We start from the raw sequence: 68,891 nt of genomic DNA on the forward strand, positions 1-68,891 counted from the left end.
ACCCCCAACCATAAAATTATTTTCGTTGCTACTTCATAACTGTAATTTTGCTACTGTTATGAATCGTAATGTAAATATCTGTGTTTTCCGATGGTCGCGACCCACACGTTGAGAACCGCTAGCTGGGTCGCCTAAGACCATCGGAAAACACAGATATTTACATCACGATTCATAACAGTAGCAAAATTACAGTTATGAAGTAGCAACGAAAATAATTTTATGGTTGGGGGTCCCCACAACATGAGGAACTGTGTTAAAGGGTCGCGGCATCAGGAAGGTTGAGAACCACTGCCTTAGTCACACGGAGAACATTTCATGACCTAAAAAACCCTGCCCTTCAGCTCTGACCCCACCCTGCCGCCCAGGTACTTCCTGTTCCTATCGATTTACATCGCCTGGAGTTCCATGTGAGCAGAACCGTACAGAATGTGGGCTCTGAAACATGCTTCCAAGTTCCACCCAAGTTAAACGTGTATCAGTGCAGGTAACATGTCAATAACCACACTGAGTGCTCATGGTCTGAACACACCAATGAAGACAGAGATGGCCAGAACAGATTTAAAGAGAGAACCTAACTCTTTGCTCTCTGGTCTAGCCACACAACGAAGAAGTATTTGGCCAGAGAAAGGAATCAAGTACCGCCCTGGCTGGTGGCTCAGTGGTTAGAGCGTCAGCCCGCGGACCAAAGGGTCGTGTGTTTGATTCCGGGTCGAGGGCACACACCTAGGTTGCAGGTTCGATCCCTGGCCCCGGTCAGGGTGAGTTCAGGAGGCAACCAATCGATGTGTCTCTCAAATGGATGTTTCTCTCTCCCTTCCACTCTCTCTGAAATCAATGGGGAAATATCCTCGGGTGAGAATGAACAACAAAAGGAATCGGTAGATTTATGTTTTGCTGGATTTGGAAGTTCAGTCATTATTTCTTCTGCACACTCTTTCCCATCCTCTCTGGTTCCGATGACACCGGTTAGGCCTGGGGGCGTCCCCGAGTGCCCGACGGTGCCTTTGTTCTCTGTCCTTCAAATCACATCCCGCTCTCTGGCATCACTGGCATCTCTGCTCTGCTGCTGACTTGCTAACAGATCTTTGACCAAGATCAGGGAACTAGGGTATGTTAATTTTTTTAATTACAAAAACAGTCCCGCTCAGGGTCTCAGCGCGGCCCATTTCTGGTGCAAAGAGCTATTCTCAGCGGGTCAGGAAAAGGAGGCGGAAATTCTGCCTTTGGTGATGGCGACGGCCATCCCTTCCACCTCACTTCCTTTATTATTTTCCCCTAATGTGTTACTTTAACCCTCCCAGTAACTTAGTAAGGATTGTATTTGATCGAGTCCCTCTAACAAGAAACATTCTACTGGATTCATTTCTACTTGTCACCTTTGGGAATGAAGCAAACATCGAGGAAACAACTTCATGGAAGGGACTTTTGTAAAATACTGGCACGAGGCAGACACCCGAGAGCATGAACAGCATGGAGGGAGGGAGGGAGGGAGGGAGGGAGGGAGGGAGAGAGGGAGGGAGGGAGGGAGGGAGGGAGGGAGGGAGAGAGGGAGGGAGGGAGGGAGGCAGGGAGGGAGGGAGGGAGGCAGGGAGGGAGGGAGAGAGGGAGGGAGGGAGGCAGGGAGGGAGGGAGGGAGGGAGGGAGGGAGGCAGGGAGGCAGGGAGGGAGGGAGGGAGGGAGGGAGGGAGGGAGAGAGGGAGGCAGGGAGGGAGGCAGGGAGGGAGGGAGGGAAGGGGGAGTGGTCCTTTCCCATCAAGCACAGCATCACGGCACTACTGCCTCGCACATGCTCCAGGGCAGCCATCACACAGGAAGCTTGTATGTACCTTTTTCTTTTTTTACAGAGACCAACTCCTCCTCCGGTGGGTGGCTGAGCACAGAAATATAGGCCACCTTAGAAGGCACGCCACGGTAGGAAGCTCTGCAGAAGTCACCTTGTTATTTCGCTCGGGCTGGCTTTTCCACTGCGGTTTGGCCTCTGTGGTTTAGACTCGTGTGCTGAGCGCGTTGTTATGTAACAGACGCCCTGGCACTGGTCCTTGCTCATCGCCCTTGTGAGGTGAGGCCTGGGTGACAGGATGACTCAGGACAGAGTCCCTCCATCGAAATTCTCTTTACGTGAGACTAGAAAACTTTAACACTGAAAACATTCACAATACAAATTAAATCCGACTTCAAAATAAAACGAAACTATTTTAATGAAGATCCGATTTTCCCCTCTTTAACGATTCAGGGTCTTCCACTGATCCGGGGTCATCGTCCTCCTCAGTGTCGATCACTGGCACCATCTCGATCCCCACGCACAGCAGCAGGAGCGCCCATCCAAGCCCCGCACCCCCTTTCCAGCTGTTGCCCACGTGAGCCCTGACGGCGCCCTGCAAAGACCACAGAGAAAGGGGGAGCCGCGAGGCAGGAGCCTGGGCGGAGCTGTGGGAGCAGGCTGCCTGCCCCCCAAGGAGATGAGATGCCTGGATTTCTGTCTGAGCAAGAATTCAAGTCCTGGTGGGTAAGTCACCGAGATTGTGAAGCCGACTGCTAACAGCAAGGAAAAAAAAGGTAGACTTAAAAACAGAAACAGATTTCAACAATGATTTCAACACCCCATTTTCAATAACAGAGCAACTAGGAATAAAACCAACATGGAAAGAGCAACACTGTTCATCAGCTGCCCCCGAGACACGCACAGAGCACGCCACGGGTCAGCCGCAAACGGCACATTCTTCATGCTCTTAATTCTCTTTTTAATTTCAGAGAGGGAGAGGGAGAGGGAAAGAGAGAGAAAAACATCGATAAGAATTATAGATTAGTTGCCTCCTGCACGCCCCACACGGGATCGAGCCCACAACCCGGGCCTGTGCCCTGACCAGGAATCAAACCGTGACCTCCTGGTTCACAGGTCGATGCTCAGCCCCTGAGCCTCGCCAGCCGGGCCAAACGACACGTTCTTAAGTTCATACACACACACTCCACGTGCAAATCCCAGCCACGGTGCGAGATACCGCTCACCTAGCAGAATGGCTGCCATTCGGGAGAGAATGTGGAGGCATAGGAAGCTTCCTTCGTGCTGGGGTGGAGGCGGGGGAGGGGCGGCAGCTGTGGGTGCAGAGCAGCCAGTTTAGGTGAACATCACGTGACTCAGAAACTCCACCTCCATGGCGTCCCCAAAAGGACAGGAAACGAATGTCCACGGAAAACTGGGGTGCGGGTGTCCTTAGCCGTGTTATTCAGAACAACAAAAGGTGGAGACAGCCCTCGTGTTTACTCCCCTAGGAATGACTATATCAAGGATGTACTAGGTACATCTGGATAACAATGCGGATTTTGTAATCAAAGAAAATACGGTAATTTCAAGAGAAACATCAAAAGTGCTTTATTCAAAGTAATGTCCACCGCTGGCTACACATTTCTCCCATCTTTCAGGTAATTTGTGGATACCGTCCCAATAGAACTTCTCTTGTTTGGCGGTAGACCATTCAGAGACCCAATGTTCCACTTCTTCGTACGTTTTGAAGTGCTGCTCAGAAAGTGCGTGTGCCATCGATCGGAACAAGTGGTCATCTGAAGGAGCAAGGGCTGGTGAATACGGCGGGTGGGTTCATACTTCCCAGGAAAGATCTTTTAACGTGTCTTTAACTGGTTTTGAAGTGTGTGATGGTGCATCATCATGAAGCAAAATTACTTTGCCATGTCTTCTGGCACGTTCTGGTCATTTCACAATCAAAGCGTGGTTCAAATTGATTATTTGTTGTCGGTAGAATCAGTATTAATGGTTTCACCTGGTTTTAGAAGCTCATAATACACCACACCTTCCTGATCCCACCAAACCCAGAGCATTGTCTTCTTTCTGAAGCGATTTGGCCTTGCAGTCGATGTTGATGGTTGACCTGGATCAAACCATGATTTTGTGCATTTGGGATTCTCAAAATAAATCCACTTTTCATCGCCAGTCACAATTCGATGCAAAAAAGAAGCAACATTTTACTGATGACTTTTCGGTTTTCCATTTGCCTTTCGTTCAGTTAATGTGGCACCCATTTTCCTTCAAAATCTTTCCCATTGCTTGTAAACAATTGGAAATTGTTTGCTGAGCAACATTTAACCTTTCTGCAAGTTGTTTTGAGTTTGACAGGCATCCTCATCCAATAATGCTTGTCACTGTTGGTCTTCAAACTTTTTCAGTTGACCTGGACGTTGTCTTTCACATTGAAATCATCACTTTTAAAGCGTTTAAACCAGCGTTCACAAGTATCTTGAGATGGAGCATGTTCACCATAAGCTTCCCGAAGTATTCAGCAGCACTTTTCTTCAAAATAATGAATTAAAACTTCCCACAAATGCTCTTTTTTTGGCACAAAATTCGACATTTTTAAGTGTAAAAATATTTATGATGTTAACACCTTCAGAAAATTTGACATATGAAGTTTTGAAGCTTGTTGCCAATACATCAAAATAGCATACATATCAAATTGCATATATATCAACATATGTGTAACTCCATCTATTGAAAAAAGTCCGCATTATTAATCAGTACACCTGGTATATCCACACTGTGGAATACTATGTAGCAACAAAAAGAAATGGATCAGCAAGAGATGCTACAATATGGATTAACCTAGAAAACAATGTTAAGTGAAAGAAGCCAGTCATGAACGGCAACATTGTTACATCCTATATAATCCTATATAATGAAAGCCTAATATGTTAAGTGTCTGGTCGTCTGTTCCACTAATCAAAGCATAATATGCTAATGATATGCTAAGGCTGCTCAACTGCTTGCTATGATGTGCACTGACCACCAGGGGGAAGACGCTCCGACCGGTAGGTTAGTTTGCTACTGGGGTCCAGCCGATTGGGACTGAGCGAGAAGGCCGGACATGCCCTGGAGCCCTCCCACGGTTCCTCCCCGGCCCCGGGGTTCCTCCAGTTGTGCACTGGTAGAGTCCCTCAGCCTGGCCTGCACCCTCTTGCAATCTGGGACCCCTCAGGGAATGTTGGAGAGCCGGTTTCAGCCCGATCCCACAGGCCAGACCAAGGGACCCCACTGGTGCACGAATTCGTGCACCAGGCCTCTAGTGTTGTATAATTCCGTATAAGCAAAGTCCAGTACAGGCTAGTCTGCAGCAACAGGAAGCATTGTGCTGGGGAAGAGGGGGTGGAGTGGAAAACGGGGAGCGACTGCGATGTGCATGAGCTTCTTTTCTGGGATGAAAATCAGTGGCGGTGACAATGTCACAACTCTGGGAATAACCCCAAAACTGCTGACCTGCACACTTCACCACTCGCCCTGGACACCCAGCCCGCAGTGCCCTAAACAGGTTACTTATCCTGCCCCCCCGGGAAGAGAGTTGCAATGCATTTTGGGAGCTGAACAAATTCGGTGTAAGCCTCCCGGTGCACCCTGCTCTCTCACACTGCGTGGTTTCACGTCGCCCCGTGGGTACCGGGGAGCAGGGGTGGGGTCCTGGCTCAGCACGGGCAGAGGGACCCGAGAGGAAGCAGATCTGAAGTGGTGATGCTGGAGGGGGCTTGGCCGCAGGAAGACTTAGGGGAAGTGACTTATGGATGGGGCCTCGGAGGAGGAACAGAAATTCATGGGAAACCGATCCAGTCTCTCTTCTCCTTCCTCCCCATCCAAGCACAGCCAGGTCCCGACTTCCCTGCTGGTGAAAACTGCTGCCATTTCCTGGTGTTGCGGTTCCCCCCGAACAAGGCCGGCCACCCCGCAGGCCTGAGGTCAGGGCGCGTGGACCCTCCTTCCCGCTGCACCGCGTCCGGCCAGCAGGGAGGTCCTGCCTGGGCAGGTCCCGCAGGTTCCCTCTGTGGCTCCGCCCCGAACTCCCTGCCAGGCGGCTACCTGGGCCACTCCCTGGGTGTGGCCGCGGCTCACTGCTCGGGATCCCGTTGACCCTGGGCACCAGGTCGTTTCAAGCGTCACCTTGCTGGTGGCTGACCCTCTTCCATCCGGTTCAGAGGCCCGGCAGCCTCTGCTCACCTCCCTGGTGCCAGGCCGCGCTCCTGGTTCTGGGAGCTGCGAGGGTGACTCGAAGACAGCCTCCCTCGTTTCCACCAGTTTCCCCAGAACGGAAGCTGCCGCGTGGACCGGGGGGCTGTGCAGATGGGACCCCAGTGCCCAGCAGGGGGTCTGTGTGGCTCAGCGGCCCTTCTTTGCTCGCCCTTCCCTGTCCAATGGGGTCGCAGTCAGCCGCCTCGAGTCCCACTCTGCTTGTCCTGTGCCAGCAGCCACCAAGCGATGGCGAGGACAACTGTCCACTGCCTTTGAGAGCCATGTTCCACCCTGGCCTGGTGGGAGAGGGTCAGCTGGGCCCGTTACTGAACCGCCAGCCCGGTCCTCGGGTCAGGGTGAGGACAGCTGCCCCAGGCCCCAGCCGGCGCTCAGAGCGGCCGGGCAGACTGCGGGGATGCTGTTCAGCCACCACGGGGTTCAGAACTGCCCCGCGCCGGGAGCTTCTGGATGAGAAACAGCCCCCTCAGACAGGAGCGAGGGGGGGACACGGGACCCGGGACAGCGGCAGGCTGGGAGGGAAACCCCTCCAGGCCGGAGCTTCTGACAACAAGATGGAAAGGAGCCAGGCGGCCACGGTTCTGGGGAGCACAGTTCTGGGGGCCGGGTGCGCCCAACAGGCGGGGCGGGTGCTGGGCCGTGGGGGGCGCCAGGAGGGCCAGACCACACGGAGACGGGCCGGCCACCGCTAACGCCTGGTCACTGCCACACAACACGAAGTGTGAAAGGTGCGGGCTTTTTATTCACTCGTACGACCACCAGTGACAGAGAGCCAGCACTTGGAAGACTCCCCTGTGAAATACAGGTTTACCAGGAAAACGTTTTCCACGGGCATTTCAACATGCATTGGACCAAACACCCTAAGCACACTCAAACCCCGGCCAATCGAAGCACACACACGGAAGCGACACCTTTCACAGGGGAATATTTACAACTGAGGCTGATGAGAAAGAAGTTCCGGCGTTACCTCCCCATCCCCCCAGACATGCCTGGAGGCCAGACTCTGTCACAGGAAGGACGCGTCCAGGTAAACCGCCCCATGGTCTCTCCGGCAGCCCGTCCCCTCCACCGAGGCCCAGCTCCCACAGAGCACCGCGCCAGCAGGTCACCGGGCTGCCGCTTCCTGAGGGCGGGCAGAGGCGAAGCTTCGCAGGGAGGGCAGACGGGGAAACCGGTGGGGGCACCAGGACGTCAGCGACAGCCGTGTCGTCACGCAGCGCCGACCGTGCAGTGTGGACAGCCCCACACACGGAGGCGGGACAGCGCGTCCAGGCTGCCGGCCCGGGTGCTGTCCTCTCTCCTGCTGGCGGTTATGGCTCAGTTTCACTTGATTTTAGATGCAAATTCCAATGTTCCAGAGCCTGACCCTCACTCTACCACTTCCCTTTCCAGGTCAGGGCCGGCAGGGGTTCTGTGAGCGTGAGGCTGAGAGAATGAAAACGAGCACACACTGACCATCCAGGCTGCGCCCCTGAGATCAACCAGTTAACCCCTCCCTTACTAGTAAAGGTGACTTTCAACAAAAGCCATAATTTAACTGAAATAAAAAAGTACAAAACTGACCCGCAATCACAGCTTCACTTGTAATTACACGCACAGGCACGCGTCACTCGCCCTGTGCAATAGTACCATGGGCACCAGTGACCCTGTAAACACGCGCCCGCCCCGGGGGGGGGGGGGGGGAGGCTCGCTCCAAGGTGACAGCGGAACTGCAGCAGGAAGCTGCCCCGGACACGTCTGCGGCCGTCACTCCTGCTCCACCCACCGGACCCAACGGTCACGCACAGGCCGGATGGAAGCACCGCTCCCCACCTGGACCCGACGGTCACGCACAGGCCGGATGGAAGCACCGCTCCCCACCTGGACCCCACGGTCACGCACAGGTCCGATGGAAGCACCGCTGCTTGTCTCAGAGGCGCCTCGGAACTGAATGTCTCAAGACGGGGTCACAGATGATAACTGAGCTCGCAGAGGGTCTGCGAGGATCGCTTCTCGCGTGGACACGGCAATGACGCGTGGACACCATGACAACCGCACCAATGAACCCCCCCCCGCCCCCGCCCCCGCCCCGGCTCTTTAGGAGGAGCAGAGCTAGCAGCACCCCAGAGCACGGTGACATCACCTCCCGGACGGACGGAAGCGTCTCACCCTGGGCTCCAGCGGCTGTTCCTTCTGCCACAACCGCAGCCCCGCCCGCCCCGACTACGCGGGACCTAGAAGACCAAGGCCACGCGTGCCCGCGAGCCACGGGCCCGCAGCTTCACTGCCACCTTTGGCGTTGCTCTCAATACTGCTATTTTCCCGGTGCCTCCTTGTCAGGCATCTGAGCGGAATTACTTTCTGGGGGACGGGCAGGGAACCGGGTGACGACGGCAATCTCCCACGCTGGGCTCCAGGGAAGGTTCTGTTTAGTTAATGAAAAGTCCATCTTTAAAAATATCTGCAGTCGTTCTGAACACAAGGCACCAGCAGAGCAGACTTCTGGCCACGACTGCCTGGGAAAACGGAAGTGGTGGAGTCTCCGTCTGTCCTCGGCGGTGGCGACGCTCCTTCCTCAAGTGAAGGCGACGTCCTCCAGGTAGTCGGCGACGTCGCTGAGCTGCGACACGGTCAGGTCCTGCGTCAGGTCCTCGAGCTGTGGTTCGGACAGAGGACAGAGGAGCGTCAGCACGCAGCAGTCTCAGATCTCCTTAAACACGGCGCTGCGCCGTGAGTGTCATCTTGGGCCCCACCGCTGCCCGCAGCGCCCCCCCCTTCCTCCTGCTCGGAAACGCGTGCGCACAGGCGCTGAGCCGACAGGTGAAGCGCACCGAGAGCTCGTGGAGGGAGCGGGCAGGAAGGACGAGCTCGTGAGCCCAGGTTTGCTGCGCAGACGCGTTGTCTTCACTGCAAACGCTGCCTCCCTCCCTCCAAGGCCTCCCGCTGCAATCCTCCTCCAAGGTCATGGCCCTGAGGGCGAAGGTCACGGCGCTCAGGGAGCGTGCTCGTGGGGAAGGCAGGCTCACGAGTGACGCCCACGGCTCTCCTGGCACCAACATGCGATCCTGAGCCGCCAGCTCACACATCTAAGTGCATCCTGCTCTCTGCCTAACCGAAAGGCCCAGTGTGGAACCCCAACACAGACCCCAGTTCTACCCTGGCTCCATTTCTGCTGCGCCGTCTGCCCTGGGTGTGTGGTCCCCGCCCTGCTGTGCAGAGCCCCGACACCGCAGGCAGCCCCAGCCGCGCCGCCTGCCCCCACAGGCACGCTCGCACCCACCTGCGTGGTGCCCTCTCTGAGAACGGCTCCTCCTGCTCCGACTGTCCACACCCCGAGGGTCGGTCCGACCCAGCCCTGACCCCTGGCCCGGTAACACGGACGCCCAAAGCACCTCATCAGTGACAGAGGGGGACAGTGGACACAACGCACACCCTCACTAAGATCTGTTCAGATTTGAGCCAGGCCCATCTGCCGTCATTTCCCGCCACGTTCCGCTCTCCCTCGTCAGTGTCGCTCCTAGAGCCGCCTGAACCGAGCAGCCCGGGCCCGCGCCCCCCACTCTGCCCGACCTTGTCGCTGGTGTTGGTGTCGTCCAGGTCCGCAGACAGGTCCTCCTCGATCTCCTCGCCGATGCTCAGCTCGCTTCTCTCCGAGCGATGGCTGGTGCTAATTCCGGGGAGAGAAGAACAGTGACGGCAACTCCCGTCTCAGCCTCTACCCGTCAATAGTGTCACATCACATCAACTTCATGCCTGATCTACCTGACCCTGGAAACCCCTGCGAGGCAGCAGGGCCAGTCAACGGGACAGACGAGAAAAGCAAGGGCCACACTGCCTCTCAAAAAGGCAACCCACCCACTAGCCAGCACCCAGTTACAGACACACGCCCGGGAAGAGGGCCCTGCCGGGCACCTACGCCGCTCAGCCTCCGACTTCAACTTCCTCATCATCTCCACCACCACCACCACCACTTCCAGACGCCTGACGGCCCAACTCCCGTTACCCCACCTACACGCCACCTGAGTCAAAGATCATGTGAGGGCCACGTGTTTCAGGTAGATGTGGCCGTTCCCACGAGGCCAGGAGGGTGGAGGGTGGAGGGGAGTGGAGATGAGGAGAGAGGGAGGGGGAGGAGGGGAGTGGAGATGAGGAGAAGGAGGGGAGGGGGAGAGGAGGGGAGGGAAGGGGGAAGAGGGGAGCGAAGGGGGAAGAGGGGAGGGGAGGAGAGGAGGGGAGTGGAGATGAGGAGGGAGGAGGAGAAGGGGAGTGGAGATGAGGAGAAGGAGGGGAGGGGGAGAGGAGGGGAGGGAAGGGGGAAGAGGGGAGGGGAGGGGTGGAGGGGAGGGGTGGAGGGGAGTGGAGATGAGGAGGGGGAGGGGAGGGGAGCAGGGGAGGGGAGGAGGGGAGGAGGGGAGCAGGGGAGGGGAGGGGAGGAGGGGAGGGGAGGGGTGGAGGGGAGGGGAGTGGAGATGAGGAGAGAGGGAGGGGGAGGAGGAGGAGTGGAGATGAGGAAGAGGGGAGGGGAGGGAAGGGGGAGGAGGGGAGCAGGGGAGGGGAGCAGGGGAAGAGGGGAGGGGAAGAGGGGAGGGGAGGAGGGGAGGGGAGGGCCCTCATCCTAGGGAGGCCTGTGCCCAGACTCAGTTCTTCAGCTACTTCCATTCATTCTCCTGAGTTTCCTGAACACCCACATCCTGATGCAGAATGTACCCACGCTTCCAGGCCACATGCAGCTCTGGATCACACCCCCCCCCACCCCCGGTCACTCTGAACAGGGCCACGCCCACTGAAGCAAGCCCCGGGTGATCCTGTCACTCTCCTGCGTCCAGAAACGGCTGACAGTGCATCTTGTAGTCCTCCTGCTTCCCTTACCTATGAAAGTCATCCGCATAGTCGTCGTCCTCTCCAGCCCCTGGGAAGTTTAGGGAGAGACACATGTTATCCTATATAATGAAAGCCTCATTAGCTAAGGGTCCGACCGTGCGTTAGACCAGTCGCTATGATGTGCTCTAACCACCAGGGAGCAGACGCTCCAACCGGGGTTAGCTTGCTGCTGGGGTCCTGCTGATCAGGACTGGGCAAGATGGGCCAGATACACCCTGGAGCCCTCCCGTGGTCCCTCCCCAGCCCCGATCGTGCACTGGTGGGGTCCCTTGGCCTGGCCTGTGCCCTCTCGCAATCCAGGACCCCTTGGGGGATGTCAGAGAGCCACAGGCCAGGCCGAGGGACCCCACTGGTACATGAACCCATGCACTGGGCCGCTAATATTTATATAAACACACTTCACAACTTATCTACAGTTAAACACACACATTTCCTTCCAAAAACACACATTACTGACTAATGCTGCATCATTACGAAAGAAGACCCAAAGATCAGAAATAACATTGTTACCATGTATAAGATCTAGTACAAGCAAATAACAAAGTAACCAAGAAACAGTACAGTTATTCCCATCATGACATGTAGTTAACATGGTCTTTTATTCCCAGCACTCAAAGCTTCCTCCTGTTGCATGTTTACTCATTATAATGTCATCTCTTATCAAAACCAAATATTCGGTCACATTTCCAACTCAACAGATCAACTTAAAAGCGAGCAGAGCGAGAGCATCCTCGGTGGGTGTGGGCGCTGCCCCGTGACCTGGGAGCTGGCCAGTGTCCTGCTGTCCCTCAGCTCTGAGCTGTGGCACCTGCCTGTCCAGTCCAGGTCAGCGCAGGGTCCTGCCTGTGAAGGGCCGCAGACCCAGTGCCCAGTGAGCATCAGGGAAGGACGTCACAAGGGCAGGGCCGCTCACAGACGCAGCCGCCCCACAGGCCGCCCCACAGGCCGCCCCACAGGCCGCCCCATGGCACTGAAAGTGCACCGAGGCCCTGACAGAGCGCACGGCGGATGCCACCCCTCGCTCCCGCCATCTCCTGAGGGACAGCTGGGGACATGGCTGTTGACAGCTGAGCAAACCCTTAGGGCCCATGAGAGCCGCCCTCCCCATGAACAGTGGCACATGGAAGACATGCAGAATCGCGTGTGGCCACTGAGGGAAGAGTGGGGACCCGCATGGGGAGCCCATGGGTCCCTCGAAGGCCAGACCAGGCACTGCTGGGGGTTCAAGGTCTGGATGGACAGACAAGGTCTTCCTCTCCTGATACAATCCCCTGGTGGTCCATCTTTTGTCCCACACAAGTGTGACTGCTGGGTCCCCTGAGGCCCAGCATGGCTGAGGGGGCGTCCCTGACCTCATGGAGCTCCCCCTCTAGTGGGAGGAAGAGGGGGCCCAGGTCAGACGCTGCGAGGGGTCCTGACGTCTCTGAAGGCAGCTGAGTGGAAACCTAAGGAGGGTGACAGGGGGACACATCGTGGGAAAGTGGTTCCAAGGAGAAACGTGTGCAAAGGCCGGGATGGAGACGCCGTGGTGGCAGGGAGGTCCGTGAGGAAGCTGGCGCAACCACGGAGGCATCACGGGCGCGGGGCAGGTGGGGAGACAAGGAGGGCGCGCAGGGCGGGCCTGGAGGCCGGGTCAGGACTCCAGCGTGAATGCAACGGGGGGGCCGTGGAAGAGGGCAGGTGCCGAGGTCTGACTTCTGTTTCCCACACCCTGCAGCCACCGCAGGAACAGGGGTGCCCAGAAGGCCGCAACAAAGGGAAGGGAAGCTGATGTCGAAGCGAGGCCCAGGCCAGAGGGGAAGGGGACTGCGCTGAGGGCTGGGGCGCGCGTGTGCTAGAGACCCGAGAGATGCGTGTGGGGGGAGGAGAGACCCCAGAAAATGAAGAATCCAGCGGCACTGCACAGATCACGGCGACAACGAGTCCGAGTCCCTGCTGCTGGCGGAGGGCGGCCGAGTCCCCACGACCGGCTAGCGGGTGGCGGCTGCCTTCTGGGGGGTGGTGGGCGGGGGCCTCCCTGCACACTCGGAGTGGCGGAAGGGTCAGCTGAGCCTGTGGGGCTGCTGCTAGGCCCCTCTGCCTGTGGACGAGCCCCGGCACGCGGGCCGGGAAGCATCCACTCAGGAGGCGCTCCCGGCAGGCTGGCCACATCCAGGCATTCAGGTTTTTTCCTGAAAAGTAACCACGTCCGAGCGATGCGCACTGACGGTGATCACGTTACCTAATCCAGGGGAGCCGGCGCCATCGTTCACCACCTTCAGGTCTTTCAAAGCTGCGTGTGCCCTTTTACCTGCCAACAGGAACACACTCGCATTAAATCAACGTTAGAAAACAGCCATTTCTTCAACGTGTCGATTGTTTCTCCCCCGGAACAAGGGCTTCTTTACGACAGAGGCTTCCCCAACGAGAAGATGACAAAGTGTGCCTAATGACTGCGGGTGCAGTTCTTTGCTGTGACTTGACCCTCACGGTGTTTTTGCCCACTGCTTGCCTACTAGAAGCCCGGTGCACAAAATTCGTGCGGGGGCAGGGGGTCCCTCAGCCTGGCCTACATCCTCTCACAATCCGGACCCCTCGGGGGACGACAGGCCTAAACCCACAGTCGGACGCCCCTCTCGCAATTAGGACGCTGCGTGCACCAGGGACCATGCTTTTCACACAGGTGAAAGGCATCTGCTGTTGTGTGGGCAGCTGCATTGTTTCGCCCCGATTATAAAAGTAGTCCCTAACATGATCCTCTGAGGCAGTAGTACCATTCCCCCATCTTATGGTGGAAACGCTGAAGCAGAGAGAAGTGAAGTAACTGGCTCTGTCACACAGTTATAAGTGTCAGACTCAGGGCTGACCACAAAGTGTGCAAACAAGAGTCCATGCATGTCCTCGCTGCATCCTCCTGTGTTTTCAGTGTTAGAGCGGCCTTGCCAGGTTTTAATTTTTAAATCCAAGAGGCTGTTCCCAATATTTAGGGTAGGGTCCCTAGGCTGGCCCATGATCAGGGCCATCTGTGGGGTGACCAGCAGACAGGGCGATCAGGAGCCCCCGCTGGCACCCACCTTGGCTGATGGCCTGGTGCCACCCACTGGCCAGCTCCCCCCCCCCCCCGCCTCCCTTTCGGGGGGCAGTGCGCGTCATAGCAACCGGTAGTCCGCTGTTCCGTCGATTTGCATATTGGGGTTTCATTATATAGGATGGCGCCCCTCTAGGTGTGACTGCACAGACTAGTCATTCTGTCACATTACTTCCCTTGACCTCTAAATTTTGCATCAATTCAATCACTATTTCATTTCCCAACCTGACCGACTCTCACTGGTTTTACTTCTAAATCATTCGTCCCTAATCAGCATTAAGAGTGACCCGCCTAGCTGGTATGGCTCAGTGGATAGGGCGTCGGCCTGCGGACTGAAGGGTCCCAGGTTCGATTCCAGTCGAGGGCACATGTGCGGGCTGTGGACTCGATCCCCAGCAGGGGACATGCCAAGAGGCAGCCAATCAATGACTCTCTCCTCATTGATGTTTCTCTCTCTCTCCCTCTCCCTTCCTCTCTGAAACTAATAAGAATATATTTTAAAAAAAGAGTGACCCATCCTGACTCTGGGCTCCGTCACTGAAGGTGACAATGGCCATGGGAAAGAAGAGAAAGGGGAGTGACAGGGCCACAGTCTCAGGTCCATGGCTAGCTGACCACATGGTTAGGAGAGCCACAGAACATCTCGTGTCCTGGGATACCCTACAGCTGTACCACGTAATGCAAAATTGTGCAAATCACACTGGAATTCCCACACACAGAGCTCGCCCACTTTTCAGAAAACTCACCCGGAAGAGGCCCAGCTATACTCTAACACTGCTGATTAAACCCTCTGTCCCCTATGACGTAGGACCCAAGCTCATCCCCACAGCTCCGTGTCTGAGCACTGGGCCTGTACCGTGTGGGGCGGGGCGGAATGTGTGGGCAGCCCGGCATTCCTTGCAGCTGCAGCCCCTGTCCCTGCTGCACAGGACACACCAGGTCCAAATCCCCCTCACACCCTGAGGTGACCACTGTGGCACCACACAATCTATAAGACACATTTGAAAAATGAATTTAATTAAATCCTACTCAAGTCAATCTAAATGTCCACGAGAGATGGTTTAAAATTATACCTCTACTAGAGGCCCGGTGCACGAATTCATGCACCAGCGGGGTCCCTCGGCCTGGCCTGTGGGATGGGGCCAAAACCGGCTCTCCAACATCCCCCAAGGAGTCCCAGATTGTGAGAGGGCGCAGGCCAGGCCAAGGGACCCCTCCGGTGCACGATCTGGGCCAGGGAGGGACACGGGAGGTTGGCCAGCCGGAGAGGGACCGCGGGAGGGTTCCAGGGCATGTCCGGTCCCTCTCTCAGTCCTGATCGGCTGGACCCCAGCAGCAAGCTAACCTACCGGTCAGAGGGTCTGCCCCCTGGTGGTCAGTGCACATCATAGCGAGCAGTTGAGTGGCCTTAGCATATCATTAGCATATTACTCTTTGATTGGTTGAATGGACGACCAGACACTTAGCATGTTGCATGTTAGGTTTTTTTTTTATATCGGATAGCATGAAAGACAGCTAAAATGTCAACTAATAGTGTCTTGGTGGCATAGGAAAAGCGGAATACAGACCGTATCTTAAAAAATCAACCAACAGACCACCACATTAACAGCATCTACCTCTGAATGGTAACGTTATGGGCTGTTTTTATGATTTTACATACACTTCTCTGAAAAAATAAGCAACGACCAAATGCTCCATAATGAGCTAGAGAGAAATACATATCCAGTGCCACCTCTGCAGCCAGCACTCACCTTCCGAGTCTTTCAAGGAGGGGGCTCCCGGAAGGGAGCCGAGACCACTCTTCAAGGAGGGGGCGTCGGCGAGCGAGGTGAGGCTCCCCCCTGGCTTCCCAGGGTCACTTCTCCTAACAGGAAACAAGCGCAGTCAGTGGCGCTCTGGCCTCTGCCCGGCACAGAGCAGCGCAAGCAGGCCTCACAGGACATGCAGAACACACACAGTGCACGGCACCGGGAGACACCGCTCCCCCTCCCCCTCCCCCTTCTGTGCGACATCCAATTGCTCCTCCGCATCACTGTTTGTGATCCTCTCAGAAGCTCTCCTACCCTCACACCCACCCTCCCAGCGAAGACGAAGGCTCTGCAGAAACCCTGTCCCCGACATCACTAACTTCCCTCTTGAAAACTGACTGTTCTCGCCCTGGCCGGTGTGGCTCAGTGGATAGAGCGAGCGGACTAAAGGGCCGTGGGTTTGATTCCAGTCAAGGGCACATACCTGGGTTTCAGGCTCCATCCCAAGCCTTGGTCAGGGCACGTGCAGAGGCAACCAATCGATGTGTCTCTCTCACATCGCTCTCTCCCTTCCTCCCACTCTCTCTAAAAATCACTGGGAAAATATCCTCAGGTGAGGATTAACAAACAAAAAACCCCCAGGACTGTTCTCATCCACATACTAGTACATGCATACTGTTCATTTTCCCGCTCTAACGGTTCTAACCCCACCCCGCCCTCCAGCCCCACCCATTCCTCTGCACCCTCCTATAAAACTCATCAAAAAAGTATTCCCCACCTACAGCCTTCTCCTCTGTCCTTCCGGAGCCCGCTCGGACCCATCAGCACGGCCCCAATGCCACCATTGACCAACCCAAACGTCAAGGCCATCCTCGGCCTCGGGCTGCTAAACGCAGAGCAGGTTTTCAGAGCCAAACACGGCTGCTTGGCCAGCCTCCTGCTCCGGCTCAGTGCCCTGCCCGCTTGCTCCTCTGCGGGCTGACCTGGAGATGCTGCAGTGCCCACGGCTGGTGACCCCGGCAGGCGCCCAGCTTTCCACGCTCCCTAAGGCCGAGTCCCTAATGCGCATCCAGCCAGAGCTCCCTCCACCCGGCCCACCCCCTCTCACCTTTCCCGGGACCATCTTCTCCAACCCAGCAATGGGAATGGAGCTCTCCTGTCCCCTGGCCCCACCCGCGGACCCCTCAGCTCAGTCAAGGGCTGTTTCCACCTTCCAGGTGCTCAGCCTGGAAACCCGGAACTTCCCTGGGAGCCACTGCTCTCTGAGCTCATCCCTCTGCTCCCACTCAGGACATAGGCCATCTCCTCCTCCTCGCCATTCCACGTCACCTCTCCTGGGGTGGACGACCCCGCCACTCCGCTGCCCAGGCCTGCAACTTGGCGGCCAGGACTTGAGACAATGCCTGCGGACCCAGCCACTCTGCTGCTCAGCTCCAGCTCCCAGTCTCCCTCAGAGCAGAGCCAGGCCCTCCTTTGGGGTCCAGCCCCTGTTTTGTGACTGGCAACCCCCCTGCACGCTGTGCCTGTCACAGCTGTGCCCGTATGGCTGGCCACGAGAGGCTCAGGACCCCCTGCTGCGGAGTCGGGAACACCTGGGCTTCCTCACTCTGGACGCATTACCACATCGAAGGCTTTGATCACACAAATCAGACTCACGTGTCTAATAAGTACGCAACCTTTAGCAGCTCACTGCTTCTTAACTGTAAATAAAGCACTGAGAAATTACCTGTTTCTTAACTGTAAATAAAGCACTGAGAAATTACCTGTTTCTTAACTGTAAATAAAGCACTGAGAAATTACCTTTTTAAGCCTCTATTCTGATAACCCAAAAGAGTCGACTCACCAACCGTAAGTTTTTTCGGGTTTAGGAATGGGATCGTCAAAGAAAGAATCTCCGTCCAGGTCATCTTCCTGTGGACAAAGGCCAGCTTTGTCTTTGACATCCAGACTTCTGTTGCCTAAGAACGGTCCAGTTTCTGTTTCATGGGCCAGTAAGTGAAGACCGCTTTTGCTCTTTGGTTCTGACGAGGAGATGCTTGTGTCACTCTGACTGGCAGCACTGCTGGCTTTCTAGAAAAAGACGGGGAGAGGCAAGGTCCCCCTGGTGAAATAAAACTGTAAGAGGTGTTTTAAATCATCAAGAGTCCTGAACGGCCGCACCCCGAGCATGAGTGCCTGAGGCCCTGAGGGCGGTGGCAGGGGCTTGCAGTGAACTCCGGGGGGTCCAGAGCAACTACGGCCCTCAGCTGGCCCCAGGCCTCGGGCGCGGCCAGGGGAAATGTCAGAGAAACAGGTGGGCACCACTCCTCACACTCCCCGAAGGAACCCCATGCTATGCCCACTCCATTTATTCATGACTCCCACTTCCTCTTCCGCATCTCTCCCTGCCCCGCCAACGACCGTAAGTCAGTGTGCCCGACGTGAAAGCAAAGGAGGCTTAGTTCACACAAACGAACCAAGAATTACAGCAAAGTGAAGACAGCCCTTTCCACCCAGAGCCCAGCACACCCGCACACCAACCAGGGGGCCGCCGCTGCGTGCGGGTCCAAAGCGGAGATCTGCCGCCAGTGCAGCCCTGGCCTCCACTCAGACCTCAGAGGGCCCCCATCGCAACTCCATGTCCATGGCACGTCCGGCCAGCCCCTGAGCATCTATACCGGCCAGACCCTGTGCGTCTACACCGGCCAGGCCCTGTGCGTCTACACCGGCCAGGCCCTGTGCGTCTACACCGGCCAGGCCCTGTGCGTCTACACCGGCCAGGCCCTGTCTACACCGGCCAGGCCCTGTGAGTCTACACCGGCCAGGCCCTGTGCGTCTACACCGGCCAGCCCCTGAGCGTCTACACGGGCCAGCCCCTGTGCGTCTATACCGGCCAGCCCCTGTGCGTCTACACGGGCCAGCCCCTGAGCGTCTACACCGGCCAGCCCCTAAGTGTCTACACCAACTTTCAAGGCCCTCGAGCGCTCGCCCTCCTGTCCCAGCCTGCACGCAACAGCGCGTGTTCCCGTGTCTCCAGTTGGCCCTGACCCTCACAACCTAACCGGAGTCTGTCCTTCACCGGTTTCTCTTTGCCCTTAGACATGCCTGTGTTATCGATATAGTAACCAAAACCTTGATTCCTAGAATGTCTATGAACTAGAAAAAAAGTTTTTCCAAACTAAAGATTTAATCTGAACTGCTCATGACAGACACATTAAAGCCAAAGAAAGTTTTCCAAGTTTACAAAACTCATGCAAATTCTCTTCCTGCCCATGCCTTATCCCCCCAGCTTCCTTCCCCAAACACACCAAAGGCAGTTTATGACCCGAGACTTACTAATAAATTAAGAAATTTTACTACAGCTGTCTCTCTCTCTCTCTCTCTCTCTCTCTCTCTCTCTCTCACACACACATACACACACACACACACACACACACACACACGTGTTTAATTCATGCACAGAGAGAGTAAACACTGTGTTATTCTAGAATCACTGAAACCCAAACCCTTTCTAGCAGCTCAGTGGTCCCGGAGAAGACCTATTCCCATGCTCCCTTCACAGGCGGACCTCCTCAGGTGCCCGGAGCCAGCGCTCTGGCTTTGAAACAGACTGGACGGCCCGCACAGCTGCTCCATGCTCAGCCCTAGGAAGCCAGCTGCTCGGGGTCAAAGGACAGTAGTGCCCAGAAGTCAGGTGTCGGGTCTGAAGCAGCCAGGAGTGGACAGCTGGCCAGGCTGAGTGCTGGGCACACTGCCCACTGTAAGTGGTCCTGCATTCAGAATGGATGTGTGTGTGTGTGAGTGTGTGTGTGAGTGTGTGAAGGGAATGATAAAACCAAGGTGTCTGTAATAGACACAGAAACATCCCCCCATCCCAAACACACACACACACACACACACACACACACACTCACACATCACTGCCCTAAATCAACGTGACACTGGTCTTATTCCAGAATTTTGAAGAAAAAGGAGCAACGATTTAAGAAATGGTCCTTTTTAAAAGGACTTGAAGCAAAAAATACCTCAACACACACGTTTAAAAACACTTGAAAACTGATTATGAAAAGGCTGGCCCTCTATATTACATTTAACATGAAGATAAAAAGCATTTTATTCTAAGTATTGAAAACATAATCATCTAACATTCAGTTTTCCCGAGTGAGTGGAGCTACCAAGGGCTGCTGTAACTTCCGACACTCCTTTCAGACGACAGGACGGTTTACAGGGAGACAGGGAACACTCGGGGGTCAGTGTCAGCATACTGTACAACGTTACCTCACTAAAGAACTGCCCCCCACTTACCATCTGCCCACCTTGGCTTCTAATTCTTCTGCCCACCCTTTACTGACCCACAACAGCAAAACCCAGATACAGCTTTTATCTGACCCACGTTCAATTAGGTCAAAGCTTGGGTTTCGCTTTGCATGCTGACAGGCTCACTCTGGAAGTGCCCATCAGTTTTACATACACGTGAATGACTTTTCAAAAGCTCACCTGGAATGTGAATTCGGGCCTTCTGCTCACAACAGAAGCCTCAAGGCACCCCGCAGGCCTTGCTGGGCGCCCCAGGGGGTTCATGGACAAGCAGGGCGACTCCCAGGGCTTTGCCCGTGGGAAGTGCTGTCCTGCTGCATGTGAACGGCGCCCCCTGGAGTCCAGCTGTGTACGCCCACAATGACACACACACACACGCAGCTTGGTATGGGCTAGTAAGATGTTAGGATGGTGGGGGATTAAGGGCCGGAACCTACTGCAGGCACAAGGCAGAGCGGAAAGCAGATGGGTGACGGGCTGAGGATCACCTATGCGGCTGGAAACGGTGCTGGGTACCACAGACTTCTAAAGCAATCCCACAACTAGGCCAGGCTGGGTACCACAGACTTCTAAAGCAATCCCACAACTAGGCCAGGACGCAGAGGAAACCAGGATTCAAAGCGACTGAGGCAGTATCTGCGGCTCAGGCGACAGGCCACGGGCCCGCACAGGCTCTTCAGGCCCCCGGGGCTGCGGCGCCTGAGGCCCTGCCCGAGCAGGTGTCTGGGCCCAGCTGCTCCGGGACCCGGAGTGACATGGGTCTCCCTCCACGTGCTGTTCCCATGGACCCACTTCTTCAAAACGTTCGGACCACGACACCAACAGGATCACACGAGTGTGGTACCATGAACTATGCTCCTACGTCCAAGGAACTGACTCAAGGCATCTATAAAAACATGCTGGGTTATGTTTCTAACGGCCTTTCTTAAGGTGTGTCACCTCTCCGATCCCACTGTAAACTCCTTACTAGTAAGTGAGGACCATGTTCACTGTCTCGCCCAGAGCACTGAACATGAGTTTCTCTATGCAAATGTGCAGACATACTTGCTGAATGGCATTTTAAAACATCTCATATGGTAAGGCATGAAAATAGTGTGAATGAATGACAGGAATTCGCCGCTGAGCCAGCAGAACGAAGGCAGCCAGCACGGCGAGTCCTCGGGGTCTCTGCTGAAACCAAGCTCACCTGCACTCTGAGCCCCACAGACTGAAACGGTAGAGAAGGATACCTTATTCTAACGCGTGTAAGAACCGACGGACTGACACTGCTTCTCAGACCTCGGACATTTAAAATTTAAAAGTGGCCCGGATGCAGGCTTGGTCCATATTTTTGTGATCTTAGGGGAGGACGCAGCGCCGGCAGCAGGCAGAGCGCGCTGCGGCTCCGCCCTCCCTAGGGCTCTGAGGCTGAGCCATGAGCACGGGGTCACAGCTGTGCACACAAAACATCCTGAGGGAACTCAGTCTCACCTTTAATTTTCCGACAGGAATGTATCAAAAAGCCGTGCAATGTTCTACTGACCTCAGATGAAAATTACGTAAAGAATACGTACATGACCATCCATCCAAAAAATAAGTATTTTCAACTTCTTTTGTTGCCAAAAAACGAAAAATCCTTAAAATAAAACTGACAGCACAGTTTAAAAATGTGACAGTGTGACTTCCACCTGGATAAACGGAAGGTCAAACTACTTGTTGTTTTATACCACCCCGACTCCATCCTGTCTGACTACGGAAAGAGAGGGTGACATTTCAGAAGTGACCCGCAATGGGGCGCAGGCCTGGAGGGCCCGTGCGGGCCCCTGCCCCGGAGGCTGCTGTCCCTCTGCCCTCATGCATGTTACCTTGGCACCAGACTTCTGCCCGCTTGTCTTCTTCTTACCTTGTCCTTTATACCTTGGTATCTGAGCATGAGAATAAAACGACGTTTTACCACAAAGTATTAATCTTTCACAATAACTAGTTCATAAACAAACTAACAAGGATTCCTATAGAAAACGTCCTTAAAATGGAGATTAACATGTTCCTTTAGGGAACCCACTCCTTTGGTCTTTTTACCTCTTACTCAAGGGGTCCAACTCATGTTTAATCACCCTGCCCAATTGGTCTAGCCTGACCTCCGCGGACAGACACGCCCTCCGTGTGGACAGGCCCACCCTCCGCGTGACAGACACGCCCCCTGCGTGGACAGGCCCGCCCTCCGTGTGGACAGACACGCCCTCCGTGTGGACAGGCCCACCCTCCGCGTGACAGACACGCCCCCTGCGTGGACAGGCCCGCCCTCCGTGTGGACAGACACGCCCTCCGTGTGGACAGGCCCACCCTCCGCGTGACAGACACGCCCCCTGCGTGGACAGGCCCGCCCCCCGCGAGGACAGACACGCCCTCCGTGTGGACAGGCCCGCCCCCCGCGAGGCACAGACACGCCCCCCACGAGGACAGACACGCCCTCCGCGGGGACAGGCCCTCTTCCGTGCTCACTGAGCAGCCGGAGACGCCAGGCTTGAACTCCTGAGCAGCTTCCTTTCAGGCCAGGGCCCCGCCCCCCTGCTCAGGAGCACAAAGCAGGCCCCCAGGGCTGGTGGGACCCTGCACTGGGCCCCCGTCCCAGAGTCCCTGGGGCTCTGAGCAGGAGGACAGCAGGCAGAGGCCCTTCCAGAGCCCCTGACGGCTCAGGCACTGAGAAGGAAGGACGCCGGCGAGGAAAGGGTGAGCCAAGTACTGGCATCCAAACCCAGACCCGTGAGCACCACGGGCGTTATGAGCCCCGGCCCTCGGAGATGAGCTGCAGCGGTTCCCCGTGGGGTGACTGAGGCTCCACGGAAACAGTCAGACGGTGGAGGAGTGGGGGCCCCGCACTCCTGTTCTCTAGTCCACCTCAGAAACCCCTCACTCCTCTGGGACCGGGCAGAGCGGCCATTTTCAGTCTTTTCCCTCATGGCCCACGCAGACTAACGACTAAAACGCTGCGGCACACCACACGCATTTCTGCCAATCCGACCCCAGACTGCTGTCATTTTGGCTCGTTCACACTGGACGGCCATGCTGTGTCGCTGCTGTCATTTACATGTGACCGCCTGTGGGGAAGAGGTCGGTGCGACACCGCATGCCGGAAACAGGCTGGCGCCCACGGGGGAAATCGCTGGATCAGAGCAACACTTCCTAACTGACTTAGTGTGTCAGCTTCTCACCGTGACCCTTACCTCCTAAAACTGTTTCTATAAGGGCAGTGAGGACAGGCAGAAAGATCTTATCTTGAAGACATACCCATGGGAAAGGTCAGTCTTGCTAATTTGCTTTAAGAAGTGATTACTGACAAGGCCCTGGGAACTAGTAAGTTTGTGGGGATACGTGTCATGTTAACCCCTAAAGCCAGGGGCTTTCACAGAAGCAGAGCTTCTGACAAGGCTTTTCTCTCTGGTAGCCGCTCCGAGGGACTTCGTAAACTCGCCCTGAGCACCGAGGGAAAGCCTTAAAGGCCCCTCCCACAGAGCAGGCCACTAACAGGCGCCCCAGCACAACGGCCTCCACATTCAGACACCACAAAGGACCAACCACATCCGACAGCAGCAGGAGTCCCCACCAGGGCCCGTGTCCAGGCCCCCGACAAGCCCTAGGCCCCCGACAAGCCGCCATCTGGCAGCCCTGGCAGCATGTCACCCCCTCTCCCAGCCCCGTCACAGACAGCGGACCTACCAGCCCGGCCGCCCCAGGAACACTCTGGACTGCTCCCGGGCAGGGGCCAGAGGCCCGGTCCCCACACACTCGGCGCAAACCCACCCTCCAGTGGGTCAGGCTCTTCAGCGCGCTCTGCTCCAGCGCGTCCCAGACACACGTGCCTCCTGACTCGTTCTGCCGCCAGCACGAACACCCTGGACTGTGAACTCCAGTGTCCACCCAGTTCACTTTCTATGATACCAAACCCCTGAATCAGGGCCCTAACTTCAGCCACTCAGAAACCACACACCAATATGGCCCGAGCTCACAGACCTCACGAATCCTCAAAACGGCTCATTACTACAAACACCCGTCAGGCTTACAATCCCGGACTGGCACCCAGCTACACTATTCAGCACAGCGTTCTACCCTCCTGAGCCTAACCTTCTCCCGTTAGGAATGTACAAATGAGAAGTAATGCTCAAAGTACCAAGTCAGTCCAATATTCTACAATTTTACCTAATTGCATATTCCTTTTTATGACACAAAATTCAAAAAACTACCAATTAAAGCAAAGTAATTAATGCTTAAACACCTATACTTCACCCAAAGGAAGCGAGCAGGGGCAGAAACTAAACAGGAGTGTGACGCGTGAGCCGGGGAGGAACCGAGCTGGGCGTGCCGGCCGGGCCGTCCCGTGCCACCGACTCACCTTACTGGGGCCCGTGTGCGCGCTCAGCTTTCCTTCTGGCGGCGGTGGTGGAGAATGCGCATCAGCCAGGTCCAGGGCGCCCTGAAACATTCCGTTCAAAATGAACACGTTTACACATAAACACACTGATCCACCTCACACAACTTCGGCATTTAAAACTACTCCACATGTCGGTATGTTGATTTCTTCCTAATTAACGTCAATACCCTTGTTAGATTTCCCCAATTTTAATTTAAAAAGCGAAACACACTTAGAGTCTGATGAGCTGCCAAGCATTCCCTCCGTCAGCCTGCGCTTTCTGAGGCCCCTCCCTGCCTGACCCCCCAGTCCTGCCCGACTCCGCAGACACCCGCTCTGCCCGGGACTGGCTCCGCTTCCTTTGTCTCAAGAAACCTCTCGCACAGCTGCTCCCGATGGGCACCGCTCTCTTCAAGGGCAGCCCTCCCTCCCTCCCTCCCTCCCTCCCACTTCCCAGGGCACCGGCTCCCGCCCGCCCGGCCGCCCCACGCCCTCTGAACTGGCGGGCACACAGCAGGACAGACGCCTCAGGGAGCAGACCGGCAGCCCCCTGGGCTGAAGAAGGAGTCGGAGCGACAAGCCAGCAGCAGCAGAGGAGTGTGGCAGAGGGACCAGAACCAGGACTCTGTCCCGTGTCGCTTTCACTTGGTTAGGAGGATGGAGTCACCCTTTCACCCGGACTCCAGCCTTCTGGTGGCCTGACCCGGGGGGTGATCGGGGAAAGGACTGAGCGGGACCCAGGGAGCCATCCGAACAGCAATGGCCACAGAATCAGAGACGGGAAGGGTAACGATGGCCACAGAGGTACGGTCCCCAACACCCAGCACTGCTCCCCGAGCCTCACACAGATGCCTTCAGTCCTCACCACACCCCCACCCGGCTGCCTTCGACACCTCCACTTCCCGGGAGGAGCCTAAGGCGTGTGGCTGAGGAGGGCCACACACAGGGCGTGGCCGAGCTGGGTGGGAAGCTAAGCAGTCTGGCTCCAGAGTCTGGGCTATTCCCAGTGGCTACAGAAGGGACAGCGGACCTGGGAGAAAACGTGGGCAACCAGCATGCATGCATGAGGTACACCGGGGAGGGGAGGGGAGGGGAGGGGAGGGGAGGGGAGGGGAGGGGAGGGGAGGGGAGGGGCGGGGACGGGAGGGGAGGGGCGGGGACGGGAGGGGAGGGACAGAGCACACAGAGGTCAGGCCACAGAAGCCAGGAGAGCTGTCACCAGCATTTCCAGACTGCAGCTCAGGAGAGGGGAGCCTTACATGCAGGTTTCTTTGTCCACTAGCAGCCAGCACAGTGCCCATCCCGTAATAAGCGCTCACCGACCTTGTCGAACAGTTATGAAGGAATGAAATCACAGTGCACGCATGCGGGGTCAGCAGGGAGGTGAGACTAGTCAGAAAGGATGGTGAGCACTAGTCAGAAAGGATGGTGAGCACTAGTCAGAAAGGATGGTGAGCACTAGTCAGCGGGAGGTGAGACTAGTCAGAAAGGATGGTGAGCACTAGTCAGCGGGAGGTGAGACTAGTCAGAAAGGATGGTGAGCACTAGTCAGCAGGGAGGTGAGACTAGTCAGAAAGGATGGTGAGCACTAGTCAGCAGGGAGGTGAGACTAGTCAGAAAGGATGGTGAGCACTAGTCAGCAGGGAGGTGAGACTAGTCAGAAAGGATGGTGAGCACTAGTCAGCGGGAGGTGAGACTAGTCAGCAGGGAGGTGAGACTAGTCAGCAGGGAGGTGAGACTAGTCAGCGGGAGGTGACACTAGTCAGCGGGAGGTGAGACTAGTCAGCGGGAGGTGACACTAGTCAGCGGGAGGTGAGACTAGTCAGCGGGAGGTGACACTAGTCAGCGGGAGGTGAGACTAGTCAGCGGGAGGTGAGACTAGTCAGCAGGGAGGTGAGCTAGTCAGCGGGAGGTGAGACTAGTCAGCGGGAGGTGACACTAGTCAGCGGGAGGTGAGACTAGTCAGCGGGAGGTGACACTAGTCAGCGGGAGGTGAGTCTAGTCAGCGGGAGGTGACACTAGCCAGCGGGGAGGTGAGACTAGCCAGCGGGGAGGTGAGACTAGTCAGCGGGAGGTGAGACTAGTCAGCGGGAGGTGAGACTAGTCAGCGGGAGGTGAGACTAGTCAGCAGGGAGGTGAGACTAGTCAGCAGGGAGGTGACACTAGTCAGAAAGAATGGTGAGACTAGTCAGAAAGGATGGTGAGCACTAGTCAGAAAGGAAGGTGAGCACCAGTCAGAAAGGATGGTGAGCACTAGTCAGCAGGGAGGTGAGACTAGTCAGCGGGAGGTGAGACTAGTCAGCGGGAGGTGAGACTAGTCAGAAAGGATGGTGAGCACTAGTCAGCGGGAGGTGAGACTAGTCAGCGGGAGGTGAGACTAGTCATCGGGAGGTGACACTAGTCAGCGGGAGGTGACTCTAGCCAGCGGGGGCAGGATCCCTCCACAGAACTGGGTGGCAGCAGCCTCAGACACCCACACTCCCAGTTTTCATTAGCATGGGCGCTTAACCGATCTGAGTGTGTTTCACTTTGCTTCCAAGGAAAAGTCTTTTATTTACACCCGCCTCACCGCACGGAATGCGGGGCTGCCCGGGGCAGCAGTGATTAACCGGGAGATAACGAAGCAGGGGCTGCACTTACTTCCCCACGGGCGGGCCCTCTCTCCTTCTGCTGACAACGCCTGATCACTTCCAACAGCAAGGGTCCACCCACAGTGCCTTCCGCTTCAATAATACCCAAGTCCCGGGCTAAATTCTCTCGACCTTCCAGACCTTGAAACTAGGGCAGAAATAAGATGCAAAAGCAAGCTATAAGTGCACAGATATATAACAAAATTACTCAGAACTTAAAGAAAAGTATTTTCAGAACCTAAAGACATCTTTCTAAACTCAGACTGTTTTTCTAATGAATGAAATGTCCGTTTTAAAAAATTACATAGATATATTTGGGGGGGGACTGAAGGTGGCCACAGAGCCCCATTCCCCCCGAGCTCCCTCCCAAACACGCACTCACTGAAGAGAACAGAGTCCTCAAACACCCACACGGTTTAATGGCACTTTTTCCACAGGAAGCACATGTGTGTGACATAAACACATAAAATACAAAGCCACCACGTGGGCCAGCTTCTATTTGGGTTTCTGCGTATAGAAAATGCGAGAGTCCGGTTGCTTCCATTTGTTACTCCTTTCACCAACCTCCACACTCAAAGTTCACACTAACAGCTACAGTCTAACAGAACAAGCAACTTTACGACGACACTCCCTCCTAGTTCAGTAAAGCAGGGGGCCTAGAACCCGCCGCCGGCTCGGGTGATGTTTAAGAAAATCAGGGAACTACAAAAACATCTTTATGTAAGACACTGCAGCTGTCAAATGCTAACTTTTAGCTGTTCATGAGCTCATCGTTGTCAAAGGCTACAAAGGTGAGGTGACAATCATTCTTACCGTGCTGGCTTCCGGTTGGAAAACGGCCAAGGTGAAGTCAAGATGAAAGAACTGGAGAAACTCTGCCACCAGACTAGCCACCAGCCGGCCTGCGGGGCGAGAGAGGCGGTGAGCGAGCCTTCACGCCTGAGCCTCCTGACACCGAGAAGGACGGGCTGCACTGATGGGAGGAAAGCTTCCACATTGTTAACCATGGATTCGTCTTTGCCATGTACAGTTAAGTGATGGGAGCCGGTCTCCCCTTGTTCTCACTGGGGTCCTAGGTCTGGCAGCAACCAGCGGGAAGACACTGTGACACTCCACTTGATGGTTCTGCCTCTTACAGTGACACTGGCTTTATCCCAGGACCCATGGTAACCAAAGCAACCTAACAGCAGTCCAATAAAATCTCATTTTAAGTTATAAGGCCCTATAAGAATCAGACACCACAAAATAATCTGAAATGCCTGATTTCTCCCCAATAGTCAGGGTTTGAAAAGGTACAGATAGACAAAATAAAGAAGAAGAGCTGAACATCTTACCATCTTTCGTATTTAAAAACTTTTTCAGGCTCTCATTGACTAAAGGAGTTTTGTTCTGTTAAAAAAAATAAAATACTGTCAGTGTCATGTGTTTATGACGAGAACTACAAAATGTGGATTAACGTATAACTTTCTGGCAAAGATTTAAGTAAAATATTGTCACCCATACAATTGTGGTTAACCCCATTCCACAACTATTGATCACCAAAAGAACTGCTTTGTGCTACTGAATAATATCTCAAAATCAATAAAACAAAGCCATATATGAAGACTTATATCATTTTTAAATGTTTTATTAATTGCTGACTAAAGTACTTTAGAAGCCAGGTCTTCAAATACTCATGTGAAATAACACTTATAAAAACTATTATTATTTCAACTATATGAATTTTGATACTGTCATCTTAGCTATCAACCATTATGACACACCTGAACAGGACTTTAATTACACACTTGCCATTTGCAGTCCACCTATAGCAGGTCACAGGACTTTATGTAGTGCATAGGCCAACTGATTTTTATCATTAGACATTTGAGTCAATAAAAAAAAGACTTCCAGCACATCAAAGCTTCTTCCCGCAGACCGCAGTGACAGGCACCTGGCTGAGGAGTGGTGGTGCCCACTCTGGGGCAGCCCGTGTCTGGGCATGTCGTACAAAGGTGAAGAGGCCCTCCACGTGATCACCCGCCGAGGTACTTCCTCAAGAGAGGAGAGGGCAGGGCCAAGCAACACGCATGCACACGCATGTCCCAGCAGCCTTGTTTCTGAGTTGAAGGCTGGAAACAACCCACCGCCCACCAACAGGTGAGTGACGGAACGGATGGCAGACGGTCACACAGCCCAGCACGATACGGGACCCCAAGGACCACAGGAATGAGTCTGTAAACTCATCATGCGGTGTGAACGCAGCCAGACCAACACGTAAAGAAAGGAGAGTACGTGCTGTGCGATTCCAACGGCCCAGCTGTCAAGCCCTTGGGGTGCCCAGGCTGGAGGTGGGGTGGGGACTACAAAGGGGCGTGCAGGCGCTTGAGAAAGCCTTTTTCTTTAATCCTCACCCGAGCATGGTTTTGTGGACTTTGGAGAGGGAGAGAGAGAAATACCAATGAGAGAGAGAAACATCGATAAGTTGCATCGGGTACCCATCCTGACTGGGAACTGAACCGGCAACTTTTTGGTATGGGGACTACACTCCCACTCACTGAGCCACCTGGCCGGGGTGCCTGAGGAAACCTTTCAAAGTCATGGAGGGAAGGCAGGGGAGGGTGGGGGTAAGGGGGGGAGATCAACCAAAGGACTTGTATGCATGCATATGGGCCTAACCAATGGACACAGACACCAGCGGGGTGAGGGCATGAGTGGGGGGTGGGGAAGCAATGGGGGGATAAGGACACATATGTAATACCTTAATCAATAAAGAAAAAAATTTAAAAAAATAAAAGAGAATCATCAACCGGCTGCCTCTTGCACGCCCTCTACTGAGGATAGAGCCCACAACCCGGGCATGTGCCCTCGACCGGAATTGAACCTGGGACTCTTCAGTCCACAGGCCGACGATCTATCCACTGAGCCAAACCAGCTAGGGCTGTACCTCAATAAAGTTTTAAGAATACTCAAAAGACACGAGGAGGGTAAAGATCACAAAGGTACTCAAGTGGGCTAGTGTAGGAAGTTTTAAGATGTTGAGTCCACTGAGATATTTAAAGAAATGGAAGGGCAAGATCGACTATGTCCTATGAACAGCTACTGGGAGCAACGTGGAGAAAGGGCTTCAGGGAGATGTGCGGACAGCAGGGAGGGCAAAGCAACCCCGAGAGGAACGAACTAAGCCGAGAGGGCAGCCGAGCCCTCCTCAGACCTCTCCGCACAGAACCGAGAGCCAGGCGGCCCAGGAGGGAGGAAGAGCGGGCAGTGGGACACGCAGGGCTGAAGCACAGGAGGGCGACACGGACGGGAGAACCGGGCCACAGCTGCCGGTGCGGTCAGGGTTCAGGGAGGCACAGACGACAGCTCTGGGACGCACACCGAGCATGCCAATGAGGGAACAGAAAATGAGCACGCCGAGGATCCAGGGAGTGATCAAGAGAAAACAGAACGGAAAAATTCCCAGAAGTCAAAGGAGATGTTCAGGAAGGAAAGAGGAGTAAAGTCCAGTGCCACAGAGTAACTCTGACGGGTAAGGACGAAGAAAAACCGAATTAGGGTTCTTCTTGACCCAGCCAGAGATTACCTACGTGCAGCAGCGATGGACTTACAGGTTCGTGGGTTAAAGGGCGCCTGGAACATGAGAAACTGTGACACACACATTCACTCAAAGCTTGTCACAGGGGAAGCAGAGGGGTCATGCTCCAGAGACGAGCCAGCAGCAGGGCGAGCGGAGAAGCTGAGAGTACCGCGAAGGCAAACCCAGGGCAGGCCGCTGTGCAGCCGGCAGAGCCTCCCCACGGGCGCGGGAGGAGGGAGGCACAGGTGCGTGGGCACAGGTGTGTGGGCACAGGTGCGTGGGCACAGGTGCGTGGGCACAGGGGAGCTGTCTGGGGAGGACACACCGAGAGGACCTGACGCCCCGTGTCTCCCCAGAGACACAAGGCGTCGGTCAAGAGTAAGGTGGAAGCCCCCTGGGAGAACGTATTTGGCAATGATACACCTGATAGAGGGTTAACCTCCAAAATGTATAAGGAACTCATACAACTTAACAGAAGACAAACAATCCCATTAAGAAATGGGCTAAGAACCTGAACAGACACTTCTCCAGAGAGGACATACAGACGGCCAAGAGACATGAAAAAATGCTCAAAGTCACTGATCATCGGGGAGATGCAAATTAAAACCACAATGAGGTATCACCTCACACCGGTCAGAATGGCTACATCAACAAACGACAAGTGTTGGCGAGGATGTGGAGAAAAGGAGCCCTCCTTCACTGCTGGTGGGAATGCAGACTGGGGCAGCCACTGTGGAGAACAATATGGAGTTTCCTCAAAACACTAAATATGGAACTGCCATCCAACCCAGGGATCCCACTTCTAGGACTATATCCTAAGAAACCCGAAGCACCAATCAGAAAGAATGTATACTGTGTTCACAGCAGCACAATGTACAGTAGCTAAGATCTGGACACAGCCCAAGTGCCCATCATAGACGAGTGGATAAAAAGCCGTGGTACATTTGCACCGTGGAATACTACGCAGCAGTAAAGAAGAAGGATCTCTCACCCTCTGAGACAGCTTGGAGGGGCCTGGAGAGTACTGTGCTAAGTGAAATAAGCCAGTCAAAGACAAGTGTCCCATGATCTCACTCATGTGTGGGATCTAATGAACAAAATAAACTGATGAACAGAGTGGATCAGAGGCATGGGAGCATGGAACAGAGTGCGGAATCTCAGAGGGAAGGTGGAGGAGGGTGGGTGGGTGGGAGGTGATCAACCAAAGACCTTGCATGCACATGTGCATAACCCATGGACACGGACAATAGGGTGGGGGTGGGCTGGAGGGGGTCAATGGGGGGAAAAGGGGACATATGTAGTACTTTCAACAATAAAGATTTAAAAAAGAGGTGGAAGGGCCTCGCTAGGGTGGTAGTCTCCATTCAGTGACGTCAGCAACCCTCAGGCTCGGGTGACTTTGCTCTAGAGCGAACAGCACCCAAGGGAGTTGGTTTGCTGAATTAAACGACCCTTAAGACTTTTCCCAGACCAAGTATGGCCAGAGGGTGAGGCTCCGAAGTACGGACCAGGGGCCAGACCGGAAGGCAGCCAAGAGGAGACACGCCGGGCAAACGGCAGAGCCAGGGGAAGGGCGCCCTCGCAGCGACCAGGAGCGGGCACCAGGTCCACGGGGCAGCGGAGGCGGCGGCTCCCGGAGGAGGGGGAACACGGGATTACCAAGCGGCTCTCATGGACAGCAAGTTCCAGGACATCCACTCGGGAGGTGGCGGGACTTGGGGTGGAGAGAAAGAGCTAAATGCACTTACACAGAGACTCGTGGTGGGGCTTTGGGCAGCAAGAGTGCGTGATTGCAAAGCAACTGTGTGGCCGGCTGGTGCGGCTCAGTGATCGAGTGTGAGCCCGTGAACCAGGAGGTCGCGGTTGGGTCTCTCTCAGGGCACAGGCCTGCTTTCCCGCCGGATCCCCACTGGATCCCCAGTGCGGGGGGGGGGGGGGGGGGGGGCGGGGGGGGGCGTGCAGGAGGCCCCAATCCACGATTCTCATCACTGATGTTCCTACCTCTCCCTTCCTCTCTGGAACAAAGCTAATGAATAAATAAACTAAAAACTAAAAACTGTGCGGTCTGACAGTTCTGGGAAAGGCGCACACCAGCGGACGCCATGGCCTGTGTGTCCGATCCCCCCCCAGAAAGGGGTCTGCGACCAGCAAGATTCGGGGCTGGCTCCGCGTCCCCGGGGCGCTCCTCAGAAGCCCGCCATGCCCCCGGGGACGCCAACAGAAGGCTTCTGCCTCTCCTCCTAGGATAAAGCAGCGCAACCCCCCCAGTTCACAGGCACCCCTGCCCACACTGCAGCAAGCAGCGTCCCGGAAAGGTCTGGGGGTGTCGCGGGTTCCCCAAACGCGGCCGTGTCAAGGTGTGCGGACGTCATACCTCTACTTTTTCTTGCTCCTCGAGCGCTAAAAACACGGCCGCTCGGAGCTCAGCCTGGAAAAGAAAAGGGGGTGTTAACGCAACAGCTTCCAGACCAGCCTCCCGGCAGGAGGGCGCACACCCGAGTCCCAGGGGCGCCGTCCCCGCCCGAGAAGCCCAGAGGCCAGGGGTCGCCCCTCCCGAGCGCGCCCCGCGCCCGCTTCCCGCGGTCACGCCGGCTGGTCCCGCGGCGCCTGAGGAGCGGGTCCCGAGAAACGCGCCGCCCGGACAGCAGCCCGCCGCTCGAAGCAGGTGGGGACTTGGGACCCGGGGACCCCGAGCCAGCCCGTCCCCCCACCCCCAACGGACCGGACCCCGGACCCCGTCCGGGCGGCCCCAACGCGCCCGGTCCCTTTGTGACGCCCGCCGTCCGCACAGGCCCTGCGGCCCGCGCGCTCCTCCGCCAGGCCCGGCCAGGCCTCCCGCCGACCTTGATGCGGTTCAGGACCCCGCTGCCCTCCAGCGTCTGCACCAGCAGGTCCCGCAGCTCCGTGTCCTCCTCTGCCACCACCGCGGCCGCCGTCGCCGCCATCTTGCTTCTCCAAGACAACCGCCGAAGCCGCGCCAACGGCCAACGGCGCCGCAGATGCCGCGGGGCGCGCGGCCGAGACCACGCCCCCGGCGCCGGCGCGCGCAGCCCGCCTCACGCTTGGGCGGGGCCTCGGGGCGCTGGTGAGCAAGGGGGCGGGGCCTCGGGCGGAAGCCAGGGGCGGGCCTGGGGCGCGGATGAACGCGGGAGGCGGGGCGAACGCAAGGGGCGGGGCAGGGCGGACGCAAGGGGCGGGGCAGGGCGGACGCAAGGGGCGGGGCGGGGCCTCGAGCCGACACTGAAGGCGGGGCCAGGGCGGAAGGCAAGGGCAGGTGCTCTGGGTGAAGGTGCCAATTCAGTGCCAACAGGAATCCCAGTTAGGGTTGCGGTGAAGAAGGAAACTTTATTAGGTGCAAACAGCTCAAAGTGACACCGCTGGGCTGTGAGCACAGCACTGCTGCGGGACGGCTCCATACTGCTGCGCACTGAGGCTGCTGCCACCAGGCCCCTCCAGCTAGGCTGCTGGGCTCTGCTGGGCTCTGCTGGGCTCTGCTGGGCTCTGCTGGGCTCTGCTGGGCTCTGCTGGGCTCTGCTGGGCCACTGGTCTGCTCCCTCTGCCCCAGACCAGGTGGTGGACACAGTGCAGGCAGAGCTTCTCCCGGAATTGTAGTTTGAGTGAGAGGCCCCTGTGCAGAACTGGCTGCTAGGCTCTGCTTATTATTATTATTATTATTATTATTGCTTTTTTTTCCAGCCCAGTTAGCCACCAGGAGCCCTTCCTACTGGTGTCTTCTTTTTTCTTTTCTTTTTTTAATAGTTTGGGTTCACAGTAGCCTGAGTTGGCTGATTGGTTCATTCCAAAGACAAGATTAGGTTTCTAGTGACTTCTCCACAAATTTAGTAAGTTCTTTTCACTTAAAGGTCCTCAGTGAAGTGCATTTCAAGCATGTCTGTAACGTAGAAGACAGCAGAAAACATGTTCTTTATAATTATGTGAACTTAGGATAAGGATGTTTGCATATATCTTTGCGTCTCCCTTTCATCCCTTTTCAAGCATTTAATTGGCCGCAGATGAAAGAGAGGACTCTACTTAGTCTAAATGCTACGTGCTCCTTCTTCAAAACACAAACGTATTCACGGGTTCTCTTAACCACTGTTAACTTAGAAACGTGTTCACGGTTCTCAGAACCACTCAGCGGTGCGAGAGCACAACCCTCTGGCATGCACGCCTGCGCCACAGCCACACGCCGTCCGCGGCTGGTTGGCTTCTTGAACTGGGTCGGTGGTGGGTGCCGGGCATGGGAAGCCAGAAGAGCTGGAGCTGTGGCTCCCCACGGGGCGACGTGGCTCCTCAGGGGCCATCGGCAATCTCTGGCTGTCACAGCGAAGGGGCTGCTCCTGGCATCTCACGGGGAGAAGCCAGCAATGCTGGTCGACGGCTGGGGTGCACGGGACAGCCCCACCGCCGCCCAGCGTGAGCGAAGGCAGAGCTCAGGCCAGGAACCGGAACGGGCGAAGGGGTCCAGTTCCAAGAGAAAGATGAAGCAGGAGCTGTGCTTCGATGAATGTAGCACAGGATTTACTGCTTTTTTTATTGAGATATAATTGACATACAACGTTTTATTAGTTTCAGGTGTACAACCTAATGACTTGATATCTGTATATGCTGTACAGTTTACCCTTAAACAACATGGGGGTTAGGGGTGCCAACCCCCGCACAGTCAAAAATTTGTGTGTAACTTTAGACTCCCCCAAACTTAACTACTAATAGCCTACTGTTAGTCTTAAATAGCCTTAAACCATTAACACATGTTGTTGTATGTTACACGTAGTACACGCTGTATTCTTACCATAAAGCTACAGAAAAGGGAATGTTAAAGTCACAGGAAAGAGGAAATGCACGTACAGTGTTGATTGAAAACCCTGCCGGTTGGAAGGGGTGGGGTCTGCAGTGCAGGAGGAGCAGCGGCCCCGGCAGAACTGAAGTGACCTCACATTCCGCAGGGACCGGGGGGTGGGGGTGGGGGAAGGGACGGGGGGGGGGAGGGGGCTGGGAACACGCACGACCTGCCGTTCTCAGCCCTCGTGCCCCGGCCTCTCCGTCCGGGCCCTCCTCGGCTCTCGTCCCGCTGCTGGTCCAGCAGGACGCAGCCTCTTCTCTCCCCACGACCCGCCTTGCACTTCGTCCCTGCCCCGTGTGAGGCTGTAGTCACACCCAGGGGCGCAGGTTCCCAGCCGTGCCGAGGCAGTGACCGCCCACAGCACAGGCTTCCCGAGGTGAGGAGGCCTTCGCCTGCGATACCGCCTCGGTGAGCTGGTCAGGACAAGGGGAGCCGCCCCTGGATCCGGTCCAGGTAGACTCTCCTGCGGTTTAATGAGCTCCCAGGCCAAGGGCAGGGGAGTTACTGGAATGGCTGGCTGTGTTTTGAAGAAGGAGCACGTAGCATTTAGACTAAGTAGCGTCCTCTCTTTCATCTGCGGCCAATTAAATGCTTGAAAAGAGATGAAGGGGAGACGCAAAGATATATGCAAATAAGACCAAATGAGAAAGCCCTTTCATCCTGAATTTGTTCATAAATGTCAGCATGAACTCATGATGCATTTCCCTTAAACCAAACCAATGAGACGCGTTTCCTGGCTTTGAAAGGCCCACAGCGGAGGCCCCCTGTAGCCACAGGCACAGGACCGTGGTCTCAGCACAGACTTCCCGGGAGGACCAGGCTCCTGTGACAATAGGGCAGGAGGAGCAATGTGTGTTGATGGATGTGGAAGTGGAGGCGAACATGTTACGATACAAAAAGGGACCCTTTTTAAAATTATAAAGGCAGATTGGATAAAGAAACCCTCAACGTAGAGCATCAAACAACCCAAAGCATAACACGCGGACATTCGGACCGAGGCCGGGGTGCGCCACGGCGCTGTTGGCTGTGGTGTCGGACCCGAAGCTGCTCCGGTCCGTCCTCTCTCTCTAAGGCAGGTCATGGCCGCGGGCGCCACGCTGACCGTCCAGGACCGCTCTCCCTCTCGGCTTCCCCTCCAACGCCCTGGCCTCTGCTGGTGGTCGAGGCTCAGGTTCATTACTTCGGGGGGCTGTGGAAGGGTAACGTCAAATACTACCATTCCTCCTCCTTTTCCCGGGAACCCCCTAAAGGAGACCTTCCCGTCAGTCATCGGGTGAAGCTGCGGTGCTGGCACAGGGGCGGGAGGAACGATGACTCGCGGCCTTGACCTTGGAGAATGATGAGCTGGTTCCCGCGTCCCTGAAGTGCCCGGGACTGCTCCTGGGGTCCCCTTACGCCTCCATGGACTTAACACGTTGGATGTGTTTCAACCACCGTAGTTACTGCTGTGTCTGATGCTCAAAAACCATCTCCTCTCGCCCGTGGGAGCCCGCGGGTCTGCTTCTGAGCGCGGCAAGGCTGGCATGTGGCTGCCTTCTGCTCTGCTGCGCCCTGGGCTCGGGGCTCGGCCTGCGCGGTGCCCGGGAGCCCTGGTCCGGGGGTGAGGCTGACCCAGAGGCCTCAGCCCTGTGCCGTGGCCCCGCGCTGGTCCCTGCGGCCGGGACTGTCAGAGGCGAGGGCAATAGGCTTCTTCCTTTTTGTGGAAAACACGAGTTGCTACTGAGATTTGCGATGCAAATTTAGCACCACAAGCCTCTTACTTCGCTTTTAACGCTCCCTGGTTTCGTAATGTTTGTTTCTGAGCGTCTCTCGGTGATGCCTGAGACCTCCCGGCCGCACCCGCCTCCTTCCTCGTCTGCTGTGTGTTACCCACGTAGCCTCCCACGGCAACACGCGTGGTTGCCGCCAGGTGGGAAGTGAGGGCGTTGTTAGGCCTCGGATGCGCCCCGACGTCTCCCCCTTTGCTGTCAGTGCCCGCGTCCGGAGGTGGCGTTTGTTTTCAGAGTTCAGCTGTGTCTCATAGTTACTACAACACGCACCCGGTCAAGTGAGTCCGCAGATCAGCTGCTCGCCCGGGGTTCTGGCCTCCGCCCGGCCCCTGCGAGTTGCCTCCATCGGGAACCAGTGTCCCAGCTCCCGAGGCCAGGGGAACCACCCACACCTCCCGCGGGGCAGCCAGTGGCGACCTCAGGGTTTGGTGGGTCATCCGTTCGGAGGGGCGCACAGGGCGGCCTGGTTCTGGTGTGCGGTGTTGGGGCTCAGAGGGGAGCGCCCGAGGCGGGCGGGGCACCTGTGAGCGGGCTGCCAGCCCCCAGCTCTCCGGGGCCTGCCCACGAGCCTGGCCTGGGGGGTCCTGCTTCCCCGGCGCTGCTGGCTGCGTCCTCGCCCAGGGCATCCCGAGGGGAGACGGGAAGCCATGGGCCACCGACCTCAGCAGGCACCGCGGCCTCTGCTGCGTCCACGGGCAGCCGCCACCCAGCGCGGGAGGAGGCCCATGTCCTGGGCAGGCGAGGCGGGCAGGGCTGGGCGGAAGGCCGGGACTGGGTCATGAGGTTCTGGTTGTCCTTCCACGTGAAAAGCTTCAAGAGGCCCAGCGCGGGGAAGGCCATACCGCATTTTCCACGGCGCCTGGGGCCTGGGGGGCGGGAGGCCAGGAGGGCGCCTGGGGCCTGGGGGGCGGGAGGCGAGGAGGGCGCCTGGGGCCTGGGGAGCAGGAGGCGAGGAGGGTGCCTGGGGCCTGGGGAGCAGGAGGCGGGGAGGGCCAGGCGCCCAGGGAAGAGGAACCGAGGCTGGAGGGGCGGAGCGAGGGAGCCCAGCTGCACCGGCAGGTGGCCGCCCTCTCCAGGCCCTGGGTGGGGAAAGAGGAAGCTGCTGAGTTGGAAGGAGGGGGGTTTGTACATTGACTTGTAAGCGCTTCGGTGAAGGGGGTGTTAGACAGGGTTAGAGCACGAGATTCCGTTTGCAGGGGCCCCTCTGCCCGGCTCCCTCGAGGGTCTCTCGGGGGTGGGAAGGTATGAAGGGGCCGGCCTCTCCAGGGCACCCTCAGCCTCGCCTGAGCCTGTGCAAGCCCCGCCCAGGGAGGCGGACAGCCTCCTGCCAGTGCCCTCCCCGCACGTTGGGGCCTCAGGGCTGTGTTCACAGCCCCCCGCGAAACACTTAGACTCACCATCACGAGAAACACAGGCAGAGGCACCCGCTATGGCAGCAGGCACCCCAGTATCCCAACAAGCACCCCACTTTCCGACGGACAGCCACTACCCTGATGGGCACCCTAGTCTTGCAACAGACACCCCAGCATTGGGACATGCACCCCAGTACCGTGTAAGGCAACCACCGCCGTGACGGGTCCCCACGATCGCGACAGGCGCCCTGCTATCCTGAAGGCGCCCCCAGTATCATGACAAAGCACCCCCTTCTCAACAGGCACCCCACTGCGGCAGCAGACACCTCCTGTCGACAGAGGCGTCAGCTCTCTCCAAAGGCGGCTCCCTGGCCGGGCACCCGCTGGAGGGGCAGCGACGGGCCATCTGCTCGCCGTTTCTGTGAAAGGTAATGACCGTGAGGACTGCAGTCCGGTCTGGGATGGAAGAGCCTTTTCTTCTGTTGGTTTTGCCTTGGATTCCACATGTGGGTGGGGTCCCGTGGGGTCTCTCTCTAGCTGCTGATTTCACTTGTGTGGAGTCTCCAGGTCCCTCCCCGCTGTTATGGGGGGGGGGGGTTCCCTCCCTTTTTACAGCCGAGGGGTGCAGCAGTGTTCCCTTACATAAATGTACCCAACTGGTTTTTTAACCCGGTATTTATTTATTTGTTATATTTACGCACAGCAAAAAGTTTGGAAGAAAAGGCACACAGAAGGAGTCTCACTAAAGTCTGGAGGAGCTGAAGCAGAGGCAGTGGAGGCCAGGAGCCCCCGGCCCAGCGGCCCTGGCAAGAGGGCCCAGCCTGCCGAAACCGGTTTGGCTCAGTGGATGGAGCGTCGGCCTGAGGACTGAGGGGTCCCAGGTTCGATTCCGGTCGAGGGCATGTACCTTGGTTGCGGGCACGTCCCCAATAGGGGGTGTGCAGGAGGCAGCTGATCGATGTTTCTCTCTCATCGATGTTTCTAGCTCTCTATCCCTCTCCCTTCCTCTCTGTGAAAAATCAATAAAATATATTTAAAAAAAAAAAAAAAAAGAGGGCCCAGCCCGTGGGAGCTGCTGCAGGGATGGGAGCTCCCGCCCCTCGGGCGCCCAGCACCCTCTGGGCGTAGACGGCCCTGTTGTTAGCAGGATGTCTGTTGAGACCAACACCTCGCTCCCTAGGACTATGTATGACCTTTGGGTCATGATCTGCCTTAACATACATGATCCTAAGGTGCACACTCGGCTGGGCCTGACTTGGCCTGGAATCTGGAACACCAGGTGGGGTGTTTTCCGTGCTAAAGGCGTGGGATGGCGATGCTCCTTACGAAGCCCGCTCACGAGACTGGGGGCGGGGGGACGGAGGAGGAGTGGGGTAGCATCAGCTCTGGCGGGCGCTGGGAGCCAGCACACAGGAGAAGGACTGAACCTCAGGACGGGCAGCGTTCAGGGGCGCCCCTGCTTCCCTGGGTCTCTCCCTCTCCAGCATCCCAGGCACCAGCAGCCCACGCTGGGCTGGAAGTTGGAAGTGAGGTCTGGCCCCCGCTGTCCGTACTTGCTAAGAGGTGAAGCTCCTGGTGACAGCTTCCTCCTCTGTAAACCCGGGTTGGTGGTGCCCGCCTCACGCGGGAGGGCTGTGCGGAGTCAGGGGGATGGTGCCCAGGTACTGCATGGGGTCAGGGCTCTCGGTAACTGGCAGGGAGTGTGGGAAGCCGCCCGTTGTCTTCGCTTTCGGAGAAGAAGTGTAAGCAAGGACCCCCCAGTGCTGGTGACCCTTGAGCCCCGGGCAAGGGCCAGAGCTACCCCTGTTTCCCCGAAAATAAGACAGTGTCTTATATTAATTTTTGCCCCCAAAGACGCGCTAGGTCTTATTTTCAGGGGATGTCTTATTTTTCCATGAAGAAGGATACGGTACACATTTATTGTGAAATGAAAATAAAGGAAATTTATTACCTGTATACGGTACGGTAGTACAGTAGTTGTCAACACAAACCAGACAAACTGTGAATCCTACAGTATCAAGAATGTACTCATTTATTCAATGACAATCATGTCATCATCTTCTGGAACATCATCGTAACAATCCAATTCCTGAATTTCCTGGTGAATTTCTTGTGACTCCATTTCTTTCAGAATCAGTGGGCCAGATCTCTCATGTGTAGCAATAGCACTGTCTTTAAATGAGTACTTCTTGTCAAGGTAGCCTGCTCGCAGTGCATTTGCAATGCAACTGTCAGTGATTTTCTCCCATGAATTCTTCACCCAAGTCACAACTTCTTGCCGTTTAGGTTTCACAAAGTTTCCACGCTGATTTCTCTCCATTCTATTTTCAGTGTAGGCATTAATTTCCATGCGCAAATTGTCTTTGAATGGCTTGTTTATTGCAATATCAAGAGTCTGGAGATAGGCCGTCATTCCTGCGGGAATCATGATCTGATCTATTTTTCTTTCGTGAAGAAATGTCTTCATGTCTTTAGCGCGGTGACAGAGCCCGGGGGCCTTATTTTCGGGGGGGATGCCTTATATTTCACTCAGAAGGAAACATGTAAGTAGGTCTTATTTTCGGAGGATGTTTTATTTTCGGGGAAACACGGTATTCACCGATGGATTGTTTAGTCCAGACAATGGGGGCTCAAGCAATTTCCTGACCAAATAGCCTCAGAGTGAACCTTTCAAATATTTACTGACCTTTAGGATAGTCTGTCTGTGACCGCCGTTGCCTGCCTGACGAAGGGCTAGATGTGCATCCAAAACTGAATCAGAGGTTGGCGAGGCCTGAGCACCAGTGGAAGTCCTGGGCTCCCGCCTGCCCCCGCCCCCCAATTTCCAAATTATTATTTCTTGTCTCATCTCTTTCATTTGCATGCGGCCCCTCTTCCAGATCCCGAACCCTGAACCCTGAACCAGGCGGGACGTGGGTCATTCACGAGGGAACAACCGGCCTCTAGTTCTCTTCCCAGCAGGTAAACATTTGTTCACCCCTCTTGTTTATACATGTTAAGGCACCACAGGTGCTTTTTGAAATCGGGTGTGGGATAAGTAGAAACATACTCAAATTCTTTAAAAGCACTAACTACTGCCCAAACCGGTGTTGCTCAGTGGATAGAGCGTCGGCCTGCAGACTGAAAGGTCCCGGGTTCGATTCCGGTCAAGGGCATGTACCTTGGTTGCGGGCACATCCCCAGTGGGAGGTGTGCAGGAGGCAGCTGATCAATGTTTCTCTCTCATCGATGTTTCTAGGTCTCTATCCCTCTCCCTTCCGCTCTGTAATCAATAAAATATATTTTTAAAAAAATGAAAAATAAAAGCACTAACTACTTGTAAACTCCCCGGTTACCTGCTAATGCGAGAGTCACCGTTCTGTGTAATACATGCTCTCTACAGAAAGGCAGCTCGGCGAGGCACTAAATCAGGGGTGGGCAAACTTTTTGACTCGAGGGCCACCATGGGTTCTTAAACTGGACCGGAGGGCCGGAACAAAAGCATGGATGGAGTGTTTGTGTGAACTAATATAAATTCAAAGTAAAGGAGCGGAGGGGAGAGCAAGAGAACCGGATAGAACAGCCGGATCCGGCCCGCGGGCCGTAGTTTGCCCACGGCTGCTCTAAATCCTCAGGCGTCGACGTACTTTCTAGAGATAAATTTTGAAAAGTAAAGCCTTTTCTAATATCATGTGGGAGTGCACAGTAGTGTGTGCACGTGTGTGTGCACGTGTGTGTGTATGTGAGAGTGAGCTCATTTTTTTTTTCTCTTTTTTTTTGGAAGCCTTTAATGACGGGGTCAGAAGTGGTCTAAGTCATAGATTTTGGGGGTAAAAAATTGGAGATGATTCCTTGGTCTTGAGGGTTAAAATTTGTCACCAGAGAGTGAAGGAAAGGAATTCCTGTATTTCCCACCTCGGAGAGCCGCTGGGCTGGGTTTACTCCCATCTCTAGTCCCAGCTGTAAAGCCGTTAGGGCGCATCGCGTTCTTGCTCCGCAGATGACGGAAGCGGCCGAGAGAAGCCAGGTCGCTGCCCAGGTGACCCAGGTAGGAGCAGGAGAATCTGAATTCACACCCAGGGGACCCACCCGGGAGCCCCAGCCCCTCCCTCCCGCCGGGCACCCTGGGCTCTGACCCAGAGCCTCACGGGGCCCCTGGGCCTCTGGCAGGACAGGGCTGTGCGTTTGGAGACCCCAGTGACTGTGGCCTCGAACCCAGTGAGCCCGCACCCTGCCTGGGCTCTCACCCTGGGCCTGTTTCCTGGAGCGCGAAAGCAGGCCTCCAGGAAGGACAGACAGGTGTTTCCGCTCTGACACTGGGTCCGGCTGTCTGCTGTTTATTCGTTTGCATCTGACCAGTTCCCAGGCAGATGCTGCTCGCCCACACGCCGCTTGGCAGGGCGTCTGTGCCTCCCCTGGTTCCTGTTACTCTGCACGCCCACCCCCCACCCCCCCCAAGCACAGGGCAGCCTCCCCCCAACACCCATGCTGTCTGCATCCACCCCCTCCCAGGTCTCACTGCTGCCTCCTCACTTATGCTAGGCCATTACCCTTCCCAGTTATTTGCTGTCCTCCCCCTCCTGCCCCCCCACGTTTGCCCTGTGACTCCAGTGCCCCCACTTGGAGGAGGAGAATATTTTCTACTCTGCGGATGCCCGGCGGGACCACAAGAATTCACGTGGAAGCAGACATCACCCCCAAGTACTCAGGGGTGGGGGGGGGGTTGGAGGAGTGGGGGTAGCATCAGCTCTGGCGGGCGCTGGGAGCCAGCACACAGCACAGGGCCTTGAACCTCAAGACAGGCAGAGTTCAGTGGGCCCCCCCCCCCCCCCCCCCCCCCCCCCCCGCTTCCCTGGGTCTCTCCCCCACACACACCCCCCAGCGATGTCATTTTGGGGAAAAAGAAAGTGCCACAGCCTTTTAATGAGGTTCCTGCGAGCGGGGCGGCCAGGCTGCCAGGAGAGCCTCTCCCAGGAGACCAGAGGAGAGGGCCCCCGGGGCTGGGGGCGTGTCCTCGGGGCTGGGGGCGTGTCCTCCGGGCTGGGGGCGTGTCCTCGGGGCTGGGGCGTGTCTGGGGTCAGATCGCAGCGTGGGGGCGCCGTGGGGCGTGTCTGCCAGCCCCCCTCTGTAGGCGGCAGGGGCGTGCCCGCTGTGGGGCGGGTCCGGAGCTGGTCGGGGCCCCGGGGCGGAAACGATCAGGCCAGGTGGCGGGGGCGGCCTGGACAGCCGGGTAGCGGCGCGGTGCGGCGCGGGCAGGATCGCGGGTGCGGCGGGCAGGCTCCGGTGGGGCGGCGGGCCCTGAGGCGCTCCGGGTGGTCGGCGGGCGGGCGGCGGGCGGACGGCGGGCTCGGGGCGGGGGACGGGGATCTGGTCGGCGGGAACCCCTCGTGGGCAGGTCTGACGGAGCCGCTCGCCGGCGCCCGGTGCCCAGACGCTTACGGAAATGTGTCCAGTTTCAGGGACGCGCAGGGCCGGCTGGACCGTCTGCCCCGCGGGCTTTGGAGGCCGAGCCTTTGGCCCCCGCCAGGCGGCTCCCACGGGCTCCGCGATGAAGCCGGCAGCTCCTGGCCGCGCCCTCCTGTGCGCCCTCGGCCTGGCCTTCTGCCTGAGCTGCGCGCACGGGCTCCAGAGGAGGTGGGTGCTCTCCTGGGCGCGCGGTGGGGTCCCAGCCTCGGAGGGGGCCGTGCCGGGTGGACGCGGGGTGTCCCTGCTCTGAACGCCCCCCCCCCCCCAGGCGGTCGGCGCAGCCTTAGTGCAGACTCCAGCGCACTGTGGGTGAAGGAGCACACTGTGGGTGAAGGGGTCCCTCCCTCCCCTCATGCTCCGTCCCAGCTGAGAGTCAGGGTGGGGACTGGGCTGAGTCTTCAGGAAACCAACAGCTCCGATTTGAACTTTCCTCCTGTTTATTTGGGTAGCGATCGCCCTCAGAAGGATGTGGTTCTTAGGCAGCAGGCGCTGGAGACACGGTGGGTTTAACTTGTTAGCGAGTTTTAATTAATTAAATGTTGCTGCTTTAGGATACGCCATAAGGGGTAACATTATAGCTCAGTTTGCCCAGAAAGCGTGTTTTCTGAAGGGCTCCGGGCATTAGTTTTCGCCACCAGGTTAAGAGGGTGGCGGAGAGGCCGTGCGTGGGGTTAGGGTCGTCTGCTCACCTGTGACGTAGAAACGCACCTGCCCGACCGTGGGCGCGGTGCGAGGGGAGGCAGTTCCTGGGAGGACTCTGAGAAACCCTGCCTGGCCAAGGGCATCAGCCAATGCCCATGCAGCTCAAGACGGAGCCGGAGTAGGTGCCTCCCCCCCCCCACCCCCCCCCCCCCCCGCCCCACAAGTCACACACCTGCTTCACCGGGACACCGCCCTGCGCGCGGCGTGGGGGCGGAACACAGAGGCCATGCAGACCCTCAGGGCGCAGGGGTCAGGGCTGTTCCCGCGGTCCTGCCTGGCCGAGGGCGCGGTGACTGGCCTCCCTCTCCCAGGGGCCGGCTCTCCACGTGTCCCCGTGCTCTGAGATTCCTGTTTCACTGGGAAAGCTGATTGATGGTCTGGCCGGCGAGCCACTGCCCCGGCAGCCTCAGTTTCCACCTGTGAGACAAGGGCTCCGGCACCTCCCCGGCCCTGCCGCTCACGCTGTGGACGCGGTTTTCCTTTGCTGCCGAGCTCTCCTCTCAGCATTTGAGACTTAGAACCGGGTTTCCTAGCGCCCGAGTCCCGTTACGCAGCGGTATCCTTACCCACGAGCGAGGCTGTGGGGACCAGTTCTGTTTCCCCGTGAACCCCATCTCCATCTGTAGCCTGAGCACTTGCACCTGCGGCCGCCTGTCTGTCCGTCTGTCTGTCTGCTGAGCCTGACAAAGAGGTTGAGCTTCCTTCTGCCAGCCCCCTCCCCCCCCCCAACCATGAAGGGGTCTGAAGGGGTGCCCTCTGCTCCCACGTCACCCCCTCTGCCAGGAGCAGGGAGGCCTCTCCCCAAATGGGGGAGGGGGGAGGTCAGAGGCACCTGGGCGGCTTCAGCGCCTTTTGTGCTGAGGGTTTCACCCGTGGGATGAGGGGCGATGGGTCTGTTTCCAACCTGTGAGCGCCCTTAGGACAGAGGCACCGGGTGGCTGTTCCCTGGCTCCAGGTCTTCCTGGCTTCCTGACCCCAATTCAACCCTCCCTGCCCCGCCCTGCCCATTTCTCCCCACCCATCCACTCCCTTCCCATCCGCTCCCTGCCCATCCGCTCCCTGCCCATCCGCTCCCCACCCATCCGCTCCCTTCCCATCCGCTCCCTTCCCATCCGCTCCCTGCCCATCCGCTCCCTGCCCTGCCCATCCACTCCCTTCCCATCCGCTCCCTGCCCATCCCCTCCCCACTCTGCCCATCCGCTCCCTGCCCTGCCCATCCGCTCCCTGCCCATCCGCTCCCTGCCCATCTCTCCCCACCCATCCACTCCCTTCCCATCCACTCCCTGCCCATCCACTCCCTGCCCATCCATTCCCTGCCCTGCCCTGCCCATCCGCTCCCTGCCCATCCATTCCCTGCCCATCCGCTCCCTGCCCATCCGCTCCCTGCCCATCCACTCCCTGTCCTGCCCATCCGCTCCCTGCCCATCCGCTCCCTGCCCATCTCTCCGCACCCATCCACTCCCTTCCCATCCACTCCTTGTCCTGCCCATCCACTCCCTGCCCATCCGCTCCCTGCCCTGCCCATCCGCTCCCTGCCCATCCGCTCCCTGCCCATCCACTCCCTGCCCATCCCCTCCCCACTCTGCCCATCCCCTCCCCACTCTGCCCATCCCCTCCCGCCCTGCCCTCGCTCCCTGGGTGATATGCTTCCCTGCCTTGCACTACATGACACTGCGATTGTGCCTTTCTTACTTGGCCCTTGTCTCCCGCGCGGCCAGGTGCGTCTCAGGAGGGTGGGACTCATCCCTTGCTCAGGGCGGTAACCCTGTCCCACCATAGTGCCTGGGGACTCTGTCCCTCACTCAGGGCAGTAACCCCATCCCACAGAAATGTCTGGCCTGTAGCAGGTATTCACTGTTCCTTGAATAAATGAGGGCTCGGATGGATGGATGGATGGATAGATGGATGGATGGTGGGATGGATGGATAGATGGATGGACAGATAGATGGACGGATGGATGGATGGACGGACAGGTGGATGGATGGGTGGACAGATGGGAGGGTGGATGGATGGACGGACGGATGGGTGGATGGACGGATGGGTGGGTGGGTGGATGGATGGATGGACAGATGGGTGGATAGATGGATGGGTGGCTAGATTGATGGACGAATGGAAGGATGGATGGATGGACAGATGGGTGGATAGATGGATGGATGGGTGGATAGATAGATGGATGGGCAGATAGATGGATTGATGGACGGATGGGTGGATAGATGGATAGGTGGATGGATAGATGGACGGATGGATGGATGGATGGATGGATGGATGGATGGACGGACGGACGGACGGACGGACGGACGGACGGACGGATGGATGGATGGATTGACAGATGGGTGGATAGATGGATGGGTGGATGGATTGATGGACGAATGGAAGGATGGATGGATGGATTGATGGACGAATGGAAGGATGGATGGATGGACAAATGGGTGGATGGACGGATGGATGGATGGACAGATGGGTGGATAGGTGGATGGATAGACAGATGGATGGTTGGTGGACAGATGGATGGATGGATGGGCTAATTTTTCAGTAACTGGAAAGCTCTAGGAGCATGGTTCCTTGTCTCAGCAGTGGCAGCCATGAGTGGAAGAAGCTGATTATGGTCCACCACTGGCCTGCGACCGTGTGCAAGGTGAGTGTCTGCCTCTGTGGCCCTCTGACAGGGACTCCCCTAAGAAGTCTCGCTTATTTCCTCTCTGGGCCTGGGGCTGCTGCTCCGTGTGGCTGTGCGACAGGTGCCTGGGGCTGTGACAGCGCCACCGCTGGGGGCTCAGGACGGCCGACATTGGTCCTCTGGGTTCTGGAGGCTGGGTTCCCAAAGGAACGTGCAGGAGGCAGCTGATCCATGGTTCTCTCTCATCATTGATGTTTCTCCCTCCCTCTCCCTTCCTCTCTGAGATGTTTCTCTCGCTCTCCCTTCCTCTCTGAGATCCATAAAAATATTTGTAAAACAAATGTCTCCCAGAAACAGCAGCCCCTGCCTCCTTGGCCTGCTCTTGTCACCTAAGGTTGGTCTTTCTGTCTGTGCCTCTGATTTGTCCTGGGCCCTGTGCCCTTAAGTGTCACTACGGAGGAGCCCTGCCTCAGTGAGGGCGGAGAGGGGGGCTCTTTCTCTCTGGACGGGGTCCTGTCTGAGGTGGGGTCTTGTCTGAGATGGGGGCCCTGCCTAAGATGGGGGGCTGTCTGAAATGGGGGTCCTGTCTGAGGTGGGAGTCCTGCCTAAGATGGGGGGCTGTCTGAAATGGGGGGTCCTGTCTGAGATGGGGCCTGCCTAAGATGGGGGGCTGTCTGAAATGGGGGGGTCCTGTCTGAGATGGGGCCTGCCTAAGATAGGGGGCTGTCTGAAATGGGGGGTCCTGTCTGAGGTGGGAGTCCTGCCTAAGATGGGGGGCTGTCTGAAATGGGGGGTCCTGTCTGAGATGGGGCCTGCCTAAGATGGGGGGCTGTCTGAAATGGGGGGTCCTGTCTGAGATGGGGCCTGCCTCAGCCTGCCCCTGCAGGCCCGGCCCCACTCACCCTTCCCTGGTGGTGTAAGCGGGGTACATTGCCCGACTGAGGAGTTTCATGCTGTGGCCGAGCTCCCCCTAACGTCTCTGATAATGTTTCTGAAAAGCTCACTCAAGACTCTAAGCCAGAGACGCCTTGCCCTGGGTTCCCGGGAGGGCGCTGCAGCGGTGGCCGGGTCCGCTCCCGTGACATTCGGAGCTTCCGGCTCCGGTTTCCCGCCCGCCTTAAGTAACCATGGCGCTCTTTCCGCTTCCTCACAGGCTGGGTCTTCCGTGGACCAATGAGAAGGAAATGTCTCTTGTTAGTCTCCCCGAATTATTCTCTTGACCCGAAAAGCTGTCTACGGGGGGCGCCACTGTGCGCAGCTGCTGGTGTGCTGTTATCACTTCATGGCTGTTGTGTCTTCCCCTCAGAGCAGTCTCCGCTCAGGGTGTGTGTGTGCGTGAGTGTGCATGTGTGCGCGCGCGTATGTGCGTGCGTGCATGCGTGCGCGTGTGTGCATGTGCGTGTGTGTGCGTGCGTGCATGTACGTGTGTGTGCGTGCATGTGTGTGTGCGCGTATGTGTGTGCGTGTGCGCGCAGTCCCTGTCGCCTGTGTCCAGTTGGGTTGCCTCTGGTTCTCGCTCCTGGGCAGCAGGACTGTGGCCGGAAGGAGCTGTGTGCTGAGCTGCTTGGGTAGCGCGGGAGGCTTTCCCGCCGGGGGGCCAGGCCCTCTGGTGGGTGATGTGTCCCACAAACGCCGCCTCACCTAATCCCACCTGGTCCTCACCTGGTCCCCATGGTCCTCACCTGGTCCTCACCTGGTCCCCACCTGGTCCCCACCTGGTCCCTCCCCACCTGGTCCTCACCTGGTCCCCACCTGGTCCTCACCTGGTCCTCACCTGGTCCTCACCTGGTCCCCACCTGGTCAACTCCAACTGCTTTTTACTTGTATGTTTCATATAGTGAAAATCTATTTCTTGATGGCTGTTTATTTTATAAAATCTCCGTTTTAGCTAACCTGTTTGGAGGTCCCTAAAAAGTGTTCTCCGGAGATCTGTAGCTCTTTGATTTCTCTCTCTCATCATACACTCCTGTTCTCACCTGGGCATTTTTATGGCTCCGGAGAGTTCCTGGCTCACTGATGTATTTGGACTTGGTGCCTGAACAGACGTGAGGCTAACCATTGTGCCCAACCATTTGTGTAGGGTTCTGTGATAGGAAAATTACTCATAGGCAAATAGGAGTGTTTCCATCAGATTGACTTAATTTACGAGCCCATAAAAAGAGATAAAAAATGACGTTTTAATTCAGTCATTTAGACTGAGGACGGGTCCACTCATTGCAGAGATGACGTCCAGCCCCATGAACTTTCCTCCCGAATGCATCGTTGGGATGAGCTTACTGCACGTGGACATGGAGTTCATTTTGTGTTAGCCCTGTCACCGGCTCGTGTCGGAAGGGCGGAAGGTTGCTACGTCTATTTAAGTGAAAGCAACGGGCCAACGGTTCTGTGTGTCTTTTTCCTAGGAAGTTGAAGATGGCTGCAGAGAGCCGCCGGACTACTGGACGATCCACGGGCTGTGGCAAGTACTCGCTGCTGAGACGCGAGCGCGTCTGGTCCTGAGAGTTGCCCTTGAGATGTTGTTGGGGTTCATTCTGAGAGGCCCTGGGGTTTATTCCGTGGATCAGCGCCTCCCCTGAAAGCACTGTTCCGGTTTCCGACCTGACCCCGTCCTGCTGCTCAGTGCTGTTCCGATGGAGTAGTAATAGTCTAGGCCCGTGGTCGGCAAACGGCGGCTCGCGAGCCACATGCGGCTCTTGGGCCCCTTGAGGGTGGCTCTCCCACAGAATGCCACGGCCTGGGCGAGTCTATGTTGAAGAAGTGGCGTCAGAAGAAGTTTAAGTTTAAAAAATGTGGCTCTCCAAAGAAATTTCAATCGTCGTCCTGTTGATATTTGGCTCTGTTGACTGATGAGTTTGCCGACCACTGGTCTAGGCTAAATATGCATTTAAGGGTTCTGAGTATATGTTAGGGTTACTGAATTTTAATTTTCTCACTTGGGGGCAATAAGCATGCGTATAAATATAAATTACACGCGTGATCTCTATCAGCGGCACCTCACAGCCGCCCCGGTTGGCTTTCCTGGTTCCGCCTGCATTCTGTGCGGATCATTCTGTCGCTGTGCGTGCAGGGGTTTGTGCTGCGAGATTGCACACGTCGTCCCGCTGCCCAGCTGAGAGGAGGCCCTCCCGGTTTCCCTGGGCACGTGTCCCCCGGGACGGGGGTCAGCAGACAGCAGCTTAAAGCGGGGCCTGGGGACCCGGCCCATAGTCCACCTTCCCCCGGGCTTGTCGGGGACCCTGGCTCTCTGGGGTTCTCTCCTGTGAGCGGGGGGTCCGCAGGGTGATGCTCCGACCCGTGGCGGAGGCGCAGGCCCAGGTCCGGGCCAGCTGGGGCGGCTGGAAACCCGGCCGGGCCTGGGGAGCGGGTTGGTGACCCCGTGGCCTGAGCGGCCAGCAGACGCAGAGGGCGCGTGGGGACAGAGTTACCGCCGAGGAGGAGGGCGTGGGCCTGGTGCTGGGGAAGCTCATCCCAGCGGGTCTGAGCCTTCAGCGCACTGTCACCTCCTAAGCCTCACCTCCTCTTAAAGGGGCAGACCTCCCGCTGGCCTCCCGCGGTGGCTGTGGAGCAGGCTTGCAGGGGGCAGGTCCCCGGGACCCACCGGAAACCCCTCCCGGGGACCTGGCTTGCGCACCCACCGCGGGAGCCTTAGACTCCCCTGCTGTTTGCACGAGGCTGGCCTTCCCCCCAAGCACTTTCCTGGAAGCGGGGGCTGTGAGGCTGCCCTGAACCTGAGCCTGTGCGGACAGGCATGGCCTGCGGCCCCCAGGCAGCCCCCCCTTTCGCCCCCATGTCCTCTGCGCGCTGAGCCGAAGGGTTTCCTCCTGTCCTTCAGAACCCATCCCACCAAGACTGACCTCTCCTTTCTCCTTCTTTTATTTCAAGGGCTGACAAAGCGGACATGTGTAATCGGTCGTGGCCCTTTAAGTTGGACGAGATCAAGGTAGTCACGGTGGGGTCTGTCCCACGGCCAGGGGGTGCCCTGAACGCATTCGCCAGGTCGGGCGCTGGCACCTTAGCGCCACGCGTATCTAAAGCGATCGCACAGATCCATTAGGGCACCCTCGCCTCCTCGGCCCAAACCCCGAGGCCAGATAAGCCCAGGAATTAGCAGCACTTCCCCCGAGTGACCCCCGGGCCAGAGCGCCGCCTCCGCGTGCCTGGACCCGAGTTCTTCTTTTCTGCACCAGGACCTCATGCAGGACATGAAGACGTACTGGCCTGACCTGCTCCACGCGTCCGCCAACAGCAGCTTTTTATGGTGAGTGAGTTCTGCGCCGTCACCGGCCCGCGACACGTGTGAGAGGCACGGAGCGTGTGCGTGTTCCGGGGGACTGGGGGCACAGGCGACGGAGCCGTGGTCCGGCCAGAGGGGTGGACAGCCTCCCGTTAGGCCTCTGGGCGCCTCCCGCTCGCCAACGGGTGGCAGATGAGGGCGAGTGACTTTCCTTAGACACGTGTTTTTCATCGAGTATTTCACTCATTGCTTTGTTTTAAAAATGTTCTCTGTTGAGGTTTAAATAACGTGCGTAGCTTAGGAGCCGTCGCCCCAATCAGACAGGAGAGAATAGTTCTCAGAGAGGTGCTGCTGCCTTGCAATGTGTGGAGGAAAAGAAGACCCAGTTCAGAGGCGGGAGCGCCGTGGGGAGAGAGGGAGGCTCGCTGAGGCTCTGTCCTCGGGCTGTGCCAGCAAAACGCTTTGCTCTAGCGAGAGCTGAGCCGACGAGAAAAACCTCACACCGCACTTCAGGGCGGGCAGGGCGGTAACTAAGTAACAAAGTGTAATCCTCCCGGTGTTACAATGTTCCCATGTGGTAACTAAGTAACACAGTGTATGCTCCAGTTGTTACAATGTCCTGTGATAGTCACATGTTTGCCACGTGGCTTAAAAATACATCAACAAAGACCGTCTCCCCAGGGCGGGGTGGGGGGGGGGACTGGGGCCTGGAGGGTTTAATCCAAACAGCATGGGCCATGTATGCGCTTCATCTGTGCTCGATAACGGCGCAGTGGTTCCTCCTTCAGGGGGGATAGCTCCATCACACCCTCCATGCTTTGTTTCGTCAAGGCAGCTCCTAAAATCATCACCTTGGAAGAAGATAGCTGGACGTGCTTTTTATTTATATTTTTAGTAACTGAGGATAACCCTTTATTTTCTCCTTCTTACTCCCGTATGTCCATTTATTGTTCAGATTACAACCGATCGGAATTTGTCCAAGGTTGATGGAACCTGAAAGATTTCTAGATTTCAGGAAAAGAGTGAAGGTGTAAAGAAAAGCGTTTGAACAGGAACTGGGGTGAAAGTGATGTCTGTGGGCCTGGTCACTAACGTTCTGGGGGAGATTTCACTCGGGGGCGTGGCAGGAGGGTGGTTTCGGACCCTCGGATCCTGGGGCTGTAGGTTGAAATCTCCCTTCAACACAACGGAGATGCGCTCGGGAAATTGGGGCCGTGAGAGGTTCAGGTCTGTCGCTGGCGTCTGTGCAGCCTGCATTCCAGACGATGGTTTCGCGTGGACAATGGCCCGAAGGAACCGGAACCGGGAAAACAGTGAGAAAAGATTCACACCGCACTTCAGGGCTGGCAGGGCGGTAACTAAGTAACAAAGTGTAATCCTCCTGGGTGTTACAATGTTCCCATGTGGTAACTAAGTAACACAGTGTATGCTCCAGTTGTTACAATGTCCCGTGATAGTCACATGTTTGCCACATGGCTTAAAAATACATCAACAAAGACCGTCTCCCCGGGGGGCTGGGGCCTGGAGGGTTTCATCCAAACAGCATGGGCCATGTATGCGCTTCATCTGTGCTCGATAACGGCGCAGTGATTCCTCCTTCAGGGGGGATAGCTCCATCACGCCCTTCATGCCTGTCTTCTAGATGACAGAAGTAGTTAACATGCACTAACTAACCAGTACATGTGCTCTCCAGAGCTCCTCAGCACAGAGTGGAGACGGCGGGTGTGGCGCTGTGGTCGCTGTCCCCCTAAGCACCGCCTGTGGCTCCTGGTGGTCCGATCACCTTTATGGCGGGAGGTTGTAGGGACGTCCCCGGCCTCGGCCCCGGCGTTGCCGTCAGCGGGGACAGGCTTCGTGGGAAAACTGTTCTGTGTGGTCCCTCCGAGGGGCCCTCGGGTCTTGTCAGGGAAGGCCCAGCGTGGGCCAGGCGCGGGGGCTCGCGGCTCGCTGGGGGACGGGCCTCGGCGTCGGTCCCTGAGCGGCCCAGCCAGTCCCTTGGAATTGGACGTTCCTCATTTAACACAAACTTGTCAGTTACCGACGGGAAGTGACCCGCACGTGCGTGAATGCCTGTTTCCGCTCACATTCATCCGGTGAGCCTGCTCCGCACCAGTTGCCGCTGTGTCTTCGCACTGAGCTGGGAACGCCAGCTCGTCCCCGCAGCGCGGCGGAGCGGGTCCTGGGTGATTGTTCCCGCTTACCCTGCGGTTCAGGGGCAGCTCCGGTTGGGGAAGGAGCCTCCGTATTCCATCCCCCAGGGCAGGGGTCGGCAAACGGCGGCTCACGAGCCACATGCGGCCCTTTGGCCCCTGGAGTGTGGCTCTTCCACAAAATACCGCGGCCTGGGCGAGTCTGTTTGGAAGAAGTGGCGTTAGAAGAAGTTTAAGTTTAAAAATGTGGCTCTCCAAAGAAATTTCCATCGTTGCGCTGTTGATACTTGGCTCTGTGGACGAATGAGTTTGCCGACCGCTGGCCCAGGGCATCGGAAGTTCCCGAGTGGTTTACTCCGGAGACTGTTCTGGACGGCACTCAGCGACTCGCCGTGCTGGTCTCCTCGTGTCTGCAGGCTAACCCGGGCCCTGGGTGGGCTTCGGGGTGACCTGGAGCACATGCGGGTGTGTTTCTGAGGTGCGGCGGGTGCTTTATGAAGCTCATGGGAGCGTTGCCTGTTGAGCCCTGGTGGTTGATGAGTTGCTGGCGCAGTGGAGGGCCCGGTGCCCGTCTGCTTTCACGCTGCCAATGGCTCACGCCGGCACCGGCAGCTGCCAGGACCATGGACCGGGGGGTGGGGGGGGGGGTGGGGGGGGCGTGGTCTGCGATGGACGGGGCGTCGGGTGGCTGCGCCACCGCAGGGCGTGACCGGGAAGTCAGGGTGGCGCTCGAGTGTGGGCTCGGGCTTCCTGGCCGGTGCCCTGTGGCGTGGTGCCCAGCCAGCCCCTCCGAGCCTCAGTTTCCCCGCTTGTGAACCAGCCTCGGGGAGCTGTGAGAACGGAGCGCGGGGAATGTTTGGTGAGACGTTAGCCCGCAGCACGCCGCCCAGAACGATCAATGGCTCCTTTCCTCGAGTACAGGCTGCTGAGCGGGGCCGACACCGGCGGGGCTGTTGGGGTCCGGGACAGGGACGCCCTAACGGCGAGCGGGGCCGGGGCCAGGCCTCGGCGTCTCTCATGGCGCCCACCCGGCCAGGAGCTCGGCAGTGACCGCTGTGGAGCCGGCTGCGGGCGCTGTCGGGCGGGAGGGGTGCCGGGCGGCGAGGGGGGCAGCGCCTTCCTTCAGCCCCCCCCCCCCCCCCCGTGCTCATGGGAGGAGAGGCGGGGCCCCGAGGCCACGCGAGTTCACGGGGTGGCGCCGAGGCGTGGGTCGGGGAGGTCAGAGGTCAGCGCCTGGGCTGCCAGCGGGAGCCCGTGCTTCTCCCTCGGAAAGGGCCCGCAGGGCAGGCCTCCGGCGGGGCGCCCTGTGCGGGCGGGGACTCGGGAACCTCCGGCGGCGGCCTGGCTTCCTGACGTCCCACCGGAGGCGGTGCCCCTTCCAGGAAGCACGAGTGGGAGAAGCACGGGACCTGCGTGGCACAGCTGGAAGCCCTGAGCTCCGAGAGGAAGTACTTCGGGAAGGCCCTGGACCTGTACCGGGGGCTCGCCCTCAACAGGTAGCCGTGGCCGCTGCTCGCAGGCTCCCCGCCCCCCCCCCCCGCCCCTGACTCGGTGTGATGTCCCGTCCCTGGGTGCGCCCCGAGCCGCTGCGCCCGGAGCCCCTGGGTGGCAGCTGCCCCTGCAGGGCCGGGCCCCTGGTGAGCAGCTGTGGGGTCGTTCCGAGACGTCCTCGGCCTCCTTCAGGCCTTCCCAGGCCCGGGGTCAGGCCACGTGGTGCAGACATGGGCCGCCTCCCCCGCACGGATACCCTGGGTGGAGGGGGGCTGGGTACAGGGGCGCTGGGCATGGGGGCGGGGCGGCGCTGGGTGTAGGGGGCGCTGGGTGCGGGGGTGCTGGGTGCGGGGGGGGGCGCTGGGTGTAGGGGACACTGGGTGCGGGGGCGCTGAGTGCGGGGGGGGGGCGCTGGGTACAGGGGCGCTGGGTGCGGGGGGTTGCTGGGGGTGGGGTGGGGGGGCGCTGGGGGTTGGGGGCCGGTCACCTCGGCCACGCGCTGGCTGTCCTCACAGGCTCGCTGCCCGAGTCCCGGGGAAAGCGAGGCCTTGAGGAGGATCTGACTGGGTCTGGGCAAGTGAGGCAGAAAGAACGAGAGAGGAGAGGGGACCTCGGTTAAACCGCCCTTGTTCTTCGCTTTGCTTTCAGCATGCTCCAGAAACTGGGGGTGCTCCCGTCGGGGGGCAATTACTACCAGGTGAGCCCCTGCCCGCTTCTTCCAGCTGCGTCCCCCTCACCGGCGCCCCGCACATGCCCGCGCCGGCCTGGGCGCTGCAGGGGCCCAGCGGGAGCCCGCCGACCGCCCTTCCTGCCTCGCGGGCTCCTAAGCAGATTTGTATAAAGATGTTCCTTCTGGTGCAGAGAGCGGGTGAGAGGGAGGGAGAGAGACGTCACTGAGGAGGGAGAATCATGGATCGCTGCCTCCTGCACGCCCCGCACCGGGGATCCAGCCCACCACGCAGGCACGTGCCCCGACGGGACTCGAACCCTGACCTCCTGGGTCACAGGTGGATGCTCACCCACTGAGCCACGCGGCCGGGCCAGCAGGTCCCCTCCTTAGAGTCAGCTTACGGATGTCGCAGGTGTGGGTGAGGAGGGTCAGGCCCCGACAGTAGTTTAGGGTTGGGGCCCCGTGGCCTGACAGAGTGGGACACCCAGCCCCACGGTCCCGCTCCGTGGCACCTGTGCTGGGCGGATCTGTGTCCTCCCCACGGAGGGGGCGGGGAAAGGACGGGGCCTGGGGACGGGGTCTCGCTGCCCTGAGCATCCTCCTCGGAGGCCCCGAGAGGGGGTGCAGGCCGCGGGGTTCATCGGACTCCCCTGGAGTGGGTGAGGGGGCTGGGTGTCCGTGGCGCTAAAGCGGCAGTGACGCGCGTGTGTGGCGCCCCTCCTCCGGGCGGCAGGCACGTGAGGGGCCGGGACCAGCCTGACGCGTGACTCGGGGAGGATGGCCATGGGTCCCGGCCACGGGTCGGGTGCTTTACCGCCAGGCACTTCCAGCTTCTGCCCCGCCCCAGGCCCTGGTGCAGACGGGGAGCGGGGCAAGAGGACGAGAGAGATGGAGGTCTGGCGGCTGGAGGCCACATCCTGTCTTTGGGGGGGGGAGGGGGGGCACCCCGTGCCTCCTGTCCTGTCGCCAGCCATCAGCCAGGACACGGTCCAGCTGGGTGTGCGAGGGTGGGAACCAGTGTCACGGCTGCGTAGACGGCGCTGGCTTCTCTGGGGGAGGTCCTTTCTGATGCCCGTTATTTCATTTCAGGTGTCGGACATCAAAGACGCCCTCGCCGGCCTGTACGGAGTCGCGCCCAAGATCCAGTGTCTCCCGCCGGAGCAGGTCAGGGCGGTGTGGCTGCGGTCTGTGCCGAGCAGCCGGGGTCCACGCTGCTGGCGGCTGTGTGCTCACGTGGAGTTCCCCGTGTGCTGCTGTGTGTGTGTGTGCACGATTGTGGTACAGGCATGTGCTGTGTGTGTGCCGTGTGTGTATGTGTGTGTGTATATGTGCATGTGTGAATATATGGTGTGTGTGCGTGTGTGTGTGCGTGGTGCAGGTGTGTGTGTGTGTATATGTGTGCATGTGTGTATATATGGTGTGTGTGTGTGTGTGTGTGTGGTGCAGGTGTGTGTGTGTGCCGTGTGTGTGTGTATATGTGTGCATGTGTGTATATATGGTGTGTGTGTGTGTGTGTGGTGCAGGTGTGTGTGTGTGCCGTGTGTGTGTGTGTATATATGTGTGCATGTGTGTATATATGGTGTGTGTGTGTGTGTGTGTGTGTGGTGCAGGTGTGTGTGTGTGTCGTGTGAGTGTGTGTGTGTGTATATGTGTGCATGTGTGTGTGTGTGTGTGTGTGTGTGTGAGTGTGTGGAAATCACCTGTTCTTTGGCTCCAGGCCCTGGGGCAGGGTGTTGGTCCCTCCCTACCCAGGATGCACCTGTCCCGGGAGGGCCGAGGTGGGACACCCTGTGGGTTGGCATCGGAGCTGGAAATGCTCCCTGCGATCACCGGTGCGGCTCACCCGCGGGCTGTGGCTTGTCCGCGGAGGAGGCCTGGCCCGCCCAGGCAGCGCTGGGGACGGGGTGCCGGAGCCGGTCTGGGCTGGGCACCGCCTCGCGGTCAGGCTCTAGTCCCGCCCAGGGCGACCCGGCTCCGGTCACCACGTAGGACGGCGAGGTGACCCCGGTCCGAGTGCTACAGCGTCCCCGTCTGGTGCGCAGGGCGAGGAGGTGCAGCTGCTGGGGCAGATCGAGCTGTGCCTCACCAAGGACCTGCAGCTGCGGAGCTGCGCGGAGCCCGGGGAGCCGGCGGGCGGGCCGTGGGGCGGCGGCCTCGGCCGGGACCTGGAGGTGTGCAAGGACGGCCCCGTCTTCTACCCGCCGCCCCCCTAGCCCGGCCCCGAGGCGCGTCTGGGCCGGTGGCGTTCCGAGTGGTGAGAGGACCCACGGGCCTGCCGTCCAGAGGCACCGGGACCGTGTGGCTCCCGAGCCCGCACCGTGGCTCCGCCTGCTCTGTTTGGCTTGTCACTCCGCGGGCGGCGGGGACTCCGCATCCCTGAATAAAGCCGTTCGCTCCTCCTCGAGTCATCTCTTCGCATCTCCGCCGAGGCGACACCTGGGCGTTGGGGCAGGTGCCGGGACCGAGGACTCGCGCTGTCCCTCCGCGCGCTGCCTCCTCGGCGCGGGCTTGGCTCCTGCTCTCAGGCTGGGGCGCCGCCACCTCCCGCCTCGGGGTGGACGGTTCTCGGTCCCCGAGGCCAGAGCTGATCACACGTTCCCCGCGGCGTCCCCTCGGCGGCCTGGCACAGGCGCGGGCACCGGTCCGAGGGCCCTGGGCGTGGCTCTGGGCTGCACGTCTGTCCCCTCCCAGAGGGGGCCTGGGTGTGCTCACAGGTGCCAGGCGGCTCCCGGCGGGCACGGCGCTGCCCCGCACTCTAACCCGAAGGTCAGGCACACAGGTCCCTCCTTCCTGTCAGAGGCCTGGGCCTCCAGGTCATAGGTCAGTCCTTGGAAACATGGGTCCGATGTGGGCCGGCCTCGGGGACCCGCTGCCAGGCACCTGCATGGGGAACGAGGTGCCTGGGGTCGTGGGAGGAGGCCCTCACTTCTCTCCCTGGTCACCCCACGCGGTCCAGGGGGGCTGCAGAGCACCTCACTTCTCTCCCTGGTCACCCCACACGGTCCAGGGGGGCTGCAGGGCACCTCACTTCTCTCCCAGGTCACCCCACACGGTCCAGGGGGGCTGCAGGGTGCACGGCCCACATCACAGCATGTGGTGACCTGGCTGGTTGGCCTGGGTGGGACCGTTGCCACCTGCCCTGCTCTCTGGATTGTTGGGGTACGTTCTGGGCCCCCCACCAGATGAGCGCTGCTCGAGCGGCCACAGTGCCCTGCACAGCCGCTTGGACAAGTAGGTGCTTGGAAAGGTGACTGACTGGGTGTCACCTGAGTGGCCTGAGGGTCAAAGCAGACGGGAGGAGCCTCAGCCGGAGGGGGTGGGGCCAGCAGGTGCTGGGTGGGCAGCGGCTCTCGTTCAAGGCGATGGACAGGACTGAACGCTGCAGGAAGGGTCCCCCTGTGCCGTGGGGTCAGCGGGGAGGGGGCACTTCCTGAGGCGGGAGCCCTGAGGAGGAGGGTAGGACCCGGTGGGGAAGGCACCCACGGGAGGGACTAGAGCTCGGTGACGATGATCTGTGATCACACCCACAGGCAGTCCCTCCACCTTCTAATGCGTTTCACCAAAGTGAACGCAAACACGTGTGTTCACGGGAACAGGATCTACACACGTGCTTGTCACATAGGGTCCTTACAGTCATAAGTGACAAACATGGGAGGTATCTTTACACATGGAAGGAGCCCTCGTGCACTGCTGGTGGGAATGCAGACTGGGGCAGCCACTGCGGAGAATGGTATGGAGTTTCCTCAAAAAACTAAATATGGAACTGCCATCCGACCCAGGGATCCCACTTTTAGGACTATATCCTAAGAAACCCGAAGCACCAATCAGAAGACTGTATGCACCCCTGTGCTCACAGCAGCACAATGTACAATAGCTAAGATCCAGAAACAGCCCAAGTGCCATCATAGACGAGTGGATAAAAAGCCGTGGTACGTTTACACCGTGGAATACTATGGAGCAGTAAAGAAGAAGGACCTCTAACCCTCTGAGACAGCATGGAGGGGCCTGGAGAGTACTGTGCTAAGTGAAATAAGCCAGTCAGAGAAAGACAAGTGTCCCATGATCTCACTCATGTGTGGGATCTAATGAACAAAATAAACTGATGAATCCAGAGGCATGGGAGCATGGAATGGAGTACGGAATCTCAGAGGGAAGGCAGGGGAGGGTGGGTGGGTGGGAGGTGATCAACCAAAGACCTTGCATGCACATGTGCATAACCCATGGACACGGACAATAGGGTGGGGGTGGGGGGCGGGGGCGGGGGTGGGCTGGAGGGGGTCAGTGGGGGAAAAGGGGACATATGTAGTACTTTCAACAATAACGATTTTGGTTTGTTTGAGTGAATCGGAAAGGAGGCGGCGGCGGCGGGGGCTGCTGCGAAGCTAGACCTCACAGGGCACCCCCTTCCCCACCCCTTCCCCGACCCTTTTCCCCTCCCAGGCCACCCAGCCCGCCCGACTCCCGGCGGAGAGCAAGATTTTCTCCTGTTTCGTAGTCAACCAGAACAATGTTCTACGCCAGCCGTGGGCAAACGACGGCCCGCGGGCCGGATCCGGCCCGTTCGGCTGTTCTATCCGGCCCGTGGAGCCGAAAGAGCAGAGGGTTCTCTTGCTCTCCCCTCCGCTCCTTCACCAGCAGCAGTGTTAACATGGCAACGCCGGGAAACACGGCCGCAGCTCCTTCTTCTGAGTGGGCGGATTTATATCCCCCATTCAGTAGAAGGAACAACCTCTCCAGCTTCCAGAGGCTCCTTGTAATGCCCGCGGACGCGTCCCCCGACATCACCCTGGGAATGTGTAGACGTAGGGAGACACGCCCCTGGAGAACACAGGATCAGAGCAGTAGCTAAAAAGGAGACCAACAACACTGTTCCCACTGAAGTTGATGTTTTAAAGACCAAAAACCTTTCAACCCAGTCTACATTGCCATCTACATCTACGTCCCGGGCATAATTTGGAAGTTGCACTAAAGAAAATGTTTAATTTACTGTTTACACATTTTGTTCTTTTCTATTTGTTTTAGTTTTAAATTATTTTATTATATTTAAGTTTAATTTGAAAGGCTTTTGTACCTTTCCTTTGTTAGGCAATTTTATTTTGCCTTTGCCATCTTCAATATAAGGTATGTTATTGTGCTATGATTCCTCCATTTTTTGAAGTTTCAAATTATAATAATTAGTGTTTACATTCTTCTTGTTAAAATGTTTGAAATGAATAAAACTATTGAAATAAAAAAAAAAAGACTGTACCCTTTTATGTAATGATGTTTACTTTGAATTTATATTAGTTCACACAAACACTCCATCCATGCTTTTGTTCCGGCCCTCCGGTCCAGTTTAAGAACCCATTGTGGCCCTCGAGTCAAAAAAGTTTGCCCACCCCTGTGTTAGAGCCTGAGCAGAGCACCAGCAATCTGAATGAGAAAATTAACCATTTAGAATAAGAAGACCAATACAAGGATGACAACTTCGGAGAAGGAAAGGACGGTGGCATATTAGATGACAAGCTCATTAGTAATAACGATGGCGGTATCTTTGATGATCCTCCTGCCCTTTCGGAGACGGGGGTTATGTTGCCAGAACAGCCTGCACATGATGATATGGATGAGGATGATAATGTGTCAGTGGCTGGTGGGCCTGATGGTCCCGATGCAGTGGGTCCTGCCGAACCAATGCCAACTACGACTGATCAAACAACACTTGTTCCAAATGAGGAAGAAGCCTTTGCTTTGGAACCTATCGGTATCACTGTCAAAGAAACAAAGAAACCTGACCAGTTTGGCTCAGTGGATAGAGCGCCGGTCTGCAGACTGAAAGGTCCCAGGTTCGATTCCGGTCAAGGGCATGTACCTGGGTTGCAGGCACATCCCCAGTGGGAGGTGTGCAGGAGGCAGCTGATCAATGTTTCTCTCTCATCGATGTTTCTAACTCTATCCCTCTCCCTTCCTCTCTGTAAAAAAATCAATAAAATACTTAAAAAAAAAAAAGAAACAAAGAAAGAGGAAGTTAATTGTTGACAGTGTCTAAGCGTTGGATAGTAAGACCATTAGAGCCCAGCTTAGTGATTATTCTGACATTGTTACAACTTTGGGTCTGGCACCACCCACCAAGAAACTGATGACGTGGAAAGAGACAGGGGGCGTGGAAAAGCTCTTCTCTTCACCTGCCCAGCCTTTGTGGAATAACAGAAGCTCTTTACACGCTGTCTTACACCTCTAGTTCCAGAAGATCTTAGAAAAAAAGGAGGAAAGGAGGAGAGGCTGATAACTTGGATGAATTCTTCAAAGAATTTGAAAATCCAGAGGTTCCCAGAGAGGACCAGCAACAGCAGCAGCAGCAACGCGATGTTGTTACCGGTGAGCCCATTTCGGGAGAGCCAAGCCGCCTCCAGGAGTCAGTGATGGAGACCAGCAGAGCAAATGTGGATGAGTCAGCCATGCCCCCCCGCCCCCCACCACCACCACCTCAGGGAGTTAAGCGAAAAGCAGGACAAATCGACCCAGAGCCTGTGATCCCTCCTCAGCAAGTAGAGCAGATGGAAATACCTCCTGTAGAACTGCCCCCAGAAGAGCCGCCAAATATCGGTCAATTAATTCCAGAGTTAGAGCTTCTCCCGGAGAAAGAGAAGGAGAAAGAGAAGGAGAAAGAGAAGGAGAAAGGAGAAGAGGAGGAGGAGGACTTCAGCGAGCTGTTGCTAAAACTGGAGCTGTAGCTCTATCAGTTCGCTTGAGTTATGTCGAAACACAAAGGGAAAGCAAGCTGCAGCAGAATTCTACAGCTTCTTGGTTCTTACAAAGCAGCAAGCTATGGCGCTGACACCGGAAGAAGCACACAGTGACATCATCGCAACACCTGGACCAAGGTTCCACATTATTTGAGCAGCTTAGAAGCGTGGTAGCTACTGTTCCTTTCCCTAGTGTGTGAAAATTGCCCCCAGGTGTAGGGCACACAGAACCCTTTAAGACATTCAGATTTTTGTCTGTACAAAGTCTCTGCATTTTTCTTCATTTTTTTCCAGTATTTTAAATTGATCAGTTTCATCTTTAAGGGAAACTGCTTGTAGGGATTGTGTCCTGATGGGGAAAACAAGCACCCAAGATGAAACAGTTCAGAATATATTGTGTGCAATATTGGCGCATGCAATCATGTGGAATAGCGGTCAAAAGTCAGGATTTTTGTATTTGTTCTCCATTACTGCATCGGAAAGGACAACTTGTCAGGAGAAATGTCTGAACTAGGGTGTGAACCTGAGAAATTGTCTTTTCCCATCAGTCACACTGGCAGTCTTCTTGGTAACCACGTTTTTTGGGGTGGTGCCCAAAGCAGAGTGTCCTGAGACAGGTAAAGTGTAATTCCATTATGACCAAGGGGTGTGTGAAATTGTGTTGTAACTCATCCCCTTCCGTTACAAAAGGATAGGACTCTTTTAAAAGCATTCCATGAATCATTTTAATGAGCCTTACTATCCTGAAATCTGTTGTTTTAGTGAGGCTCTAAAATGAGCAGAAATAGACTGTTAGAGTAGAATGAATTTAAACATTTATAATTTTCCAGGAGCTAAAAACCAAAGTTTTAAAAAGATGTTTAGGTATATGGAAGTATTCAGATCATGAAAATAGAAATTGCTATGCCAACTGAAAGGACAAGACGGATGGGAAATCGTATACCTGGTTGACTTAACCTTTCAGCAGACAATGCTGTAAAAACTAATGGCTTCTCTGATATTTATTGTAAGTTTTATTACTGACCTCTTTTTCCAACACTGTACACTCTGTGTTTGGAACTTTAATAGCTTTGCAACAGAAATCCTGTATCCAGTTTCCTATAATTTAAGTGAAGAAAAAATCCAATAAAGGTTTTATAATTAACAGAACATCTAGCACCAGAAATTATGTGACTTATCATTATCAAAATGTCTTAACTTTTAGGGGAAAATTACAGAGAGTTCTAGCTTAAGTGGTGGCACTTTTGTGGGGGAAAAAAATCGCTTTTGAAACCCAGACTTCAGTGTATACACAGTAATTTAAAAATTAAGTGAAATGTTTTAAATTTGTGAACGCGTAATCACTGTTTTGATGATTCGTTTTCTTGAGAATGGTAATTGTTTAAAATTGCTATTGCATCTTTATTTTCAATATGATGTGCCTGTAAACCATTGATTTTTCTCCCTTTGTGAAAAGACATTGTAGATAATTGAATGTTGGATTATAGAAAGGTCATTCGTTTCTTGTTACACATTTTGTTAGTCTGGTTTTTGTTGCTTTATTGGGTTTAATATTGTTCTTGAAAATAGTTGATGCTGTGTTATGTATAACTTTTCTAATAAAAGTTGTGTTATAAGCTGTAAAAAAATAAAATAATAAAGATTTTTAAAAATATATTAAAAATACAAAAAAAAAGGGGTATTATTGGCCCGAGTAATTGAGAACCTCGCCTTCAGGTACAGTTTGATCAGGGCTCCCACTCAGCTCCTGTGGCGCGGGCTGGTCTCCGTCCTCCCGCAGAGGCTGTCCCCGCCGCCTGGCTTCTCCCCGGAACAAAGGAACCCGCCCCTGGTCCATCAGGGGAAGCCCCAGGCCATTCCCTCTGTGAATCAGGCTTCCTAGCCTCCTGTTCTCTTCCGTCTTCTGTGTAGGACTTAGGACACGCAGCCCCTCCCTACGGGCTAGTCCAAGCTGGAGGATTCTAGTGAACCGGCCACGCTGTACGTTTTCTGCTTCGTCATAGCATGGCACGTGCCTACGTCCTGTCCCGGTGCTTCACACGCAAGATCTTACTTAATTCTCACGACAAGCCCGCGGCCGCGACCCCTGCCCCGGTTCCCGGAGACGGGCCGGATGCTCAGCCACCTGCTCAGGGCGCAGCGAGGCTGCTGGGCGTCGGAACCTGTGTGAGCGCCCGCGGGGCCGCTCCCTGTCGGTACGTTGCTGTGACGGTGAGCGAGGCTGAATGAGCAGCAGCCTCTGCTTCAGGGCGATGCTCCCCCCGCTTCTGTGCAGACAGCGGGTGCCTCGGAGCCGAGCTGGGGTGTCGCCACTTCCTGCCCACGGCCAACAGCCCCCACTTTCACTTTGGGGCTGAGCCTTTATCACCCTGTCCCTTGGGCCCGGTCCCTGCAGAGAACGGGGGAGTGGGGGGCCACTTCGGGGCAGACGGCTCTTTACGCCGAGGCTTTGCACGAAGCACCCCGTTGGCTGGATGGCGTGAGCCTCTGCGTGCTCGGTGCCCCCGGGGCTACGGTGGCCGCTGCCCAGGCCCCTGGGGACGGGGGTCCCGTGCACCCGCACCGAGGGCGGTGAAAGCCAGCTGAGACCTGGGGCACAGGCTGCTCTCGGGGACCCCCCGGCTGGGAACGCCATAAACACCTGAGCGAGCGTGTTCGTGGGGCAGGAGGGTGGTGGTGCCGCCTTTGTCCCCTCCTCCTCGCAGAGAGGGGAACGCGGCGGAGATGCAGCCCGTGCTGTCTGCTCCCTCCGCGCCTGTCCCGCTGCCAGCCCGCAGCCGCCGTCCGGGCGTGAGCTGAGTGAGGGGCGCGCCTCCTTACCCACGGAGGCCACGGCCGCGGCCAGCCCTGGGCCCCTTCAGCCTGGAGGGCGAAGCTGGGACGACACCTTTCAAGGCCCGCCTGCCTGGGTGCCGCCTGCCGGGAGCCGGGCCCTGAATGCTCAGGCCTCAGTGCCGGCGGCCTTCCTGCCGTCGGAGGGGACGGGGTGCGAAGGGCCCTCTGACGGGGCAGTGGGCCAGGGCCTCGCACCGTGCTGTGCAGGGGGAGGCCCCCCGGAAGTAGGGTCCCCCTCGTTGCTGGGACCCACGTGTCCCTCCTCTCTGTCGGCATCTTCCATTCCCCGAGGAGCGTCTGCCCTCGCCGTCTCCGTGGTTTCAGCCCAGGCGGCGGCTGAGTGTGCACAGAGCCGCCAGCGCCTCGGGGCGTCAGGCACGCTGTCCTGCTCCGTGGGCGTTCCGCCCGCGATTGTGTGACCAGAGCCGAGGGCGGCGTCACCTCCATGGAAACCTCTCCTTGGGGCCACACCCCCGGCCCCCCCTTGGGGCCACACCCCCGTCAAGGCTGCGCGCAGGGACGGGCAGGCAGTAAGACAGGACCCCGTGCTGGGACAGGAGCAGTGAGCCCCGCTGTGCCTGCACTGGGGACGGGCTCGGGCTCGCTTCCCTGCCCCCCCCCCCCGTCCTGCGCCGGAGCCCAGGGTCCCGGCCGATCCAGGCCTCAGCCCGCAGGGAAACGGGAGGTGAGACCCAGGCCCCTGGCTTCACATTTAAACACCGTGTGGCTCCCTGGCCCGTGTGCTTAGCGGTTGCAGGGGTCCTCAAACTACGGCCCGCGGGCCACATGCGGCCCGCCAAGGACATGTATCCGGCCCGCCGCGTGCCGCTGCCTGTCCTGCTTAGCAGCCGACGCGTCCCGGGCCCGCAGTGCGCATAGGAATTTGTTTATAGTTTTTTTTTAAAACTATAGTCCGGCCCTCCGACGGTCTGAGGGACAGGGAACTGGCCCCCTGTTTGGAAAGTCTGAGGACCCCTGGTAGAGCATCGGCCACGGACCACAGGGTCTCGGGTTCGGTCCCGGTCAAGGGCAGGTACCTGGGGTGCGGCTTCAACCCTCCACCCCCCGTTGGGGTGCGTGTGGGAGGCCACCAGTCGTGTGTCTCTCACACATTGATGTTCCCCTCTCTGCCCTCCGCTGCTTCCCTCTCTCTAAAAGCCAACGGGAAGGGCTCTCGCTCACCGGGTGAGGGTTCAAACAGCCCGCCACACGGTGTTTCCCACACCTTCCCATGTAAGGGCGGGGTGAGGCCGCCCCGGCGCGTCCCGGCCGGCTCCAATGGTCAGCAGCACCATAGCGTGACTCGGCTGACAGTCCCAGCACAAGAAACACGCCACATGGCCGCTCTCCGCCCAACCCGCCCGCTCGGGTGCCCCCCCAGCCTGCTCCAGTGCACCCCGCCAGCTCCGGTGCCCCCCGCCTGCTCCAGTGCACCCCGCCAGCTCCGGTGCCCCCCGCCTGCTCCAGTGCCCCCCGAGCCTTCGGGGTCCATGCTTATCACTCTCAGGGGGTTGGTCGGTTAAAAGATGAAAACAAACGTTGTCTTTTCTTTAAAAAAATGCCATTTACTTGACCCGGAGCACCATCCCTGTGGATACAGTCAAACCCTCTCCTCCCTCCGCTTCCCGCTCCGGACCAGACGGGGTCCAGCCACAAGCCCGTCAGCCCGTGACGCCGCCTCCTGCCCCCGCCGTCCGGTGCGCCGCGCCCCGGCCTGAGCCCCGCCGGCCCTTGGACCGAGCCCCGCCCCGCGGAGAGGAGGTGGGAGGACCCCGCCAGGAAGCGGGGCTCACGTTGTAACAATAAACACTCATCGGAGTGGCCAGGAGGCCGGTCCCTGTTCTCACGGCCTCTGATTCCAGGTGGAAGAGGAGCAGGTGGCAGGAAGCACCAGGTGTGAGCGTGCGGACACCACGCAGGTCACTGGTACGAAGGTCGCCAAGTCCCGTGTGGACTCAGCGTCGCAGGTCCGAGCGGGGGCACTGCGCACGCAGCCGGGCCCAGGACAGTGCCACATCCCCTCCGTCCCTGCTCACACATGTTACCGTGTGAGCCTCCTCCATCCCTGCCTCTGGTGTTACCGTGTGAACCTCCTGTACCACTCTGCCCTCCCCCCGCCCTTGTCTGAATGAGTCGAGCTGTTTGGTTCTGCTTTCAGTTCCCCGGGAGATGTTCTCAAGGCCACACAGTGATGTCCGCGCCTGTCTCTCGCAGACCGCGGCGATGTCAGGTCTCACTGTGCGTGTAACCGGGTCACCGCGGGCTGCCTGGGTCCTGTGTCCAACCTGCGTCGCCTCCTCGTGTCTCAGAACATGCAGCTCAGACACTCAGTCACCTTCAGCAGCATGAACTCCAACATACCTAGGAGTTCCCCGGTCACAGGCGTCTCTGTCCTTGACATCGTGTTGGACAGATGGCTCGTTACACGGAGCGGGAAACAGCACACGTGTCACCCACACAGAGGAAATCCACGCTGGAGCTCTGCCTTCTCGGCTAGAAGGCCCCCCTCCCCCCTCCCCCGCGCCCCAAGAGGGGAAAGGCAGCTGGTTTCTCAGCAGAAGCGAAAGGGAAGCTCGCAGACCCGTTCATGGTCGGGAAGCTGGGCCTGTCCAGCGCGTCAGCCCGCAGCGGGACGTGGGCTGTGAGAACGATGGTCGCAGCGCTTGACTGTCCGCCGCGGAGTGTGACACGCCGTCTAACGTTTACACAGACAGATCTGCTAGTCTGTGCCGTTGGGACTTGGTCCAGTTCTTATGTTTAATAAGTGACTCCCCGCCGAAACCGGTGTGGCTCAGTGGATAGAGCGTCAGCCTGCGGACTGAAGGGTCCCGGGTTCGATTCCGGTCAAGGGCATGTACCTTGGTTGCGGGCACATCCCCAGTGGGGGGTGTGCAGGAGGCAGCTGATCGATGTTTCTAGCTCTCTATTCCTCTCCCTTCCTCTCTGTAAAATATCAATAAAATATATTTTAAAAAAATTTAAAAAAAAAAAGTGACTCCCCAAACAAGTCCGATCAACAGCGACCTATGTTTTCTTCTTGTTGTGATTTCATATTTTGCAATAAAGATTTTAACTATCCCTGATTTTGTGTATTTGGGATGGGAGATCTTTAACTGTTTTTCCCCCAAATTGCCGAGTCCCCTGATTAAATACTATGGTAAGACCACGGGCCTCTTCTGCAGTGACTCGTGGAGCTGCTGGCACACACACACCTACAGACTGGCGTGCGCTTCCCGTCCCGCCCTCTGCCCTCCACGGCGGCCCCTGGCGGAGCTGCTGCCTCTCATGGAGCAGGAACTGCCCCTGCTGTTTTTATTCTTTGCTTGTTTAGCGGTAAATCCTTGTTAATTCCCGTTAGCGGTAAACTACCGTGCGTTTCGGCTGGAGTCACAGGACAACTGAAGGGATGTTTTGTAGAACACACATGTCTACATGCCTCCGTGTTCCCAGCAGGACATGGGACGTTCCTGAATTTCCGTCAGCAAGTCAGCC

At 57.3% G+C, this 68,891-nt stretch overlaps 2 protein-coding genes and 1 pseudogene across 20 annotated transcripts; 2 read left to right on the forward strand and 1 right to left on the reverse strand.

Moving 5' to 3' along the window:
• Nucleotides 1-6,746: 6,746 nt before the first annotated feature.
• Nucleotides 6,747-33,645, reverse strand: CEP43 (centrosomal protein 43). Of its 2 annotated transcripts, XM_080666103.1 has the most exons (13): nucleotides 33,413-33,645; nucleotides 32,944-32,997; nucleotides 28,345-28,399; nucleotides 27,824-27,912; nucleotides 27,021-27,158; nucleotides 24,363-24,443; nucleotides 21,838-21,897; nucleotides 17,541-17,767; nucleotides 15,701-15,813; nucleotides 13,104-13,172; nucleotides 10,871-10,910; nucleotides 9,572-9,668; nucleotides 6,747-8,657 (listed from the first exon to the last, which is right to left on the reverse strand). In XM_080666103.1, the coding sequence occupies exons 1-13, from the start codon at nucleotides 33,512-33,514 to the stop codon at nucleotides 8,577-8,579; spliced, it is 1,206 nt and encodes a 401-aa protein (XP_080522229.1). In that variant the 5' UTR covers nucleotides 33,515-33,645; the 3' UTR covers nucleotides 6,747-8,576. The 2 variants fall into 2 exon arrangements, with proteins under 2 accessions (XP_080522229.1, XP_080522230.1); XM_080666104.1 differs by lacking the exon at nucleotides 21,838-21,897 and having other exon boundaries at nucleotides 33,413-33,621.
• Nucleotides 33,646-43,568: 9,923 nt separating this feature from the next.
• RNASET2 (ribonuclease T2) lies at nucleotides 43,569-58,246 on the forward strand. Of its 17 annotated transcripts, none has more exons than XM_080666125.1 (11): nucleotides 43,585-43,716; nucleotides 43,966-44,146; nucleotides 44,428-44,478; nucleotides 47,252-47,315; nucleotides 49,700-49,755; nucleotides 51,180-51,237; nucleotides 51,485-51,555; nucleotides 55,064-55,177; nucleotides 55,821-55,869; nucleotides 56,932-57,006; nucleotides 57,885-58,246. In XM_080666125.1, exons 2-11 carry the CDS (start codon nucleotides 44,061-44,063, stop codon nucleotides 58,053-58,055), a joined length of 795 nt encoding a protein of 264 aa, XP_080522251.1. In that variant the 5' UTR covers nucleotides 43,585-43,716; nucleotides 43,966-44,060; the 3' UTR covers nucleotides 58,056-58,246. The 17 variants fall into 17 exon arrangements, with proteins under 17 accessions (XP_080522243.1, XP_080522251.1, XP_080522254.1 ...); XM_080666128.1 differs by having other exon boundaries at nucleotides 47,255-47,315; XM_080666123.1 differs by having other exon boundaries at nucleotides 43,636-43,742.
• Nucleotides 58,247-59,966: 1,720 nt separating this feature from the next.
• Nucleotides 59,967-62,787, forward strand: LOC308245984 (double-strand-break repair protein rad21 homolog; annotated as a pseudogene). The gene is made up of 3 exons: nucleotides 59,967-59,976; nucleotides 61,232-61,605; nucleotides 61,829-62,787. The product of its transcript is annotated as a double-strand-break repair protein rad21 homolog (transcript).
• The last annotated feature ends 6,104 nt before the right edge of the window (nucleotides 62,788-68,891 follow it).

The sequence above is a fragment of the Plecotus auritus genome (assembly GCF_963455305.1).
Source record: "Plecotus auritus genome assembly, chromosome: 4".
Classification (NCBI taxonomy): Eukaryota; Metazoa; Chordata; class Mammalia; order Chiroptera; family Vespertilionidae; genus Plecotus; species Plecotus auritus.

What these genes read in the sequence shown, in the direction of transcription:
- CEP43 (XM_080666103.1), bottom strand. Translation starts at nt 33,514, where the DNA reads ATGGCGGCGACGGCGGCCGCGGTGGTGGCAGAGGAGGACACGGAGCTG. An exon ending in GGGTCCTGAACCGCATCAAG is followed by an intron (nt 32,998 to 33,412) that starts GTCGGCGGGAGG and finishes TTTCTTTTCCAG; the next exon opens with GCTGAGCTCCGAGCGGCCGT. An exon ending in TATGCGGATGACTTTCATAG is followed by an intron (nt 9,669 to 10,870) that starts GTAAGGGAAGCA and finishes CCCCGGAATTAG; the next exon opens with CACCAGCCATCGCTCGGAGA.
- RNASET2 (XM_080666125.1), top strand. Translation starts at nt 44,061, where the DNA reads ATGAAGCCGGCAGCTCCTGGCCGCGCCCTCCTGTGCGCCCTCGGCCTG. An exon ending in TGGACGATCCACGGGCTGTG is followed by an intron (nt 49,756 to 51,179) that starts GCAAGTACTCGC and finishes TTTTATTTCAAG; the next exon opens with GGCTGACAAAGCGGACATGT. An exon ending in CGGGGGCTCGCCCTCAACAG is followed by an intron (nt 55,178 to 55,820) that starts GTAGCCGTGGCC and finishes CTTTGCTTTCAG; the next exon opens with CATGCTCCAGAAACTGGGGG.